We start from the raw sequence: 69,939 nt of genomic DNA, 5'->3' as shown, positions 1-69,939 counted from the left end.
GGGGAGAGTAGTACCACTGCCGGAGAGTTCCACCCACCGTACCGAGAAACCAGAAGGAGGCGGCTCATCAGAAGGATGAGTCACCATCCCCGGAGAAGAAGGCTGACTGCAGCCGAAGAGAAAATAACAGCAGTCAAGATAAGGAGTTCACGGTTTTGAAGGAGAAACGGGCAGAAGCCGACCGAAAGAGGAGAAGCTACTTCCGAAGAGGTGGCACCCTTGAGAGGCTGCGAACTCATGTTATAATGGATGAAGCGTTTGGCCGAGGGGGAGATATCAACCACTGCCAAACGATTCAATCTCCGAATCAATGAGATAATTGCCAAGGACGAAGACGGTGCCAACGTCTGCGCAACGAGGGGGAGAGTGTCGCCGCCACACAATGGCCGTGAAGCATCGACTGTTGAATAATCAAAAACCGGATTGAAGGAGTAATTGGAGAATTCTCACCGTCGGGAGAAAGCAGACTTTGGATGGATGACCAAAAGTATTGTCAGATAAGTATTCTCACCACGGAGTTCGGCAATAACTCGGTGGAGGTGGCATGGTTTGAGAGTATGTCACCGGGGGGAAAAAACCCATGAAGAAACATAAAGGAGACTGATGGTTTCACGTCTTCATTTTTGGAGAAGTAAATTTTGGCCATGTGGTTATTAGGCTCAAGAAAGAAAAGAAATGAAAATAATGGACTCATAGTTTGAGTTTGGAATGGACCGAGAATGGTCTGAATTGGCTCGTAGATACGAGTAAAAACTGTCTAGATAAGCTCCTCGACAAGAGTCAAAACTGTCTAAATTTGCTCCTTGACACGAGTTAAAACTGTCTAGATTGGCTCATTGGCACGAGTTAAAACTGTCTAAATTTGCTGCTTGACACGAGTTAAAACTGTCTAGATTGGCTCATTGGCACAAGTTAAAACTGTCTAAATTAGCTCCTTGACAAGAGTTAAAACTGTCTAGAATGACTCCTTGACATGAGTTAAAAGTGTCAACAGAAATTTGAAGAACTCCTTGAAACGAGTTTAAACTTTCAATGATGAATGAAAAGCTCCTTGAAACGAGTCTAAACTTTCAATCACTCTTTGATACGAGTATAAATTATCAATGATGAATTGAAGAAGCTCTATGATACGAGCATAAACCATCAATGAAAATTGAAGAACTCTTAAATACGAGTATAAACTATTTATCAAACTAAAGATCGTGCAAGTTAAGTGTCGGAAAACTCGATACTGAACTTGAGGGGGAGTGTTGGAATAAGGAAATTAATTAATTGGAGAACAAGAAGGCAAGTGATGAAGATATGGCAAGAATAAAGAAGGAAATCAATGAAGATTATGGAAAATCAAATAAAAGGATATTAGTATAATTAGAATATATTTTCCATGTATAGCTAGAAGTAGAGTCTATAAAAGGTTGTGTAACCATTGAGAGAATTAACCTAAGTCATTCACAATGTAGTCTTTAAAGTTCTCCACGTCTTTTACTTTCCGCAATAGTATTTTATTTTCCGCATTTTATTTTTTAACAGTCTGTTCTATGTTTAAGCTCTTCATTATTTTTATGACATATCCATAGACAGTGAGGAACAAGGGTGTTCAACTATTTAGTTCGAGTTTTGTTTATCCGAATGGAAGCTCAAGTAAGGATGTCTCAATTAAAATTGTATGTTTCAATACATATTTCATTTGTATTAAATATAATATACAATTTTAATGTGTACATTAAGTTATAATTTTATAAACATCCAACAATGTTGAATGCAATAATAAACTTCCCGAAAGTTTTGAAGATGAAATTGCTCTGATGGAGTACGTACTAAACAAGCCCATCAGCCTAAAGCCCAAGAAAGAGTATCAGTTCGGCATGACTAAAGAGTATCAGTCCGGCATGACTAAAGAGTTCAGTTCGGCACAACCAAAGAGTTCGGCCCCAGCCTACAGCTCGGTAAAAGCCAACCAATCAAACTCTGCTCTCAGGTCGGCATCAAGCTCTACTCTCAGATCGGCAAAAGCTACTCGGCAATAATTCAGCAGTTCGGTCTCAGTATTCGACCGAACTGGGAGATAGCGGACTCATGCATGACCTCCACGACATCCACGACATAATTACTGATGATGTAAGCCACTGCCTAGTTAGTGGCCACGCAGGATCTCATGACCTCCACGACATCCACGACATAATTACTGATGATGTAAGCCACTGCCTAGTTAGTGGCCATGCAGGATCTCATGACCTCCATGACCTCCACGACTTAGGGTGGTGATGCAAGCCACAATCTCAGTTCAATATATAAATAGAACTTAGATCTGACAGAAAAGGAGGCTCACTCTTTCGTTCTCTAGAGACAGAATAGATTATATAGCAAGTGTGTATTGTAAGCTGTAATCCCAGATCAAGCAATACAACTCTGCCCTCTTTTCTTCCCGTGGACGTAGATTTACTTCAGTAAATCGAACCACGTAAATTCATTGTGTCGTGATCTTTTTTCTCTACCAGCATTTACAAACATCAGAAATCCACGGCTTCATCACTGGCGCCGTCTGTGGGAAACAGAGAACCAAATCTGTGATAAAGCGAATTTTTGACCCTCTTTCCACCACAAAAAAAAAAATGCATGCCAGATCACATAACTCCCGTGCCTCCGTCCGTGATGACCATGAGGAAGCTAATCCAGCAGCCCATAGGCCTGGAAAGCAGCCTCGTGAGAAGTCTGTCTCCAGTTCTCACGGTGAAGGAACAAGCCACTCCAGAAGTCGTCGCACCGAGTCTTCCCAGCAGCCCGATTTGAACGAGGCTGTCAAGTTGTTTTTGGCCGAGAAGCAGGATGAATTCTTAGCATTCCTGCAAACAGGCCAAAAACCGAAGACGAAAGCGGTGGATTCTCCTTCCTCATCCAGACATGAAAGTCACTACCGCAGTAGTGCCGTGTCTTCCAGGAAGAAGAATCCTCAACCCCGACATGTTCCTGTTTCTCCTCGGCACCGGAATCACAGGAGAACTCCTTCTCCTCCGTACCGAAGAGATGTCGGGTTCGCCATGTACGGAGCATTAAAGACTCCGTTCTCGGACGATATCACCCGAACTCCTTTGCCGCGGAACTACCGGACACCGTCAATGACTTATGACGGGCTAGTGGATCCTCATGACTTCTTGGGATGCTATCAATATAATATGGCGAACCAGGGTCTCAATGAGGTCCATATGTGCAAGCTGTTCCCCGAGCTGCTCATCGGGAACGCCAGAAGGTGGTTCGACAGCCTTCCTCAAGACAGCATTAGATCCTACCGAGATCTAATGGATGCTTTCCATAGGAGGTTCTTTCAGAAAGCGGAAGCCCGAATTACCTCGGCTCAGCTGCTTTCTATACGTCAAGGTCGCGACGAAAAGATCAGCGACTTCCTGACGAGATTCCATAAGGAATGCCTACAAGTAGATAATCTCAATGATCTACTTGTCATTTCGGCATTCCAAAATGGAATCCTGCCCGGAGCTCTCTACAGAAAGCTCGTGGAGTGCGGCCCGCAAACAGCTCAAGAAATGTGGGACATTGCGGACCAGTTTTCCCGTGCGGATGAGGCAGACCGTCGAAAACGGTCTTTAGACAGCTCATCCCGAGAAGAGAAAAAGAAGCCCGATCAAAGCGGCCAGGTGCTTCCTCGCCGAACTCCTTTTGAAAGAATTCAAAGGGCACCGGTACAAGGCAGATTGGGGCCACGGCTCAATCCTGAGAAGCCACCCGCTCAGTTCGTACCATTAAACAAGTCAAGAACGGAAATTTTCGAACTACATTCCGATATGTTCGAAAAACCAAAGCGGATGACGAAATCAGCCGCGCGGCGACCTCAGGATCAATATTGCTCCTTCCATCAAGCCCACGGTCATGATACCGAGGAGTGCCGAAATTTGGCTGCAGGTATTGATGTTCTTGTGAAAACAGGAACGTTAAAAAAATACCAAAGCAAGCAGCCGAAAAAGAACAAAAAGCAGAGAGGTGCGAACTGCAATCCTCAGGATCCGAAAAGGCATGAAGATCCCGAAGACGACGACGAGCCGCAATATGATGGAGTAATCCAGACTATTGATGCTCTCCCTGCCGGGAAGACTAAGTCGTCCCTAAAAGCAGAACGCAGAGGTTCCAATCAAGAGGAGCCGACACATAAAAGGCTGAAGAAAGACGAAGTGATTACATTTTCAGATGCCGATCCCGTCCCAGCCATCTCTCCTCACCAAGACGCTATTGTCATTCAAGCCGGAGTGGCAAACAAACTGATCCACCGAGTATTTGTGGATACAGGAGCGTCAGTCAGCGTTCTTTTTAAAGAATGTTTCGATAAAATGGAAGTGGATCCAGCTCGGCTCAGTCCGGCTCCACTTCCTCTGAAAAGTTTCGCCCAGGAGGACACCCGCCCTGAAGGTATTATCAGCCTTCCGATCACGGTGGGAAAAGCGCCTACAAGCTCCAATACGATGATCGAGTTCTTTGTGGTAAAAGCTCGGTCCCCGTACAACATCATCCTGGGGAGAGACTGGCTCAACACAGTTCGGGCCGTTTGCTCTACTTATCACCTCACCATCAAGATCCCCACTAAAGGTGGGATAGCGGTCATCCGAGGTGATCAAAAGAGAGCAAAAGAATGTCTGCAGATTGCGCTTAAAAGTGCCGAGCAATCAGTTCGGCACCATCAAGCATAGCAATCACAGCAACCGGAGTCAGAGGCAAGCGAGATGACCGAAGTCACTTCAGAGCCGAACTCAATGACCGTTCGGTTATACGAAGATGATCCATCCAGAACGGTCAAGATCGGCTTCGCAGGAACGCCTCTACTCCGAGAAAAGACCATTCAGCTCCTCAAGGAGTACAAAGATGTCTTTGCATGGTCTTCGTTGGACATGACCGGAGTGCCCCCCGAGGTAATCACTCATCGGTTAAATATTGATCCTTCAATCCGGCCAGTAAAACAGAAGCAAAGACTCTTTGCGGCAGAAAGAAGCCAAGTCATCCATGACGAAGTCCGCCAATTACTAAAAGCGGATGTACTATTCGAGGTGAAATATCCTTCTTGGGTGGCCAATCCTGTGATGATCAAGAAAAAAGAAGGAGGATGGCGGATGTGCATAGATTTTACCGATCTAAACAAGCACTGTCCTAAAGATTGCTATCCCCTTCCGAATATAGATAAAAAAGTAGAAGCTTTGATCGGCTTCGAAATTTTCTGTTTTCTTGATTTATACAAAGGATATCACCAAGTGTTGATGGATGAGAGTGACGCTCCGAAAACAGCTTTCATTACCGATTTCGGCATTTTCGCTTATAAAAAGATGCCATTCGGTTTAAAGAATGCCGGAGCCACTTATCAAAGGATGGTAGACAAGCTTTTTCGGCACCTAATCGGAAAACAGGTTGAAGTGTATGTCGACGACATAGTTGTCAAAAGCAAAAGCACTTCGGAGTACGAAGACAACCTCAAATCCACTCTCGACGTGCTCCGAAAAGCCAACCTCAAACTCAACCCCCAAAAATGTACCTTTTTGGTAGATTCGGGAAAATTTCTGGGTTGTGGGGTTTCAAAGGACGGACTCAAGGCAAACCCTTCAAAAGTTCAAGTTATTCAGAACATGGCGATGCCGAAGTCCATACACGATGTGCAAAGACTAACTGGATGTCTAGCCGCATTGAATAGATTCCTTTCCCAAGCAGCCGAAAAGCAACTGCCGTTCTTCAAAGTGTTAAAAAAGGCACCAAAGTTTGAGTGGGGAGCCGAGCAGAAAAAGGCTTTTGACGAGCTCAAAAGTTATTTAGCCGAGCTTCCAATTCTCTCTGCTCCAACAGATGCCGAAGTGATTTTCTTATACTTAGCGGCATCCGATCAAACCATTAGTGCGGTGCTTGTACGAGAAGAAGGCCTAAAGCAGTTTCCCATCTACTTTACAAGCCGAGCATTAAGAGGTCCAGAAACAAGGTATCAACCTCTGGAAAAAATTGCTCTGGCGTTAGTAAATGCAGCAAGGAGACTGCGGCCATACTTCTATGCTCACAAGGTATGCGTCTTAACCGATCTGCCTCTTCGGCAAGTTTTGACCAAGCCAGAAGCATCAGGCAGAATCGCCAAATGGGCCATAGAGCTGGGAGAACACTCAATCGAGTACCTACCTCGGAAAGCCATCAAGGGACAAGCCTTGGCAGATTTTCTTGCAGAGGCCAAGTTCGATCAAGCAATCCCTGTCATTGCCGAACAGAAAAATTCTGCTAATGCCGAACTAGCACAGCCCTTGGATTCCGAAGAAGAGCCGCCGGACTGCTGGAGCGGATTCGTAGATGGAGCTTCGAATAAAACGGGAAGTGGAGCTGGTATTCTGCTTATCGCTCCCGATGGACACGAGGTAACCTATTCACTTCGGTTCTCATTCCCAACCACTAATAACGAAGCCGAATACGAAGCCCTCCTTGCCGGACTCCAGCTAGCGCAAAGTCTATGTATCAAGTCTCTCAAAATCCATTGTGATTCACAAATCATAGTGAATCACATGTTGGGTACAAGTGAAGCCCGTGATGAGAGGATGAGGAAATATTTAGACAAAGCGCAAAGCATTAGCCGAAGTTTCTCTTATTTTCGGATAGTCCGCATTCCCAGAGCAGGAAACAGCCGAGCAGATACTTTAAGTAAGTTAGCCGCATGTCCAAGCTCAAAGGTGGAGGAATTGATGCATCGAAGCATTGATGAAGCTGAGGTACATTCAGTAACCAGCTCGCCGAACTGGATGACGCCGATCTTACAGTATCTAGATCAAGGACAATTGCCCGAGGATAAGAGAGAAGCTCGGAAGATCACGTGCCGAGCACTTCGGTACGAACTTCATGAAGGAGTCCTCTTCAGAAAGTCTTACCTCCAGCCGTTATTGCGGTGCGTGGGACCAGAAGAGACGGACTACATCCTCAGAGAAGTTCATGAAGGATCGTGCGGTAGCCACATCGGAGCTAGAGCTTTAGCTAAAAAAGTTCTAAGATGGGGATATTATTGGCCAACCTTGGTACAAGAAGCAGTGCAGCTCGTCAAGACATGCCCGAAGTGCCAAATCCATGCAAATATCCCAAGGATGCCGCAGACCGATCTATCCACTATGCAAAGCCCTTGGCCTTTTATGCAATGGGGTATAGACATAGTAGGACCACTACCACAAGCTCCTCGGCAAATGAAATTCCTTATCGTTGCCGTGGACTACTTTACGAAGTGGGTGGAAGCTGAACCATTAGCTACGATAACGAGCTCGAAGGCATTGGATTTCGTCTGGAAGAACATAGTGTGCCGATTCGGCATACCCCACATCCTCATCTCGGATAACGGGACTCAGTTCACCGACAAGACGTTCAAGAATTGGTGCCAAGAGCTGAATATTCAACAACGGTTCACCTCGGTCTCTCATCCACAAGCAAACGGACAAACGGAGGTAACAAATCGTATCCTGGTGAAAGGGTTAAAAGCTCGGTTAGAACAAGCCAAAGGACAATGGGTAGAAAATCTCCCTCAAGTCCTATGGTCCTACCGAACTACACCCACAACCTCCAACGGTGAAACTCCGTACAGTCTTGTGTACGGCACTGAAGCCGTGATTCCGGTGGAGATCGGCATACCCAGTCCCCGAACTCTAAATTTCTCGGCAAAAATGAATGACGACGGACTGAGAGCCGAGCTAGATCTTGCCGAAGAAAGAAGAGAATTGGCATGCATAAAAGCAGCCAAGTACAAGGAGCAAGTAGCCCGGTATTACAACCAAAGGGTGAAGAAGCTGCAATTTCAAGTGGGAGATCTCGTCTTGAGAAACAACGAAGTAAGCCGAGCAGAAAAGCTGGGCAAACTCGAACCCACATGGGAAGGTCCGTATCGGGTGTCAGAAGTCCTCGGCAAAGGGTCTTACAAATTGGCTCACATGTCAGGAGAACAGGTACCCCGAACATGGCACATTTCCAACCTCAAAAAGTTCCATTTGTAAGAGACAGTCCGGTCAGTCAGTCTTGAGTCCTGTTCGGTCAATGTGCTTTCTTTGGTTTGCTTGGTCTTTGTTTGTCTATGTGCGTTTTGTCTATGTGCGTTGTGTCTGTCTATGTGCGTGTCGTCTCTTACAAATGTTACTGAGGTATCTTGTTCTTCAAAGGCTGATCCCCTTTTTAGAACATATATAAGCTAACGATTGTGAAGTCAAAGCTTCTACAGAGGATACAAGACCACAATTCAGCTTAAACAAGCAGTTCGTCTGAAACGAGCTGCAAGCCAACGATTGTGAGTCAAAGCTTCTACAGAGGATACAAGACCACAATTCAGCTTAAACAAGCAGTTCGTCTGAAACGAGCTGCAAGCCAACGATTGTGAGTCAAAGCTTCTACAGAGGATACAAGACCACAATTCAGCTTAGGAAACAAGCACTTCGTCTGAAACGAACTGCAACAAAAGTCCGATTCACGCGATAAAACTTGCCTGAATTAGGACAAGGGAAAGTCCGATCCACGCGATAAAACTCGCCGAATTAGGACAAGGGAAAGTCCGATCCCCAAATTAGGACAACGGAAAGTCCGATCCGAGCGATAAAACTCGCCAAATTAGGACACAAACCAAGTCCGGTCAAAGAAGAGTTCACTTCATAAGACCGAGGACAAACATCAACTTACCCCGTACCTTTATCCAGAATGCCGAAGTGATTCACTTCGCTTTTCGGGGGGGGTAGTGATGGAGTACGTACTAAACAAGCCCATCAGCCTAAAGCCCAAGAAAGAGTATCAGTTCGGCATGACTAAAGAGTATCAGTCCGGCATGACTAAAGAGTTCAGTTCGGCACAACCAAAGAGTTCGGCCCCAGCCTACAGCTCGGTAAAAGCCAACCAATCAAACTCTGCTCTCAGGTCGGCATCAAGCTCTACTCTCAGATCGGCAAAAGCTACTCGGCAATAATTCAGCAGTTCGGTCTCAGTATTCGACCGAACTGGGAGATAGCGGACTCATGCATGACCTCCACGACATCCACGACATAATTACTGATGATGTAAGCCACTGCCTAGTTAGTGGCCACGCAGGATCTCATGACCTCCACGACATCCACGACATAATTACTGATGATGTAAGCCACTGCCTAGTTAGTGGCCATGCAGGATCTCATGACCTCCATGACCTCCACGACTTAGGGTGGTGATGCAAGCCACAATCTCAGTTCAATATATAAATAGAACTTAGATCTGACAGAAAAGGAGGCTCACTCTTTCGTTCTCTAGAGACAGAATAGATTATATAGCAAGTGTGTATTGTAAGCTGTAATCCCAGATCAAGCAATACAACTCTGCCCTCTTTTCTTCCCGTGGACGTAGATTTACTTCAGTAAATCGAACCACGTAAATTCATTGTGTCGTGATCTTTTTTCTCTACCAGCATTTACAAACATCAGAAATCCACGGCTTCATCATGCTCCAAATGATGTATTTGCCCAAATCATGGGGAAGGACAAACCTGGTCATCTGAGGATGATGGGTAGAGGAGTGTGCCCCACATGTATGGAATAGAACACCTAGATGCACATCGAACCATTTACTAATGGAGTATAAAGAAAAAAACAATGGCAACACAACAAAAATCTCATGCTTCGCAAGTAGACACAAGACGAGATGTAATATGGTTGTTCAATTGCCATGTTATATTAATGACCTCTAGTCACGAGTAAACATAACAAATTTAACACCCTTATCACATCTCATCTTGTGTCTACTTGCGAAACATCAGGTCTTTGTTGTGTTGTAAGCATTGCTTTTATTCGTGAAATTTTTTCTTTATACTCTATTAGTAAATGGTTCGATGTGCATCTAGGTGTTCTATTACATACATCTGTGGGGCACACTCCTTGACCCATCATCCTTACATGACCAGGTTTGTCCTTCCTCGTGATTTGGGCAAATACATAATTTGGATGAACATCTCCAGAAACTTCGGAAAGTTGATTAGTACATTCCACCATTGCTAACTGTTTATAAAATTAATGTACTCATTAAATTGCACATTACATTCAATACAATGGAAAAATGTACTGAAACACATAGTTTTACGTTGGACATCCTCACTTGAGTTTCTATTCGAAGAAACAAAACACAAACCAAATAGTTGAACACGAGTTGGGCGACGTCAAAGACTTACAGGGGGCGTTAAATTGTCATGTTTACTAGGACCAGAGGTCATGCCTATTATTATTTCTTATTCAGTTCCATTATCCATCTTACATTTATCTCTATATCCAATTTACTTTTTACAAATCCCATTTTTATTTAACCCATATTGTATTTTACTATTATCTTGTTCATTAAATCGAACGACACTAAAGAAGATTCAGAATGAAATGCCTATTTTGATACGAATCAAGTAGTAGAGTTGTTATTGCAGCAATTATAAAAATGCAAAAATAGAGTCAATTAAAATTCATTAATATTTTAACAATTAATCTAGAAAGTCGAAAGGTTATAAAACTATTGACATAATTTCTCCATGAAAAATAGTCACATTATTTTTTTCATTTTGGTTCTTCTATAAAAATAAGTCTCTATTTATTTATTATCATTTGTCAATAATGAAATACTCTTATATATAAAGGAAACAATCACAATCTAATAATGCATAAATGTTTTAGTAATATTTAAACGATGGCCTTAATTGGCCTAAACAATTAAAACAGTCAATGAGGAACGGTAGTATTTACAATTCACTCGCACTATTACATAGTACACACTTTGAACTTCTTACTCCCTCCGTAAATAGATATAGATATTCGAGTGAAAATGTAAAATCTATTTATCATTTAGTATAATTAAACTAAATCAAGACTCCTGATTGTAAATGAATTTAAATAATAAATCGCATTCCTAATCGCATGTACAGAATGATATAAAATATTTGCTTCCCTTCGACCATTTGAATTGTTTTTTCAAAGTAAATATTTGTGAGTGTGATAAAATATTTGAAAACAGTATCTATGAGACTATGAATTATGATAATCATTTATGGAATGCTATGGAGTCTTCCACCACACCCCAATTCAGTTTGTTATTGATATTCTCTCACAATTTATATATGTCCAAGTCAATGAATTTTATTAAGCTCAACTGATAATGAAAACTGATTGAATTAGTACAATAATTTTCATTGGACATTAATTAACTACACAACTACCAAAATAACTGAATGCATTTTTGTGAAATGAAAATTAGGTGAAATTAAATTAAAGTAAGTTGCAAGTAATGATAAGAAATTTGCATTAACAATTTTCGAAAGCAAAATACTCAACAACCACATTTGCCTGTGGTCGTACTCTAAATACTTACAATTTAATTAATTTCCAAGGCAAAATACTCAACTTATGTTACCAAATTCCTAGTTCACCATTTTATTTGATTTACTCAATTTCTATAAATTTAAAGAACACACACATAGTATAGTAAATAATAGTAATACATTTTCTATACAAATATTTACATTTACTTGCATTTACAGATTCATTACAGTTTAGCTGTATTACCATAACTTTATTAGTGCACTTAAAAAATTTTAATACTCCGTATTACAAATCAATGCATTCATAGCCTAATGCAGTACTCCCTATTTAGTAATGATATTGATTGAGAAATTGAAAAACTTAGAATGTAAGAATTTTTTGTAACGATGCCTTAAATTTAGTTTTTATGAGAAAATTTACTTTATTTGGTGGTCGTAACTACAAAATTCATATACAAAATATGTTCAGTTTGCATTTATTTCTAGAGGAATAAAGTGTAGATTACTAATTTTAACCTTTTTTATTTACTTACTTATTCAATGAAAAAAATTGATTTACTAATACCTAATAAGTAAAATTCTTAAATCCTAAAACATGGCTTATATTTAATTCGATCTATATATAATGAAAAAGTTTGCTTCTACTTAGAGCATCCACAATTGCAACGAGCGGACCGGCTAGCCGATCTCCGGCGCTCGCCGGTTCGCTCACCGAACCATTGTAACCGGCGAGCGCCATTTTGGCGAAAAAATCGGCGAGCGCACGCCGATTCGCGAGCGCTGGGCGATGCGCTCGTCGGTCCGCTCGCCGCCATTGCAGGCTCCGGATCGGTGAGCGATCGGCTAGCGATTTTAATTCTTTTTCGAAACACTATATATACGCGCTTTGCACGTCATTTTCATTCGCACCACTTGTTTTAACGAGTACTCTCTCTATCTTATTTTCTGTACAAGATCAACAACGTGAAATGAAGAACAACCACGAAGGTACTCCAATGACGAGCAGGCCTCAAACTCCCCCGGCAGAGGACTCCGAGGAGAAGAGCTTTCTTCACGCATTGCTCGTGAGCATGCGTGACGATTTGAAGACCGGGGGGCACGGGAGGTACCGGTGGCGACGGAGGTGGCGGCGAAGGGGGCGACGGAGACGAGGAGTGAGGCGGAGGTCGAGTTTTTTTTTCAATAATGTATTTTTTTTAAAATTAATGTATTTTTTTGATGTATTTTTTTTAAAATTAATGTATTTTTTTTAATTTAAATAATATTATTGAATTTTCACGTATCTGTGTCGTAAATTTAATTCTGTATTTTGTGTGATTGTCAATTATTTATTTTATATAATTAGGAGTGATGTGACTAGGCTATTGCTGGGTTATTTGCTTGTCATGTGTTAGAAGGCTGATGTGACAGGAGGAGTTTGTGGCGGAGTATTGCTTGGACAGTTATCGTGGATGCTCTATGTCATGCTCTTCTCTCTCTCGTCCCCCCCCCCCCAACAGCAGCTCACTGCCGATTCTGCTTGCCGCCGCTTCGATTTCCATCTCCATTTCCTGCACATTCTCATCAATTCTACCTAATTTGGATCAATTTCACTTTTAACTTCCAAGCAACTCTTCGCCTATCCGATTTCCACTTCAATTCCTCCTACATTCTCATCAATTTTCACCAAATTTTATTCAAATTTTTGTTAACTCTTCGCCTCTCCGATTTCCAGTTCAATTCATCCAACGTTCTCATCAATTCTCCCCAATTTGATTCAATTTTGAGTTAATTCTTCCCCTCCACCGTGATGGAGCGGAAGCAAGGGTTTTTCGCGGCTTTGAAGGAGGAAATGGCGCGGGGACTGTCTCCATCGCGGTCCAGGAGGGGGCGGAGCCAGTCGTCGTCGCCGTCGGGATTAATGCGTCTGAGGAGGGGATGCAGCGTCGCGCCTCCGGAAATGTATGTGTCGAGATCGAGTAGTGTGAGGCCTGGGGCGGAGGCTCTGTCGCCGCTGAGAGAGGGTCCGGATTCGGGTGATCCGAGGGCTGATAGCTGGGCGAATTGGCTCTGTAGGGCTCCGACGCTTTCCAATTCCGGCTCGGGCTGCTCGAAGTCCGATCTGCGCCTGCTCCTCGGTGTGCTTGGCGCCCCGCTGGCGCCGGTGCGCGTTAGCAACAACGAACCTCTGCCGCACCTCTGTATTAAAGATACTCCTATTGTTAGTTTCCTCTCCCAATCCTTACTTTTGTTGTCTATTTTTTTAAAATTGAACATTTTTTTTGTTGTTTTCAGGGTTTTCTTTTCCTGCATTTCGGTCTGTCAATTTTTACTCGGCATTTTGTGTGGAAATTGACTATGTTGTTGATTTGTGGAGGAAAAAGATAAAATAGAATGAAAACCCTTTTCCCTTGTTTGAGCAGTTTTGTTCATGCTGAAATTACTTGATTGCGATTTTCCTTTGCTCTGTTTATACACTCCATTATAGTACTATCTATTTATAATTGTTTTCTTCTGTATCTTTGTGGGGTTTTTTTCCGATTTAATCTAATATTTCGTGGATGACTCTGGATTGATTTTTATGACACTGTAAATTTGTTTCTTATTTTATTTTTATATAGATAGTTTGGAATTTTGGATTCTTGGATATTTATAGAAATATAGAAATGACATTGTTGAATAGAGACATGAAATGTGTTTAAAATATCGAGAGTCATTTGCGGATTGGAACTGTTGACCATATCTTTTTGGTTGGTAAACAGTCACTGTGCTCATAAATTCTTGAAAATTATGAGGATGAAAAACGATAAATAGATCATGATGCACATGGTGGTCCTATCTTGTTGATTTTATTTTTCGAAAATTTGGTTATTATATTTGGATGCAGGAAAGTTCCTCAGCTCAGTACATTCTGCAGCAATATCTGGCAGCATCTGGGGGCCAGAAGGTTCGAAACTGTATACGGAATGAATGCCTACGCAATGGGGAAGGTGAAGATGCTGGCATCCGATATCGAGACCACCGCAAGCAAGGTGATCAAGACTCGGAATTCCTCCAAAGCAGTGGAGTCTGGGGGTTTTGTCCTCTGGCAAATGAATCCCGATATGTGGTATGTAGAGCTCGCTCTTGGTGGCAGCAAGATTCATGCTGGTTGCAACGGCAAGCTCGTCTGGCGGCATACTCCGTGGCTTGGTGCACATTTAGCCAAAGGGCCTGTCCGGCCTCTTCGCCGTGCCCTACAGGTTGATAGATTGCTGGATTTTTACTTTGGATGCAGTGCAGCATCTCTTTATTGCTCATTGATTCATGTTGGTTTGGTTTTGACTTGCAGGGCTTTGATCCGGGTACGGCGGCCAACATGTTTGTGAACGCGAGGTGCACAGGGGAGAAGAAGATCAACGGGGAGGATTGCTTCATTCTCAAGCTCTGTGCTGACCCTCACACGCTAAAAGCAAGGAGCGAAGGGCCTGCGGGGATCATAAGACACGTGCTGTTCGGCTACTTCAGCCAGAAAACGGGACTCCTTGTGCATCTGGAGGACTCTCACTTGACCCGGATACAGACTAATGGGGGCGATGCTGTGTACTGGGAGACTACTATAAATTCAGTTCTTGATGACTACCGTCCTGTATAGGGCGTGATGGTAGCCCACTCTGGCCGGTCCGTGGTGACCCTCTTTAGGTTTGGTGAAACCGCAATGAGCCACACCAAGACTAGGATGGAGGAGGTGTGGACAATTGAGGAAGTTGCGTTTAACGTGCCTGGCCTCTCTGGTGACTGCTTCATTCCACCTGCTGAGCTTAACCTCGCCTCCATTGGGGAATCGTGTGAGCTCCCTCAACAAGGGAGGGCAAAGAACGCTGCAGCAGCAACCGCATACAGGGCCAAGGCCAAGGTTGCCGTGCACCCGAGTCTCAGGTAGCTGCTTCTTCTTTTCGCAGAAGCTTAAGGATAGATTTCCTTGGTATAGACTACAGACTGAAGAACTGAAGTAGCAATGAAGGGCCTTCCTCAAATTCAGTAGGGAATTTTTACAGTTTATGCTGAATCTGTATATAGAGTCATAAATGAGTGTTTTTGTCACTCTCTCTCTCTCAATTTCTCAAAAGTTCAGTTGTGGGCTCGTTTTTTTTCAGCGGAATGTGCTGTTGTAAGAGCATCTCCAATGGCGAACGTGCGCGACGGGCGACCGGGACGTCCGCCATTATGGCAGGGGAGGTCGGATACGGACGTCCCGTGAGGACGTCGGGTGTCCTCGGACGTCGGCGCGGCGGGCGGGCGGACGTCCGGGTCGGACGTCCGATTTTTAAATTTTTTTTAATTTTTTTTAAACTCTATATATACGGCTCGTTGAATTTTATTTCATTCGCACCACTTGTGTTAACTAGTTTCTCTCTCTACATCTCTAATTTCAAGTATATCTAGAATGTCTAGTGACAGTGATAGCGAGAATGAATTGAAGGTCGCTGTGGAAGGTGCGATAGATAGGCTGCTACAGCAGAGGGCGCAGCGGCGGCAGCAGGCTGCGGTACCTCGGCCGATCCATCGTCGAACTACAGTACCACGTGACCACATTGCTGCACATATTCGGTTGCATGCAGACTACTTCGCTCCGCAACCGCGTTTTGGGGAAGCCTTATTCCGGCGACGCTTTAGGATGCATCGTCCGCTGTTTCTGCACATTGTGGGTGCTTTAGAGAGAAGATACCTGTATTTTAGGATCAGGGAGGATGCAGCTGGCAAACCCGGACTCACGCCCTTGCAGAAGTGCACTGTCGCAATCAGGCAACTGGCGTACGGAGGCGCGGCCGACATGTTCGACGAGTACCTCCACATTGGCGAGTTGACAGCCGTCGAGTGTCTGCAGAATTTTTTGCGCGGGCGTGAGAACGATATTCGGTGAGCGGTATCTTCGGAGTCCGAGCCCCGAAGACTGCCAAAGTCTGGTAGATATGCATGGGTCGGTGCACGGGTTCCCTGGGATGTTGGGCAGCATAGATTGTATGCATTGGGAGTGGAAGAACTGCCCCGCCGCCTGGAAGGGGATGTACACTACTGGCTTCAAAGTCAAGCATCCCACGATGATCCTAGAAGTTGTAGCTGACTACCGGATGTGGATATGGCATGCTTATTTTGGAGTCGTCGGGTCGAACAACGACATCAACGTTCTCCAGTCGTCGCCCATGTTTAATGCTCAGTGCAATGGCGTTGGTCCCGCCATCAGTTTCGTCGCCAACGGCAACCAGCACAATATGAGATACTATTTGGCGGATGGGATATACCCAAACTGACCCGTCTTTGTGAAGACAATCAAGCATCCGCTCGGACAAAAGAAGTCATACTTTGCGAGCCGTCAGGAAGCAGCGCGCAAGGATGTGGAGCGGGCATTTGGTGTGCTCTAGAGTCGATGGGCGGTAGTCAAGGGTCCTGCACGGCAGTGGTATATTCTCATCGGCGATGTCATGTACGCATGTATCATAATGCACAACATGATTGTCGAAAATGAAGGTGCGGAACTGACTCAGTGGACCAAAGAAGATGATACGGGTGCAGGTCCAAGTCACGGCGTGGCCACCGCGAATGTGAATATGGGGGTACCTCATGGAGAGGTCAAGCGGATGCGTGCATTTGTCGACATGCGGCAAACAGATGCTCATGTTCGACTTCAGAACGATATTATCGAAGAGGTTTGGACGCAGAAGGGTTAACGTTGATGTTAGTACTTTTTTTTGTTTTATCACTATGTAATTTTTTTTTCAAATCATGTACTCCCTCCATTCCCTTATAGTTGAGTCATTTTTCTATTTCGGGAAGTTTCCTCATAGTTGAGTCATTTCCATATATAGTAGTCCTTTTTTCTTCTTATTTTACTCTCTCTTACTTTATTCACTTTTTACTTTATTCTCTCTATTTTTTTCCCTCTGTTACTTTTTTATCTATTTATTTAACACACTCAACATCCATTTCTTAAACTCCGTGCCGAAAAGTTTTGCCTCAACTATGAGGGAACGAAGGGAGTATGTTTTTTTTAAATGAAGTTGTTAATTTTTCCCGTTCGTATTCGTGTTGAAATTTTATTTACGTAAATTGTTTTATCTGTGAATTTGTGATTTTTTTTATTGCGGGAAGTCCTAGTGGGAAGGGCGATGGGAAGGGCGGATTGTGAAGGGGATGTCCTAGTGACGTGGCAGTGGGATGGGAAGTCCTAGTGACGTGGCGGGAGGTGTTTTCGGGATGTTCTAGTGGATGTCCAAGTGGGACATCCGCCCACTGGAGATGTTCTAAGTTGGGTTAATTTGCGATGTAATATCAAGAATTGTGTTTCTGTTCATCATCTTGTAGTTGTAGATATATAATGATTTCTTTGTTTAATAATCTCTATATTGTTATGTTTATGTGATGTGGGAAAATGAATTTCTAATAATGAGGCTTTGAAATTCATTATGAATTGTGTTATGGCTTAAGCGTGGTGTCTAATTATGATTGGCAATGAGATCCTGTGACGAAGTGTTTACATGGAAGAAAATATAGCAAAAGATTAAGATACTTCAAGGATATAGCAATATGAAATAAATGTTTATATATGAATGAAGAGTGTTGATCATTCATACATGCATGATACACCACAAACCCTCATATAACAACAATTAGTAGCACTTAATAAAATGAACACCAATCCCCTTAACTTGGCTCCACCACTGAATCTCGAGTCCTTCACCCTGTTTATTGATTGTTTGATACCATAGAAATCATTCAATTTATGGAATCCAAAAAAAAATATAAGAGAATTCGAAAGTAAGTTATTTGATAAGTACTAATCAAACAATTTACTCTCACTATACATGAAAGATTTGCATTACTCTCTTATGCTTGAAAGACATCAGAAAAACATGAAGGTGATATCAGAAAAAATAATTCAGTAGTAGCATGTTTATTAAGAAGACTCTAAAGCATAGTATATGAAGTCAAGAAAGAGAGTTACATTATGTCATCAAATTTATGTCTAGCAAGAAAACTGGGTGACTCAGTTTTTGTTAATCCCTCAGCGAAATAGAATGCTTATGTGTTTCATAAATAAGGTCAAGAGGAACTCAAAAGTAGCAATATGGTTCTCTTCTCTCAAGATATGAACTTGAAAAGCATAACATTTAGAGCTTCACGAAAGACAGAAGAACGTCGATGCAGTGTAAGCTGTAGTTACCCTATCCGTAGAGCTCTAGCTAGTGCTGGAATCACCGGTATGAGTTGTGCTCATTTCTGATCCCAACCTGATCTGCTCAGCAACGGATATTTCTTTGTTTCTCTGTATGCCAACATCCTAAACAAGAGTTTAAGTGTACAGGGAAAAGTTGGTGTAAATTGAGTTCGAGCAATGCTTTATATATCCGGAATAAAAGGACTGTCTTACAGTGGTACATCCGTGGTCGTGCATCCATTGAGGTATGTTTTCCGTCAAGACTTGAATATACTGCTCCATAGCCGGCTCCCGGCTCGTGCTTCCTACTCTTTGCCATGCATTCCTTGCACAACGGAATTAGTTCCCGCTCATCACTCACACATAGCACCTGTTGTATAACTAGCAATCAAACTACACCCTGACAGCTATTTTCAAGATTGGCCTATGGCTCTTGCTATACTATCCGACTGGGAAAAGAACTAATCTCTCTCCACTGCTCTCGCTTCTCAGTTACTTACCGTGTCAAAGTAATCGAGGTGATGCTAAATCCATAGAAATCAGAATCCCACGACTGGTCAAACGCTCAACGATCATTCATGACAACAAGATACTAGCGAGTTCACCAGCAAGTACTTGAAGCTAACTTACTACGTCAAATCCAAAGAAATCACAATACCACGAAATGAAAGAGCACTATATAGCGCTCAATGATCGTTCACGACAACAAGGGAAACGCGAGATAGCTATGCCCTACAATATTTATCAATGCCCTAAAAGCTAGTCATAGCATAGTTCCAAATATAGATCATTACTTAAAAGGTCTTTAGCATTGTGAGAGTTGTACACATGGAAAACAAGAAATGCTCAAGAACATGGATACAGCATACTACAAAATAAATTTGTAAAATAAGATCCATGTAAAGATGTAGTACCATTTTGTACGAGCAGAGACCATGAGCGCCATAGGTTGAGGCTCGAGGCAAGGCCCCTCGAGAGCAACCTTGTGCAGCCCATAGAGCTGCATCCGAACATCACTCCCCAGTCTCACCAAATGATCATCCTCTCTCCCCTTCCCTCCACACTCCACATAGTTCACAGCTTCTGCAAAGCTCTTCTCCAACTCACTCCTCTCCACTCCCTCCCAATCATCATCACTCTCACCTTCTTCCCCTCATTCCCTTCTCTCTCATCAATCACCATATCATCACCGACACACTTCACCACATTCTCACCATCCCTATCACCTCCAAATCTCTCTGTCTCAAGCAGCATTTCAATTTTCTCACTCCCTTCAACATTAGCTTCATATTCATCCAACTCTCTCTTCACAACATTCTTCCTCACTCTCTCTCACTCCAGAATCTACATCACCCCCAAATTGATCAACCCTTTCATCCTCAGCAATAACCTCCTCAACACCATCCAACAACACAAGATTTTCAGACCCCTCATAACGATCAACCCTCTTGATCACAGCTTCATCCACAAACTTCACTATTTTTTCCCCTTTTCCTCTCCTGACCTCTAAACCCCTCTCCAAGATCACACCTTTTTCTGCTATACCTTCACTAGCAAGAGAATCAACATCAGGGCTTGTGTTAGAAATAGCAAAAGTTATAATCTTTGCATCAAGAAAAGATAACATAAGAGCTAAAAAGGCAGTAAATATCAGTTCTTGAAAAAACTCCATAATCAATCTCTCTCACATCAAAGATTGTCAGACGATGGAGGGAAAAAAAAGCATTTTAACTTCATATCATTACTGTTTATCCATTTTTGTACTACTATTATTTAAATTTCAATCAACAGATGTTTGCTGATTAGAGCAAAGCATATACTTTGCCTTTCCTTTTATTTCTTTGATTTCTCTCTCGCGTGGGTACCGATCACATGCGACGGCCCACAGTGCTCTTTCCTTTTCCGCTATTCGATCAGTTCAGTGTGGAGCATGTCGATAATTTAAAAACAAAATAATTTGTTGTACTAACATAATAAATGTAACAGTAGTTTTTCCTACGTGTATCTTGCAAAGTAGGGGTGTCAAATCGTGCAGATTGGGTCGTTATCGGGTCAATCTGATAACGACCCAACCCAATAAGGCCTAACCCGAATCTGACCTGTTAAGAAAACTCTAAACCCGAACACGAACCCAACCTGCTACCTTCAAACCCGAACACGACCCGCATCCGACACGAACCTGTTAACGACACGATATAATTTGGGTTGACACGACACGATAACGACCCGAACCTGATATTACACGATTATAACCTAATATTACACGATTAAATCTAATATTACACGATCAAACCTTATTTTTTTAACCTAATTTGCACGATTAAAATTTATTTTATATGATTTACACCTGATTTACAATAAATTTAAAAATTAAAGTAAAATATATTTTTTAATAATAATAAAAATAATAATATTATTTCTTAATGGGTTATCCGTATTCAACCCGCATCCAACCCGAACCCAACCCGGAATTATCGGGTTCTTAACAGATCAACCTGATAACGACATGAACCCAATAAGACTTGATCCAAACCCAATAATTTCGTACGGATTCGTGCCAGATTATCGTGTCGTGTCAAAAATTGTCTGCCATATTGCAAAGTCTCAAATTCTTGACCATTACTGATACTAGTATAATGAACTAGAAGTCTAAAATTAAAACTAAAATAGAATGATTTTTATTTTTAGATGATTTAGTAATGTTTTTAAGGTGCCATAGGATCATTTTTTGAATAATCTAAATTCATCTTAAATCAAGTAAACATATGATCAGGTGCCGGACTAATATGATCAGCGGTGGATTCAAAGAGATCGGAGATATGGCGCATTGTGGTAGTCAAAGTTGTTAATTTTAAAAACAGGTCAATGATTATCTGACTATTAAAAGATATACCTAAAGGAATGAGGTAAACATACAAACATATTCATGAATTTAATTTATCAATGTTTTAATAAATACTCATTGTTAAGATTTCATTATTAATTCACCAAAAATTGGCGTATAGCAAATAAAAAATAATTACAAGATGTAGGATATGATTCAATATATTTATAAATTACTACCTCCGTCCTAAAAATTTGTCTCATTTTTCCATTTTCGTTCGTCCTCTAAAATTTGTCTCATTTCACTTTTTACCATTTTTTGTAGTGGACTTCATATTCGACTAACTCATTCCTACTCACATTTTATTATAAAACTAATGTATAAAAGTAGGATCCACAATCTATTTACTTTTTCAACTCACTTTCCATTATATTTCTTAAAACTCGTGCCGGGTCAAAGTAGGACAAATTTTTGGGGACGGAGGTAGTAATTGAAAAGAACACGTTGATTTGTTGCTCACGCGTATTGTGCACTGTAACGTTATCTTCCCCAAATCACTTTACCTTTCTCTATTTCAATTAGGGTTTCCAATTAGCAGAATTTCGTGCTTCTCCGTGCAGGCTTCAAAAGAGAAGATACGCAGGCACACGCTGAGGGAGAAAGGATGGGAGGAGGCAATGCCCAGAAAACGAAAATGGCTCGGGAAAAGAATCAGGAAAAAATGAAAGGCGCAAAGGGTATATTTTCCATTTTATTACCGAATTTCTGTTTCTTTGATACGTATTGTTTGATCGGAAGGGGTGATTAGATGGATTACTCAAACTTCTGTCTGTGGTTTAGGTGCAGGAAGTCAACTTGACGCCAACAAGAAGGCCATGAGCATTCAGGTTCCTCTCTCTCTCTCTCTCTTCATGTTTTCTGTTGTTTCCTTTTGTTTATCTCCACCTATAAGTTTAAATCCCCAATTTCTAGAATTTTTAAATAAAGTTCCGAACTTGGGTTGCTTTGGCTTATTACTTATTAGTTGTTTTGTTTTGCTTTTTTTCACTCCTTTCGGTGTTGTGTTACATTCAGCATCTCAACTTGGTTCAATATTATGAAAGCATATGATTCAAACTGACCGTTGTTGCTTCAATTCTGATTATCAGGAGGAAATGTCAGAAGGTTGGGAGAGATAAAAGTATTGTGAATTTGTGATTTTGATCAATGATGGAGATGTGATTTGAAGTAGATGAAGTGGTGATTTCACTGCTTCTGGGGAGGGTTTTATTCAGAACATACAATAACAAACAAGCAATTTGTCAACATCACTCCTGATTTTTCATCGAGAGGGGACGGTTTACTATTTAAGATTAATAGTCTGCATGCGTGGCTGTTTAGATTGTTAGACAAAATCTCAAGATGTAGTCTAGGATTGAGTTGTGAGATTATTTTAATTGGAGGGGGTGGCTATGACAAATTATCACATGATTATCCATCTAGGATTGAGTTGTGAGATTCAATCTCATGAGCCAAACACAACACATATTTAAACCCGAGATATAATCTTGCAAACTGAACAGCCCTTACATAGATTGAATTTAGTGTTTAGCAAGATGTGTTAAAACATGGCATATATTAAAGCCCTTAATTATCTCTACAGTTTGAGATAACTTTCTTGATTTGTATCTTGTTGAAAGGGTTATGCTTGAAGAATCCATATGATGAAATAAATACAGAATCCTGAATAGTAATGGAAGGATTCAGTATTATGTGCATTTGGAATGGTGCTGCTTTTCATCACATAGCTTTTACTTTGACTTGGTGGTGATGGAGTTAACACGATTGTCTGTGATCTGTGATTCCCCATAATAATGTGAATACGAATAAGTGTGCTCTTCACCACGTCTTGACTACTTATCTAGGGAATGCATCCTTTTCTCTTGAGTAGTACTCTGTTCATAAACAATCATCAGCGAGTTGTGCACATGGAACTTTGCTTGCGGAAATGAATTAAATTAGCAGGTTTCAGTGTGAAGTATGTTTGTCAGTCAGATATTATGATTAACATCAGGCTGATCTTTTATTTTGAATCAGATGTCTGATGTAGTTGGTTGAATATGTACGAATCATGAAAGTTGCTTTGTTCTTGAAAATTATGTTGTGATAATTTCTTCTTTGATCACATTAAAAACTTTTAGAGTTCGATTGTAGTAATCTGTAAATATCTCAAACAAAAGATTGAAAATCAGGAAAGAAAAAGAACAAGCATTACTTTTACCATGTGAAATGGCCAGCCCATCACCCAGACTTATTGTCCATTAGTGTTGTATCCTGTTATGCTTTATTTTGCAAGATTGTTGTGTTGCAACCATCTTTCTAATCTATGCCGGTTCAAATCTTGTTTCCAGTGCAAGGTTTGCATGCAAACGTTTATCTGCACTACGTCGGAGGTTAAATGCAAGGAGCATGCTGAAGCAAAGCATCCGAAAGCTGACCTCTTAACTTGTTTTCCCCACCTCAAGAAATGATGCAAAACTTATTAATTTTATCACCAAAGATGGGTTTTGGTACCCTTCTCTGGTCTGTCAATGTGTTTTGTATGAAGCTATTTGGGTGTTGGACTGTTGGTTCTGAGATTACTGTACTACTTTATATGGTATTGGTATATGGAGTAGATATTTATTATGCGAATTTTGATTATTCTTTCAGAACTTCGACAAATTGAACAATAATCTTTTAAATTCTCAGTTAAGTTTAAGATTTGATATTAGATAAATATCTAAATCTCAACTTTCAACTATAAAAAATCATGTTTAAGAAGTAATGCACACGAAAATTTCTCAAAATGCAATTTTTTTTGCTAAACCACCACACCAACTATATTCATTAGTACACAATTTTTTAGCTTAGTATCAAAATGGTTTTTCTATTCCTTAAAATATGGCACAGACTTAGACTAGGTCACTTGAGTCGTCCTATTACCAAGGTCTCATTTCATATTAGAAAATAATAAGAGCTTTTAATTGCACTCCTATATAAGTTTTAAGTTTTCTCTCTTTCTAACAAGACATGGCACACGGGTATAATTTACACACTGCTCATCTTTTCTTCCTTAATGCTCGTACCCAATAAATATATAGGAGACTTCGAGTGGAAAAAATGTAGCAGTACTGGTAATACAATTTAATAGTAATAATGATATTATAATTTTTTTAAATAATAATTTTTAAATAGTTAGTAAATGTAATTATTTAGTATTTGATTAAAACTTTAACAAGTTTACACATCACACTAATATGGAATAAACAAGTAATTTTAGTTAATCAACCTAAAAATGACATAATAGAAATTGACTATGCCATCTGAAACATGGATATATAGAACCATCTGAAACATTATAAGGGTCAAAAAGAGATCAGTATCAACCTATCATGCTTGAAATTTAACACATTATCTCAAACTGCAAAAACTACAAATCCACACAACATGACAAGAAAAATTCGTCGAGAATGAAATGTTTACGCTGTAGCAGGTCTATCATATTCTACGTTCAGTTTTCTAGGGAGAGGGGTGGAGGGCATATAAAACAGGAAGACTAGGGGAAGGGTAGATAAGCTGGATGCACAATCAAGTGGCAAGTCAGACACATTTAGGAAGAACGTAAGGCACGTGCTCTTCTTCACATATATTCTGCACCATAAAACACTATTAATCAGAAACATGCTCTCTTTCATATAGACCTGAAGTTGGTTATTAATCTGCGAACAGTAGAGTTCGAAAACAATTGGGTGCAAATTCATACTAATGGAGACAGGAAAAATCGAAAAAACACACTGCTAAGGCTGCAATGAAGAGCTTCAGATTCAACATGGGGATTCCAATTGTGATACTTATGAGACAGAGAGATAGAAGGGTAACAAGTTAACAACGTAATGCAGTGGGATCCAGATTTCTTGAAGGTGGATGTGAAATAGCTTACCTGCAAGTCGGGATTCAGTGCTTCAGAGACTGCAAGCGTATAGCAACCAGGAGCAAATTTTCCTGAACAAGTTGGAACAGATACATGTCGATTGAGACGATCAGAATCCAATCTTTTTATCTTCAATAATAACAACATAAACTAGACAAGCATATTTAAAACACGCTGTAGAACATTTGAAGGGATGTGGCACAGCTTTGTAGCGCATTTGTGTTGGGTTAAAATAGCACAGGTTCAAATCCCGCCATCCCTACCTATTACTGATCCTTTGAGCAATAATAAGGAATCAACCAAAATGGGTTACAAATGGCGTTTTGCGAAATCTTTCATGCATATGGAACTCTAGCATATATGCATGTAAAATGAAAATGGATTAACATTTTTTTAAATAATCTTTTCACGTAAGGAAGCGTACATTCAGAATATTATCTGTGAGTCAGTATGTTATCTGCAGTCAAAGTCTAAAAATCTACGAAAAATGAATCTTGGATGAAAGAGAACTGAACTCATAAAATTTCACATGTTCTCAAACAATGAAAACACCTTTTGTCTATTGACAATTAAGTGATTACCACATAATACAGCTGTGAACACAGAGATAATCCTTCAAGCAAGTTTACTTGAACTGCGTCATCATCTGCACAGTTTTATTACTGCCACATTATTTAAGTTATTAATTAATGATAACCTTGTGTTTCTCTTGGTTACCCAAGACTTGAAACAATGTAACTATTTGTATAATTCAAAGCATGCCACTGGCCAGTTCAAATAACTACAGAAGCTGCATGGATAGATAGTCAAGCATAGACACATTAACATATTTTGTCTACTAATCCATACAACTGAAATCAGATGAATGCACTGCCTAAAGAAAACCAGAGCAGTTTTTTATTCCCTTACGAGCCTTATCTAGTTTCATATTGAAGCCAGCATTAGCAATATAGAGAAAGGGCTGCAACCTTAAGAGATGCGAACAGGAAACACGGCATATACCTGCCCTTGAATTGCAGTTTTGGGATAATGTTTCTGGAAATGCTCCTAAGGGCTAAAAACAATAAAGGTGCTCAACTAATAGGTAAAGATAAATTCTCGAACAAAAAAAATCAATATATTATATAGTAGATCATGTAGGGTGTAGCAAAAACATGAAAATCTCAAGCACGAAAAAATTACTGGACAAGGAAATATTATCAGTCAGAAAATGACCTTTTATTTCCACATATAAAACACACATATCACGTCATAAAAATGTAAGATTCATAGTTTTACATATTTAGAAGTCAGAATAATCATCATTTTCATTCATGATAGGGACACAATTAACTAGCAATGTTAAAAGGGATCAGTAACAATTAAAGAAGCATACCAATACGAAGCCAACGGGCGGCCCAACTTCTAGTCGGGTCCATGACAGAGATTAACCTGTAGGCATAACACCAGTCAAAATTAGTACTTGGTTCTAACTTTGAAAAAAGCTTTTTGTTTAGTGGCAGGGAGGAAGCATAAGAACCCTGTGAAATTGGGGGTTGTGCAGTCAACAACTCTTTCATGGTCGTCTTCCATCTGAAAGAAGGGGCAGTTCTCACACCCAGATTCCCTAAACTGCATATCTCATATTAATAGCAATTAATCAACAGAAAGAGTAAAAGGAGTGATTGCATTCGGAGGTTAAGCCAACCTGGTCATAGGTCTTGACAAGTCGGCAGCGAAGGCAGGCTCTCAGCTCATGCCCAAAGCTCGTTGGTATTTGCGCAACGGCTACTGTTCCTCCGCCTCCTTGATTAACCATAATTTCACTAAACACAGAATTATTTTTTAGTAATACTGTGAGTTTGTAAGATTGTATAAAGCGAAAATCATAGGATCCTCAATTTCCCTACATTTATTCTAAACCTAGCTAATTCGTCATATACATGCTCGAATCTAATTTCAATAGAAATTGTAAAAAATAAAAAAAAAAAAAAAGAAATCTTTCTCAGTTTTATTCATTTTACATTTACAGTATTTTTCTTCTGAATTTTGTCGAATACTTGATGTGCATTAACCATAATTTCCCTTCGTTTCTTCTAAACATTGGTCATAAGACCATCTCCAACAGATCCGCAAAACCCAATTTGCAGTGAAGAAGATGCTCCAATCGTGCGCCAAATCCAAACCCAAAAACATAGTTTGAAAAGAGAAAGAAGAAAATTTACCTGGAAAAATGAACTGCAGAGGCGAAGGGGGGAAGATTAAGTGCAGAGTTGAAGGAAGAAGAAGATGGCAGCGCGTTAGGCCATCCACAACGCTGTTCCTATACCGTTCTGAACCGTTCCTTAAACCACTATTTGAGGGCCCCACTGTACTTTTTTACTCCATTCCTTAACTAAGGAACGGAACCTGCAACCCTTCGTTCCTTAACCGTTCCTTAACCGTTCCTTAAATTACTATTCATTCAATTTCATTTTTTTTATTTCCAACCCAATTCAATTTAAATAAACACACTTTAATAAAAAACAAACACACTTTATTAAAAAACACACAACATTAAAAAAAATTAAACTTAAACTTAAAAAAAATAAAAAAAGCACACAATTAAAATCCTAAAAACATAAAAAACACAAAATAAAAAACACACAATTAAACGTGTGAAAATAAAAAAACTACTCCGCCGGCGAATCATCCTCCGGAGGCGGTCGAGGTTGAGGGGGAGTCGGAAGGCCAAGTTGTGCTGCCATATACACAATTCCGTTCCACCAGGCCGTGAATTGGGCGTACGAGAAGCGGGAAGTGTCCGCCATTGTGGCGGTCATGTACGCCACCGTAAGTGTGTCCGAGCCTCCCCGCGAGCCCGATCCCGAGGCCGACTGGCTTGATTCGCCTCGGCCCTTCCTCGCTCTAGCCGTCTTCGCCGCCTTCGTCCCTTGCGGCCGACGGCGCCCACGGCTGGATCCCCCGTATTCGTCGGGCGTTGGATCCCCAGTACCCCAAACACCTGCGGTGTACCCTCGCTGGCCTCACCGGTGTCACCAGACGAGTAGTGGCCGCTCGCCGTGTGCTTCGTGCCCTTTGAGGTTGAGCCCGAGCTCGAGCGGACACCGCCGGCCCACCTTTCCTCGTCCTTGACGAGCTGCCAAATATCAACATATTTGAACTGTAGACCGGTGTCCTGGTAGAAGACGCGCAAAGCCGCCCTCAGAATGTCGGCGCCCGCAGCTCCGCTTTGGTAGTTCGCCGCTTCGGCCGAGTAGATGCCGCAAAATTTTTTGACCTGTGCGTCGACTCGGCCAAAGTGAGCACGGAGCATTGTATATTTGCGCTTCCGGGCCTCTTTCGGCTTAGTCTGGTGGTAGACATCACGGACCTTTTCCCAGAAGCACATGGCGGCTTGTTGGTTCCCGACGATGGGATCATACGAGACGGTGAGCCAGGCGGTGTACACCGCCTTAGTTTCTTCGTTGTTGTACGGATGCCGGCCCAGATCCTCCTCCTCCTCCTCCTCGGGTGCCTCAGACGCAGCCCTAGAGCTTCCACCGCCTCGGCTTCCTCCCTGGGTGGGTTCTACGGGGATATCCTCCCGAATCTGGGACAAACCCTGAGAAAGCCGCGAGCTGGGTGGTCGAGCGTAGGCATCCACATCGAAAGTGGGTGGTTGGTACCCACCCGGCGTCGCCGACCCCTGGGTGCCCGGCGTCGACGACCCGGAACCACCTAGTGTGTTGTACATGGTCTCCCAATCGCCGAACGCGTTGAGATCCCACCCACCGGAGCCACCACCGCCGTAATTCCCGTCGCCGGACATTTTGTGAAGGAGATTGAAATAGAAAATTGGAGAGGAATTGATGTTGGTTTAGGAAGAGTAGATGTGTAGTTGTGTGTGAAATGTAATAAATTAGGTGTATTTATAGAATAAGAAAATAAAAATAAAAATAAAAAAAAATTTTAAAAAAGTTAAAAAAACGGTAATATGACCGTTTAAAAAAATAATTTTATAAAAATATATTTTAAAAAAAAAATTAATTATTGCGTCATCGCTGACGTGTCCCACTCGCGGGCCGGCGAGTGGGAAGCACGCACGAAGCGGGGAGCGCCACGTCGCCCGAGCGCGTGGCGGCACAAGCCGTGCCGCGTTCCGTGCCGTCGGCACGCGGAACGGAATGGGAACGGAATGGGAGCGGAACGGTGCGCCGCAACGCGTTCCGCGGCGAAACCGTTCAGACGGAACGGCATGCGGAACGCCGGCGGCACGCGTTGCGGGTGCCCTTAGAATTGTTTGGGTTGTGGATGCACTTGTTCCAAATTATTCAATGGGTTCAGTTAATGAGCTAATGAATTTAATTAACCTCACTTAAATAAAATTACATATACTTAACAAAAAAATAATTAAAATAACATTAATAATTTTAAAAAAACACAGAGCATAATACCTAAACCTACAAATTAAAAAACACATTTCAAATAGGAGTACTAAAAATAAAATGACGATAACTAAATAAAAACCTAATCTAATAATCCGGCAAATCTGAACCAGATCCTCCAATATCATTAAAGTCCGAAGAATATGTTCTAACTGCATAATCATTTGGTTGATCTTCTTGCTGAGCTTTTTTCCGTAAAATGCGTTCTTTTTGAGCTTGAAAAAATGCACGACTTAGGGGATCGTTTATGGAGCTCAAATTCATAGATAATATGCTCGCCTTTTGATTTTCCAAGAACAGAGTCATTTGCGAGTTTGCTTTTTAGATGCCATCCCTTAGAAACTCATTTTGTTTTTCTAGAGCCATGATGAGAGATGTCGTATCTTTGAATATTTTTGTCTTCAGTTTTGCTTTCTTTACTCTTTTGGGCTTTGATGACGAGGAACCATCAAGGGCTTGTGCGTCATCATTATCAGAACACATAGGAAATGAAGATAAAGCTAGTAAGGCTTGTGAATTATGAGTCTGACTTTCTGAATCAGAAGATTGAATTTCACGTGATAGTTAGTTGTCTAGAGCTCTTTGCACAATCTTGAATTTTTTCAAAATTTTTAATCAGTTCCCAAACATGAGAAAATTTCCAATCCAATTTTGAATTTGGATCATCCTTGAGTGTTTGTGTAGCTTTTTTCATCTACAAGAAGTTATAATGAATAAATAACTCAAAAAAAATATTAAAATATGATTAAATACTCACTGCGTCTACGTGTGAAGCTCCACTTTGATTTCTTGCTTCAGCTGCTTGAATACATTAACAGAATTTCTTTGTTGCTTTCTAGATGGTTTGAATACGAGCCTGCATAGATCTTTGCGTACGTCGTGGCCAAGTCGGGTCTTTATCTTTGACGAATGCATCTTCCACACGCTTCCATAATAGATTTGATGATTCATAAGTCCCTATAATTGGGTCTTGTAAAATTTGCATATAAACTTGACATAAAAAGGATGTCTTCGTCATTTGCATAGTTTTTTTGACGAGAAGACATTTTGTGTGAAAATGTTGAAGACGAGGTATTTTTGAATCTATGATGTCGTGAGCTCTTGTATTTATAGAGATATGAAATGATTTTTGAGCTTTTAAATTGACGACTAAGATTAATTTGTACTTTTTTTTATGAATGAGTGAGATCAAAAGAACATGGATTGTGCTTTTGTGCTTTTTCCTTTTAGATGGATGAACAAGATTAATTTGTATTTTTGAAATGAATGGTCGAGATCAAAAGCAGACACTTTTTATTAGTTGAATATTTATTTTTTATTTTGTAAACCTCAGCGCAGTACACCACGATTTACTTTAGTTATAGAAATCAACTTTTGAATTAACTATCTTAAACTTCGATGAAAATATCTTTACGATTAAAATTTGAAGAAAATCGTCGCATGAGTAATGGAAAATAGTATTCCATTTAGCCAACACTGCCAATCTAAAACATAACAAGGAACCAACTATTTTTCTACTCTGATTGCACTCATCATTTTAAGCCCACTATTTGACGCTATTAAAGATTAAAAAGGCCTGAAATTGACAGAAGAAAAAAATACATTGCTGCAAATAATAGGGTTGAGAGATAACTATAAGAATATTTCAAAATAAATTTTATGTCAACCTCATTAAAGACGTAGGATTTAATGTGAACTCTTACTAACATTTTTTGAAATTTTCCGACTTCCCGCTTACTCCTAAATTCTTACAGGTGTCAGCAGACAGTTTTTTATATTGTTAAAAAAAAAAACTCCTTTTCCCAATCGATCGTTATTACTCCACAAATCTACAATACAAGTTGCAAGTACTGTATTTTATTTATAAGAGATTGAACAAAAAGCACGTCAATCTTGACTAATAAATATACTACTACAAATGACACGTTAAAAAAACGACTGTGAAAGATGTACCAGTTGTGATTACTTTAAGATAAAAAAATCTTAGAATCCACAGATTTGGAACAAATACGAAGTTGTGTTTTTCAATCAAATTTATTTAAAAATACTTAAAAACAGAGAGATTAGAGTACTAAATTTGGCAGGATTAATATATGATCACGTGCTTAAGTCACATGATCACACCGAAACTGCAACAACTAATGTGTCAGACTCACAGCATAATAGTCAAACAAACATCACATGATCCAACATGCATATGATTCTAACAAGATCTTGCACACACACATACTCCCTCCGTCCCGTGCTACTCGCACGTTTGCTTTTCGGCTCGTCACAAAGTCCTTACACTATTTATAATTTAAGTTAGAATTAATGCATTTAATTAATATGTTAGTTTAAGTTAAGAGCTCTTTTATTAAGTGATGTCTCATTACACCTAAAATTCTTTTTTAATTACACAAAAAAATCAATCCCAAATTTACGGCCTAAAATGAAAAGTGCGAGTAGCATGGGACGGAGGGTATATATATACTACGACTGAATGGACTGGATGAGCTCAACCACAATTATAAATCTCACTACAAAAGCCAAACTCCATCGTTATTGTATCAACCCGAACAAACACTTCAAAACACCATCAAAACAGAGCACATCAGTTATGAAGTCCAACCTGAGTGTGGTGGCATCGTTGCTTCTTGCACTGGTGTTGATTTTGCATTCCAACATGCAAGAAGCTCAAGCAGGGAGATCCCTTTTGGAGAGAGAGAGTGCATCTACCTCGGCCACAAAGTCATTGGATGTAAAACAGAAGATTCCATACAAGAATGAGAAGTCGAGCTTCAGAAGAATACCTCCTAGCAGATCAAATCCCACACAAAATAAGTAACTTCTAACTTCCAAAAGAGTAAAAGCATTTTCCTCTCCATACCAGGTTCACTCAGGTAGAGAAGATAGAACCTGTCTTTGGCAGATTAGAATTCGCCGTTTCTTCTAGGAGAGGACCACTTTGTTGCAACTTCGGATTGCAACCAATTTTGCTGTAACTGCAATATGTTTTTCTGATGTCATTCTTAGCTTAGACATGTGAATACAAGAGCTTTTCATCCAGTTGATTCCATTTCTTCATGTGCCAAAAAATATGCTACAAAATGCAATAAATAAATAAATATCTGTAGAGAGTAGATTGAGTTAATCACTGATCCCAGCCTTGAGCTTCTTGTTCGAAGATTCTGACAATCCATCTTTTTTACGTCGTTTCTTCTCATTCTTAGCACCGTCTCCATCTTTTGATGTTTTATGCTTTTTGCTTTTTGAGAAATCATCGTTATTGTCTTGGGAGAAACCTCGAACTTTTGATTTCTTATCCCCTGATTTTTTCACTTTAGTTGACCCTGATGAGCCAGAAAGGGAGTGCCGGATTTAGAAATAGAACCGGAAGAAAGGCCAGCATCTCTCTCTTTCCTTATGCCCTTGAACTTTTCCGCTTGAGTGTTTTTATAAGAATCCGAAAGAAAGTTGCTGCCTCGAGAAGATTTGGCATCCTTTTGTCCGAATGCTTCGTAGACTTCGTTGAAGACGGATTCTTTGGAAGTTATCCTAGATCTCCATTGCTCTGGTCGTCTTGCAAATCTATTAACAAAGCAACTTAATAAGGTTCATTATATCAACAAAGTAAACGATATGTAACTTGTTTGTCAAATTCAAAAAATGTAAAGTCATATATATAAAACAACGAGACAAGCCGTCATGGTATTTCACATCCAGTGAATCGAGGAAGCAGGAAAAAATGTTAGGAAGATAAGAGCACGAACGATCAAGACGATATATACCAAGATGGAGCATGCAATCTAGAAAAGTACTTAACATATATATTTACCCCTCAATGTCAAGTTTCTTCAAGAGATACGGGCCCTATCTACTCTTAGACAGCTCTGCTTGGAAAGATAATAGTTCCGACACAATTGTTTCCTTCATAGACAAGTTGCAGGCATTGAAGCATTTCTCGATGGTAAATGTGCCTGATGGAAGCACAGCGAGCTCTCCAAAATGTCCTCGAAGCCTTCAATTACAAGCAGAAAAAAATATGATTAATGTCACACACAAAATAAAAACGTCTAACCACCGTGAGGATCTATGCGGCACGGATACGGATACGCGTATCAGTATCCGAAGGATACGGATACGCGGATACGGCTCTTTCCCAAACAACCCGATACGCGGATACGTTTTAACTATTTTTTTAATAAATAATAATAGTGCATAATAAATTACAAAATAGATATTCTAATGTTATTATACAAATAAAAATAATAAAATTACAAAATATTAAAAGCTAAAGTCAATTTCTTTTATGGTCGATTACACCACATCGATTTTTTGGTTATACTTATCCATATTACCAATAATATTGATCAAAATATTTATTTATAGTTACAAAATTAGACAAAGTTAATGGAGTAATAAATTGGCCCAAAAAATGAGCCCCAAATATACTCCTTTTCCATCGTGACTACTTCTTGCCCAATTCATTCTCCCATTTCCAATTTTCTTCAATCCCTAGTTGAGGCAATAGCGGCGCCTCCCCTTTCTTCTTCTTCTTCTTCTTCTTCTTCTTCTTCTTCATATCCGATTAACTGTCAATTTTGTTCCCAAATCGGATTGAAGTTCGTAAATTGAAAGTTGCGAAGTTCTTCGACAGAGATGGACGTTGATTTCGAAGAGGAGAACCTCAGATCTTTGCAGATAGAGGAGGATGAAGGCCCAATACGGCCCAGCTCGCGGATACGCCGAAGGATACGTATCGAATCTGAGGTTTCTCGGCCCAATACGGCCCAGCTCGCGGATACGCCCAGGATACGTATCGACGGTGTATCCGTCGCGTATCGGTATCGGATACGTATCCGATACGTGATACGGCAACAGGGTGGCGTATCGGTGTTATATAGGTGAGGATTGTGCATTGAATTAAAACAGCACAAACAGGCTAGAGTTAGGGTAAGGAGACAAATAGTGCAACTTCTCATAATCTCATCATACTTGGCAACTATCTTGTACTTTTGCTTAGCAGAAATGCTTGAAACGAGAAAAGCCTCGATAACACGGGCCCCAGAAGGATCTTTTGACGCTTCGAGAACATGTTTATCCTCTAAAGATGTGATGCTGTTGATATATGATTTTATGAATTCCTGTAATACAGAAGCAATCAATTGTATTGCCTTTTAAAATCATAGGAAAACATATAAAAAGTCAAAGAACTATACAAGGTGCGAATAACATATACACAAAAATTTACATTTGGGGTGTCTAAGATGACAACAAAAAATCAAGCAAGCCAATTTTAGGGCCAACAAATATAGAAAACTTAGCTCTTTAGTCATTAATCTATCTTAATGCTACTTATTAGTCATGTTATAAGTTTATCTCATCAGGAAAATATTGATTTAGCTGGTTAGGCTTCTTTAAACAGTCAAAGATGGCTGTTAATTCAAAACAGAAAATATTATTAGAGATGAGCCACTTACACTGGGGTATCTGAAAATCGACTGCAGCATCAAAGAGCCCAAAACATGCATTTTAAAACCACTTGGCCAACTCCAGTTTTCTTTATCTACAGAATAGAGGTAATTTTCGAGAAATAACAGCCGCGGAACAATGCACACAGAAGACTCGTCACTCAAACAAACAGCATCAGCAAGGGCTTGACAACACTGTCAGAATCAATAACAGAACCAAAGTTAATGAACAATGAGAGTAGCAAGAGAGCTGTGTTCAATGAAATGAACAATTATGCACATACATAAATAAAAGAATACCTCATGCTGATTGCCCTGAAGTCTTTGACTGGCAGCAACAAGAGCTGCCACAACTCCATCCCTTCCCAACTCAGGAAGATCTCTAAATTTCTGCCCCAGTTCCTCAAATATCAACTTTATCTGGACCCATAAGCATTCATTTAGATTACAATACTAATAAAACTGAAAGTTACGGAACAGGACTATGATAAAAAAAAATAAAAAAAAAACTGCATGCTTTGTGAATTCACATCAATGAAATGCTAAATGTAGAGATGGTTTCCACATAAAGACTTTATGTTGACATTGTCAATAATTTTTCCGATTTTAGAGTATTTTTATTCCTACATGATGCATCTTAAAGAATTCTGTGCGGCATTGTTTATAGATAATTGACAATAAGATGCCACAGTAACAAATTTTACAATGATTAGACATTCACATTAATTAGATTAGGATGATATAGTAACTACGCTTGTTGATTTAGAACTTCACAGAATCTAAACTTGTTAGGAAGCTTCAATAGCCACTCAACTTACATGTTCTTGCCCTCTTGCATGAGATATCAATGCTTGTATGACAAAGTTTCCGCAGAAATGCGATGACAGTCTAAATAAAGAATTCTTGAAGATTTTTGTGAATATGTCATTGTAAATTGACATGTCCCACAACAAGTAAATTGTGTTAAAGCTCTTACCTCCATCAAATGACTCTGTGCATTTTCTTCCTCCTCTTGCCCAGCTAATAATTTCAAAGCAGTCTGTCATTTGAAGATTTGTATTTCATCAGATTTAAGCGAGTTGATATGGAAACTATTGAACAAAAATCACATAAAAGCAGTGGATGCCATGGTGGTGCATATGAAACAAAGTGATTGCACAAAAAAGGTCAAATCATTAACGTGTCAACTGTCAACACCGTTCCTCTGCAATAAAATGGAACCTTTGCAAAAAACACATGCCTGCAGAACCAAACTACTATATTGATTAGCTTGTAGGGTTGCCATGTCTGCCCTTGAAGGATCGACCATCTCTGATATGAGAAATTTTAGTTGATTCGGGAATGGCTGGTTCTGTGGTGCGTTATGACTGTCCGCGTGAGATGATCGCAAATTCAAACGTTCTGCCAGCACGGCAGACGGGTTCGTGCTAGGAAATTCCAACGAGTCCAAGGGAACTCCTTTGCAGAGACAAAGAAGTCTCCGAAGGACATGAGATTCGTAACAATTGCACATTATATCAACGGGATTTGCCACAATTGCCTGGTAAGAAGAAATATAAATGAGAAACCATTTAAATACTTTGATACTAATGTCCAAATGCTATCAGCTAGCTCTATAGTTCAACTGGAAATGTATCTCTAATTGTATGCAAGACGATTATTACTTCGTATTAACAGTAACTGCCTCCCAAGAGTAAAGGTATTTAATTTTAAGCATAGGGCATTTCCTCCGAACTCATGCCAGAAGCAATACCTCGCACAATACGGATAGTGTCTCTTCAATGATAGGGTGGTTTTCGGCATCCTCAAGGTGCTGGCCAAAGACTTGAGAGCCGTTTCAGCTACATGGGAACTGGACCTATCCATACAAATCTGGGAAAATTCATCGGCTGAGCTTCGCAGAAAAGAACAAAGGCGGTCCAACGTGCAGCCTTTAAGAAGAGTTTGCATAGTGTGGCTAATAATATAATCAGTTGCAAGCTCCACTTCTTTGCCTCTGGCTTCTTCCAATGCAGTACCGCATATAACGGATCGCTCCTCCATGTCCACCTCTGTACCTTCTATAACATTTGTAATATCCGAGAAGTACTTAGCTGTCTCTGGATCAACCTGCTTTCTACAACAAAAACATTCACAATAATGCATCTACATGAGGCACACTCACAATGAAAATAGCACACATGAATAAATCCCCAAACAAGAAAAGCAACCTAACAAACGACGCCTGAGACTCAGCGTGAGACACTGCTCCTCCCTTGTCCCGTGAAAAATTCCGAGCTCTTCCCGTTACACCTTGTCCACCGCCAGATTCATCCATGTTTGAATCGTTGCGATGAAATCCACTATCTTTCTTGCTTCCTTTCCTGCCCATTTTCCTCCGTGTAAACGAAGTTTTACCTTGGTCGGTAATCAAGCCGTTCTGAGATGAATTATGTGAGTTATGGTTTCTCAATGCCAATGCTCTAAAACCAACGGACACCATACCACTCACTTCAACACACAGAGCCCTAAACCGTTCATAAAAACTGTGATTAGCAACACCAAACAAAAATGTCAACTTAAGATACCAATTACATTCATGCAACAGAGGTAATCCAAAAAAACATCACAAAAGAACGCCGAAATTCAGTCGAGCTAGCTACTTAATCGAGCAAATAAACAAATTCAAGCTCATAAACAAACGGGAACGAGGCACTAAAATTGATGTTAGCTTACAGCTGAGAAACACAATAACTAAATAAACCAAAAATAATCAGAGAAATAAATATACTGCTTCAATTGTCAAAAGACAAAAACCGTTAACCTGGCAGAAAAGCTGAAAACCGGAAATTGCTGCGCGTTCAAAAAATAATCTGTTTATAAACCTGTTAAGAGTTTGCATGGACGTAAAAGAGTCGGGCTTCCACCCTTGTATTTTGGGCCCATAAACGGGCCTCTTACATGAGCCAATAGCTCTATCGCTTTTATATTACTAGTACTTATCAATTGGGCTCAAGCTCAACACGGTGCGAGTTAATATTTGGAGGTATTGTTTTTTTGCGATTCCTTGTTTTTTCCTAATGGAACGAGATAAAATAATTTAGTTTCTGGCAAAAAAATATAAGTAGAATAAAAGTTAATTAAACTCTGAAGTCTGCAACTGTCTGTTGAATAAAAATCTAATTAAATTAAAATATAAATATAAAAATCTCTTACAAAATGTAATAGTATAAGGACTTAATTGAAACAAAAAAATTCTATAAAAGAACCTAATGAAATAAAATTGAGTAGTACAAAGACCTAATTAACCAAAATTTTATAGAATGAGCTAATGAAATAATATATTAATACAAGGACATTTAGTTGTGTTTTGCCATAAATTTTTTAATAGCTTAATTAACATGAATTATGTTTTTTTGTTTATCACTAGATAATGTGTATCCCAATCTTAACAAAGTTGATAAAATATTATTGTGTCTATAGTCATTTAATTAAGTCGCACAGTTCGATCAACTTTTGATCTGTCCATTGAACTTTGAAATGTAAATATTAAATCACAAAGTTTTATTTTTCTCAGCTGTCCCATTCATGCATAAAAGTCATCTATTAATGATATTCACATCGTCGTGTTCATTAAAATAAGTATTTTTCTTTTATATTCATGTATTTCTATTTGATTGAACATCTTTTTTGGTCGACGAACTTTGTCAAACTATCATTTTAGGTCCGTGAATTTTGAAAATATTATTTGAGGTCCGTCAACTATGAGGTAATATCAATCAAAATACTTTTTTACTATTTCCAATTTTTTCGGATGAAAATACCTTCAATACCTTGAAGGGTACATATTTTTAATAAACTTATCACATACTCAAACTTTTTTATAAATATCTTTATTATATATTTTTGATGAATTTTCTAAATATAATCGGACCTCAATATTATCACTTGATTTTGTGACATGCAAGAAAAGTTCCTTCTCCATTTTTTTATAATTAAAGAATTTTAAAATATTTTTGAGGTGTGAATATTCGTAAAATTTAATGTCATAGTCAATAGGCGATACTTGAATATTGATATATTGAAAAAAAAACATACAGTAAAAAATATATAGTAAAGATATTTATCAATATTCAAGTATACCTATTGATTATGTCATTAAATTTTACGCATATCCATACCTCAAAAATATTTTAAAATTCTTTAATTATAAAAAAGTGGAGAATGAACTTTTCTTGCATGTCACAAAAATATACAGTGAAGATATTTATAAAAAATATGAGTATGTGATAAGTTTATTAAAAATATGTACCCTTCAAGGTATTTTCGTCCGAAGAAACTTAGAAATAGTAAAAAGGTACTTCGATTGATGTTAACTCATAATAGACGGACCTCAAATGATATTTTCAAAGTTCACGGATCTAAAATGATAGTTTGACAAAAAAAGATGTTCCCTCTTTTAATTTCTCTTTTCATTTTATTGAAATATTGTCGTTTTTAACATATTTTTTTTTGATTTATACATAAATGTGATAATTGAGAAAAGTTGAAACTTTATAATTTAGTATTCTAATTTGAAAATTCACAAACAAACCAGAATTTTATCAGTGATTTAAATGGTTATTATTCTAATATTATCGGTGGCACTTGACCAAATACTCCTACTATGTTCTCCCAAAAATGGCGGTTGATTAAATTTATTTTTTAAAAAGTGAAAAATTGAGAAATGGATTACACAGGAAACAAACAGTGTTGGCGGAGGTAGTGGCGACAATGGGAAAATCGGACTTCTAGGCCAGTTGGCTTTAGAAATAACGGAAATGTACCCCTTTTGTTATCTGTTCTATTTATGGGAAACACGCCAACCGCATAGGCGTTTTTATAAGTAAAACACGCCAACAACAGTAGCGTGTTTAACATAAAGACGCCAACAAAGTAGGCGTCTTTTAATTTCATCGTATTTTAGTCGTATTTTTTATAAATACAGTTTCGAGTGTAACACGCCAATGGGATTGGCGTTTTTACTTATAAAAGGCGCCAACGAGGTCGGCGAGTTTAAGAGAAGACGCCAATACCAGTGGCGGCTTTCTACAGATCTGATATATCCCATTCTCCTCCCCCAAATCGCGAAAAACTCAGCCACAACACACACACAATCGCGATTTTATCTGCTCCACGCGAATTCGCCCTCCATCCAACTATCGGTGCTATTTTCCCCCAAATTTGTATATTATTTTCGGTTAGTATGCTTATCTTTTACATTATTTGAGTAATTGTTGGATAGTTAGCTAGGGTTTGTAATTGGTTGTGAATTGAGTTGAAATATTGTGTAGATTTATTATTTAGCATATTTGATTGTTTGGATGACATTATTGTTGCTTAATAGTTGAGATATTGGTGTTGAGTTAGGGTATAAATATGGATTAACAACCTAAACCCTAGTGTTGTTCTTGCTTAAAATTCGAGCAACTTGTCATGATTTATATGAGTTTTAAAGTGTATTGCATTATTTGGGTTCAATGTTCACAAATTATTGAAATTGTTAATGTCGATGTTTTGTTTTGTGTAATATTGTGTAGGCGAATTGTTATTAATTTTGCGTAACTTTGTGTAGGCGAATTATGGCATCATCTTCTAGTGCTCGCAGAAGACTATTATGTGGTCCTGAGGACCCATCTGTACTATATTTTCAGAGACAACACGTCTCTAACAATATATGGGCTGGAGAACCCTCACAAGACCTACGCTGCAGAAGGTACGAAGGTATCATTTGGGATGTTCCCATACATCCTCGTGTCTTGGCGATTGTAGACAGGATGGGGTTTGGCGGGATGTTGAGGTGTGGTAAACCGAAAGATATTGACCACCATCTCATCACCGCTTTGATTGAACGCTGGAGGCCAGAGACGCACACATTTCACTTTCCAGTCGGTGAAGCGACTGTGACATTAGAAGACGTGGAGGTCTTGTGGGGCCTTAACACTGACGGTGAAGCTCTGACGGGTTACATCCCCACTAAGGATGTAAACCATTGGAAGGAGGTTTGTCTGGATTTTCTTGGCTTTATTCCAGATCAAGTTGATTTGAAAGAAATGAACTGGAAGCAGACAGCCTTATCAGCTCAATTGAGGATTGAGTTGAGTGATGATCACGAAGAGTACATGTACGCGCAACGTGCTCGTGTGTATTGTCTGTTGTTACTTGGTGGTCTGTTGATCCCTAACGCATCTGGTAATAAAATTCCATTTTTCTACATTCAATTTTTCATGGATATAGAACGATATAGTACCTATAGCTGGGGTGGTGCGACTCTTGCATGCTTGTACCACAATTTATGTGAAGCTGCACTTGGTAAGAGGACCGATGTTGGGGGTGCTCTTACATTGTTACAATTGTGGGCTTGGGAGAGAATCCCAATTATTAGGCCGACAATGCTAAATCCCGTGCCTATAGACTACCTACCATGTGCAATCGCGTAAGTTGTTAACTAATTAATTTTTAAAGCATATTTTTTAATAATTGCCGTGTTATTCGCTCATAATTTATTTTTTGTAGATGGACTGGTCCGACCTCTTATGTAAAAGCACCCGGGCATTGCATTGAAACTTTCAGAGAGCAGTTCTCTAGAATGCATGCCGACCAAGTAATTTACGTAACCTTTGTATGACGTTTTGGTTGAACTTGTTTTGACTAAAATTATGTCTTATGTAGTTTATTTGGTGGCCGTATGTCCACCGAAACCTGCCGGATGTTTGTGTTGCCGGTCGTCCTATATGGACGTCGAGCACAACCATTATTTGCTGGAATCTGGCCGAGCCATACGTGCCAGAGCGAGTGTTGCGACAATTTGGGATTGTCCAACCCTATATCCCGCTTGTCAACAGGTTCCACGGTGCTGATTTTTTGAAACAGGATCGACGTGGCAAAGCTGGACGGAATTGGGTTGACTGGCACGCCAATCATTTACAGGCTTGGGATAATAGGCACGACACGGTGTACGTGGATTTGGAGTACTCAATGGAGCCTATTGCACTTGATGAGTACATGGATTGGTTTCGCCGGATAACCGTGGTGTACATAACAAAACCTGACGTGCATGCTCAGGAGGGCTTCCAGCAAACGGCAGCCTCTCATAACTACGCAGTAAATTGAAACAACTATTCATTATTTTATTTCATATGATGAAATATATTTAACTTTAAAAATTGTAGGTGGAGACGCTGCACAGAATACGCCACTATCTTAGTGAGCAAGACATGTTAAGACATCCGGCTTTGTACACTATTTCGAGGATGGTTGAAGACGGCCTGCACATATTTGGGGAACCTGAGATGATGGACTGCCGTCCTTCCCAGCGGTCTGAGCTGGACATTGACATGCCCGTGAGGCAAAAAGGGAAGCGGCGTGGTAAGAAGAAAGCGGGTGAAGAGTCGTCATCCGCAAGGATGGTAGCAGATTCCGAGGACGACTTTATGCCTCCACCTCCACCAAGCTCCGTCGTTCGAGGACGGCATTCAGTTAGCGACACTGGTGGAACCGGTGAAGATATCGGTCTAAGTGATGTCCCTCAATCTCCACCTCGTTCTTCTGTGCGAGACGACTTCTTTGGCGCTGATTTACAGAACATGGTTGTGCAAGATACTCCTCCGTCTCGTCTCCATACCTCCAGAATCGGGAAGGGAATCTGTGGTTTGTTTATGCGGAAAAGGCGAGACGATTGAACATTTAACAAGTATTTAGTTGAATTGATCATTATAGCTTTATAACAATTTTTGCGTTCATTTCTCCGGTTGAACATTGTTATGGTTTATTAAAAACGACACTCTCCCTGACGTCTGAAATTTTTATATTAGGAATTTGATACATCCTCTTGATATTGGTGTTTTTTCATTGTTTTGGATAAATGAAATTAGTACTCCCTAATTCAAATGAAAAAAGAGAATAAAGAGATAGAGGAAAGGGCCTTTTGAATCGGACATTTTGTACAAACACGCCATCTACAGTGGCGTTTTTTATGAAAAACGCCAATCACACTGGCGTCTCTAAGATGGAGAAATTTTAGACAATTTTTTCGTTGAATGAAGTCGACATTCTGTAAAAACTCGCCGATCACATTGGCGTTTTTCATAACACGCCAATCACAGTGGCATTTTTTATGCAAACACGCCAACTACAGTGGCGTTTTTTCTAACACGCCAATCACATTGGCGTCTCTAAGATGGATAAATTTTTGCCAATTTTTTCGACAAAAGAACCAGACATTCTGTAAAAACTCGCCAGCCACATTGGCATGTTTCTACAAAAACGCCAACTTCATTGGCGTTTTTGAATAAAAAACCGACAAAGTTTCAGAGAAAAAACGCCAGCCATAAATACAGAAGTCCAAATATTACACAATACATAAGTCCAAACAGAAGACCAAGGATTATAAACAAAACAATGTTCAATTCGACTAAATTGTTGTTAAACGTTCAATTGTCTCGCCTTTTCCGCGTAAAAAAACTACGGATACCCTTCCCGATTCTGGCGGTTGAGAGTCTAGACGGATGAGTATCTTGCACAACGACATTCTCTAAATCAACCACGAAATAACTGCTCCGAGAATTATCTTTCCACCCCAATATAAATTGACACATCACGTCATACTATCTGCAATAATGTAAAACACAAATAAATATGTATTATTTTTATATTCATCATTATGTAGAGTGAGCCAAATATGCTAAATAATAATTATACACAATAATAATTCTACACAATAATAATTCTACACAATAATAATTCTGCACAATATTTCAACTCAATTCACAACCAATTACAAACCCTGGCTAACTATCCAACAATTACTCAAATAATGTAAAAGATAAGCATACTAACCGAAAATAATATACAAATTTGGGGGGAAATAGCACCGATAGATGGATGGGGGGCGAATTTGCGTGGAGCAGATAAAATCGCGATTGTGTGTGTGTTGTGGCTGAGTTTTTCGCGATTTGGGGGAGGAGAAGGGGATATATCAGATCTGTATAAAGCCGCCAATGACAGTGGCGTTTTCTTTGAAACACGCCGACCAGGTTGGCGTATTTTATCAAAACGACATTCTACCCGGCGTTTTTACTTGAATAAAAACGCCAACGAAAAAGGCATTTTCTCTTATACACGCCAATGCGAATGGCGTTTTATACTCAATACTGTATTTATAAAAAATACGATTAAAATACGTTGCAATTAAAAGACGCCAACGTAGTTGGCGTTTTAAATTAAAACCCGCAATTGTTGTTGGCGTTTTTACTTATAGAAACGCCAATGCGGTTGGCGTTTTTCCATAAATGGAACAGATAACAAAACGGGTACATTTCCGTTATTTCTATAGCCAACTGGCTTAGAAGTCCGATTTTCTCGGCGACAATCGTAGAGCAAGAGCTCGCATTCCACCGCAACTTCTGCATTTATTTCTTTCTACCGATTCATTCATCTGCATTTACTCATCCTCTTCAGCTAAGCAACAATTACTCTTCAATTTACCATCCTCAACTAGAATCACTGTAGCAACGGCCCATGACAACGAACGCACATGAGATTTTTCAGCTAAATTATGTTATTTTATTTGATTTCCATATGTTCCGATCGTCTATTTAATTTATTGTATTGTGCATCTCAGTATTTTATGTTTGTATATATGCGTGCATTTGGGGATTGCAGCAATTTTTTATTTTGTTATCTCCTCGGATTTTCGGGTTGGATTTCTGAATTTTAGAAACGGTGACGAAACACTGCTGCTGAGGATATTTCCATTCATTTTCCTTTTTTCACAATTTCTCCCCATCTAGCTTAAGTACACTTTTGGATTTTGAGAGAGAAATTGAAAGCCATTTACTCCTGTAATAATGAGGAATTTGGGCTTCTTGTTCATGCTGTTGTTGAATGGAGCAGCTGCTTCTTTGTACCTTAGTTTTCCCAGTAAAGGAAAAACTATCGTTAATCCAGGTAAACCTTTGTTGGGTGAATGCAGCATCTAGTATCTATGAAGAATGAGGTAAAAATACTGCATACTAATACAAAGATTTATGAATTTAATTCCATTAGACAATTTTTCATGTAAGCTAAACCTATTGTTTTCCACTACCTTTGCTGAGCCATTTTGAGCTTTTAAAGATCGAACAAATCAATGTGTATGAACATGTTTGTTAAGCAGAACAATTTTCTATATCTTGTAGTAGTAATTAATTTGGTCCATGTCTCTATCATATTAGTATATTGTACATGTAATTGGCCTCTTTGATATAAGGTTCGAACTATGAACATATCAAATTGTCTTTGTTGGTTTAGCTGCTTCAAGAGTTCCTAAAATGTTTGGTTTTGATATCTTATTCATAAGGCCATCTTGGATCATGGGAGAAGCTATAATTTTGAGTAAAAAATGGAAATATAAATTTCTTGAAAAACTTGTTATGCCATTGCATATTAGTACCTTGCAAATTTCAGCATCAGAAAACCTTATCTGTATTTTGGATTCTTTACAAACATCAAGAACGCTTAACTTTGGCAAACCATTTGACTTAGCAGATGCAGTTGCATGATACTGAATACATATCAATTTTGAATGTTCCCTCCCTATCTAAACCCCTCCCTAAGCTCAAATGTGGCTTTTGCAGTTCCTATGTCAATACTTGTTATATCCCAATCTTAAAATTTCGTTCTGAGATGATTGCTAACTTCATTTTGAATATACATTTTTAACTACACTATTTGGGATGCCTCGTTGTATTCTGAAAAGATAATCACAAGATTGAACTTAACCCAGATATCAACTCTCTTTTGGAATGCTTAGATCTGTCAATCTGTTAGATGCATAAGCTGATTTCATAAAGAAAGAAATGCACTTTTCATTTTTCGCACTCTTATGCAGCATATTTATATAATTAATTTGAGTGGTGAATTCTATAATTTGTTTCCTTCACACGGCTCCCACTGGGTTTAGGTATTGTTTCAATAGGCAGCATGAATGTCATGGCTTTGACGACGAAAAGAAGGAAGGTCGAGGTACAATTGCTTAAGCCAAGATCATTCAAATTATTTATTATACTGGTACAAACCAATAAAAGTAGATTCAGAATATGTTAATATCATTTCTGGTTATGATCAGCAGCAAGGCATAGATCATCCTAGCAAAGTGGCAGACGTTGAGGGCAGTTCTCATTTGGAAGACTACTGCCCTATCGATCCAATTCCAAGCTCAACAACTTCCATAAGGCATGGTCCCATCCAGCACGGCACTCCTCTGATGCCTTACATTCCCGAGCCTTCCCCTCCTCCCAGTGAAACGAAGCATGGTGAGTTTCCTTAAGTGACCATGTCCTCTGTAGATGAAGGATAATTAGGCATGTATTTTCAATGTAAGTTTGGTATTACACTTTTATGCGGATGCTTATCATCTCGTAGGAATCCTTGTACAGGGCACATCTGTTTCACACTAATATGTTTAACAGTGACCATCTTTTAGATCCTCTGTTCTGAATAATGTTTCTCCCATCTTGACATGAATATATTATATAGTAGTAGTAATTAATAAGTTATAATGGTTCCCTATTTATCACCGTGGTCCTGAGCCTTTTAGTCTTAGAGGAAACGTCTTACCTAAATTCATGATCATAAAACTAAGACGATGCGTGCATCATATTATTAGCTAAGTCCTAGCAGTGAATTGTGCAGATAAAATGGAAAAGGTGAGATGATATGTTAAGAAAGTGCATATAGTATAAGACAAGCCCATCCCAACTTTTGCGGCAAATGGATGTATAGTGGGAACAATTCTTTCAAGCTTAGCCACCCAAAATAGTGCATTGTTAAACACGACTCACTCATTTCTCACCATTCAAAACTATAGATCAAATTGAAGTAGTGGACTTGCTATATAGGTGAGGTGACACAATTAGATTTCATTGTTAAGCTTGGAATAGAAAAGCATATGTTCATTGTAAGTTACAATCAGGTAAACTAAGCTTTTCTAACGTATTATGCAGAAAATCATAAGTCACACCTATATGCAGCCTGCAGGGGTGGGCGAAAAAACCAAATTTTATGAGATTTCGAAAAGACAACATTATCAATCATAGTCGCATCGCATGGGTGGTGGACGAAGGCTAAATTTTCAAAAATAAAATTCTTATTAGCTAATTGACCTGATGATTTGGAGATAAAATGAGTTACCTGGTGGGTGTTTTAAACCCCCTAGTCTCCATAAATGTATGGAAAAGTTTGTATATTATCTAATTTATAAAGGATAATCACTAATAGACTCTCTCATGTAATAATTTATATACATACAAACTTCTTAAATTAATATACGAAATGTGAAGTGGCGAAATAGCTATGTTAATTTTGAGGTTATTCTACCCGTACTTTTTTTTCCTAAACCATAATTTTTTTGTAGTAATTGATGGGATATAATACAACTATACAAGATCCAATAATAGTCTAAATCACAAAATATGACAAGAACATGTATAGAAGAGATCAGCATATATCTTTGATGATCTTTTCCCAAAAGAAGTAACTGCTTATTGCTTCTTTGTTGATGTGATTTATCTACTATGTGTCGAATAGATATCATGTTCTCATCTATATTGAAAATAACATCTTTGTTAAATCCGCAGACGCAAGTAAAACAATACTATCATGCATGATTTATTCTGAGAATGAATTGAGCTAAGATTAATTGTCTTTTCATCTAAGAATTCTTAATATGTGATGTTTGTAAAAAAAATTGATTATGATTATATATAAGTATGATAATAATATTAATCACAATAATATATACTCCCTCAGTGTAAACAAGAACAACTTGTAATGTTCCTAAAATCACTTTTGGGTTATCTTATTTTATTTATAAAATCTGAAATTTCAAGTGACTTAACTTAATAAGTGGCATCCTTTTAGTTTATACCTTTTGAGACATTATGAAAGTATCATAGTGATTATTAGTAATCCTTGCGTCTACGGCATGAGATTTTAGGAGATGTTGTTTGTCAGTTAGGTGGAGAGAGAAAATATATTTATATTAATGTGAGAAAGAGTTTTTTCTACAAAAAAGAAAATATGACATCTTTTGTGGGACAAATTAAAAAGGAAAGTGTGACATCTATTATGGAACAGCCATCCCAAGTTACTTGAGTCGTATTCCTTTTTAGGTTGTCCCAAATTACTTGAGTTATTTCTCTTTTTAGCTAAAAACAAAACATCTAATCTCACCTACTTTATTCTTTCTTTTACTTTATTTCCTCATCTACTTTATTTAACTCACTAAATACAACTTTCTTAAATCTCGTGCCGAAAAGAAACGTCTCAAGTAACGTAGGACGGAGGGAGTACTATATTAGAGAGTTACACAATCTATGTAGTACTGCGGAGTATAATTTACTAAAATAGAGTAGCTTCTCAAAATCTTCTCGCCCATCTTTATCTAATCCACAATTTTCATATAAGAACATAATTTTTAAAAATATTCCTAGATGACAAATATCAATTTCATACTCCATCCGTCGCATTGAAGATGATTCACTTTCCTTTTTGAATTGTCTCAGCCAGGATGACCCCTTACTAAAATTGAAAACACCTCTTATCTCTACTTTATTCCATCTCTCTTACTTTTTCCTATCCAATTAACACACAAAATAAAGCTGCATAAAATCTTGTGCCGCCCAAGGAAGGGGTCATCTTCCTTGAGAACGGAGGGAGTACCTTTTTCTTATTAAACAAAATTGGATTCTTTTTTATTTTATGAATTGAAAAAAAAAAGTGGAGATGCGGAGAAACGCAACTATAAAAGGCCGGTCCCTTTTCCTTTTTAATCCCCACAAGAACAAATAAAATGAACCAATGAAAACCATTATCCCATTATAATATGAAAGAAATTATACCCATTTGATGACGTGGATCCCACTCCTAGTGGACGACCTCATTTCTATGGGCCATGATGACGTGGATCCCAAACCTTTTCCTCCTCTCATTTCACACCCCATTAATTATACTTAATTACAACCCTACCACTAAAATTTTATTTACACTTGCCTATCACTAATATAGCAATATTTTATTTTCCCCATAAAATGTCATATTATGGACAGATTAAAAATAAAATTGAGGCAAAATAATGTTTTGAATTAATTGGTAGTAAAAGCAAATAATAAACATATTAGGATATTATTTATTTTAAATTTTAGTATTTAAAATTTTTTAATAATCCCTGTGAGATTCTCAGTGAAGCTAAGTATTATGTTTTCTTGTAAAATTTCGTGAGTACGTTTTGACATCTCAAATAGTTAATGTTAATTTAAGGCCACATTCCAATAAAAACTCTAACGAGCAAAATTAGACCGACCTTTTTTCAATTTACAGGTTGTAACTTTGTCGTATCGAGGATGGAAAATGATATCCCTTCACACTCCTTTCATTATATTAAAGCAGAAAATGGGATGTAAAGATGTGACTGAACTTTTTTCGTATGTAATCAATAGATATCTGTGTTTTTGTTAAAACAATAAAGGTAAATGTTACATTTGATTTATATTATTTTATTAATACATTGGTATCTAATTTTCTAAAAAATCATTATATAATTATGTAGTATGTGCTGTTTTTAATTATGAACAGTATATATATATATATATATATATATATATATATATATTTATTTATTTACTATTCTTTTATGTGAAAGGAAACACTTTTACGTTCAAAGTTCAAACATGACTATTCACAAAAACGGTATGCTTGGTAAAATCCGGTTTTGCAAGGGAAGTTTGAGAATGCAACATTAATACTTTCATATCCAATAAGATAATTAAGGTGAAGAGATAAAGTTACCACACCTTAATTTAAAGAACAATAGAAAAACAATGGTAAGTTTCTTTCTTTCATTGTCCACATTATATTTTTTATTTTTAGAAAATCACCCACTTCTGATTTGGATTGAACCCTATGTATTGGTATAAGCATAAAAGAGTCTTTTGAAAGAAAATAAAATCTTGTCAAATTGCATTCCATATTTTACATGAGAAATGAATTATTATGCAATCTTAATTATAGTATACACACACCAGGGATAAAAATAATCCCCCCGGGCCGGGCACGGCCCGACGACCGCGCTGGTAATATTTTAAATTATTTTATTTCATATTGTATTTTGTAACTTTTTAAAAATTTTGACATACAAACCTTTAATTTTGATTCGTCCAAACTCGTTCCTAAATAGCGCTGCTACAAGAATTTAATTTAGCTATTTTTCGACTGTAGCCTTGTAATAATAATTAGAGAATAAAATTCAGTAGTTACAATCCCACGTACTACAATAAAAGAAAAGTCACCCCCATACAAATGGTAGAAGTAGGAGGTGGGAAAAATATTGTGAAAATGAAGAAGATATATAGTACTATCATGAGTGATGCTAAATGGCCATAGTGTGGCCGGCCATAAACATAAAATATTAATAAAAATTTATATATTTAATGCTATTTTACTTGAAATTAGTTCATCTTAAAAGTATCAAATTTTCAAGACTAATTCACCCCGTTTCATAAATAAGGACTAGAGTACAACTAATAATAAATAATCTTAGAAATATTATATTGTGTTTGTGTACGTTTCTTTTGTGTCATATTTCTTTCCGTTTTTTCTTTTTTCTTTTTTACTTTTAATTATGTTATATTATTATTTAATTTGTATTATATAACTACTTTTAAATTAGAATATAAATATATTCATGATATTAAAATTATATAATTGGTATTTAGCTTCACTTACAAATGAAATAATTTAAACTATATTATATTTAGCATTAATATTTAAATAACTTATAAATAATAGGTATGATATGATTATTTCCAATACAACATACATATAATTTGATGTAAATTGTGCATACATATAATTTGACATAAATTGTGCATAAATTATTTCGTAAATTGTGCATAAATTATTATGGAGAGAGAATATTGTAAATTTATATTTGAAGTGAAAAATTGAGAAAAGGGTAATTAAGTAAAATTATCTTAGCACTAACTATTACTATTAATTTATTACATTGACTTTTATAATTATTTATAAAAATGTCATTATGTGGCTAGCCACGGCGGCATAGCATTACTCTACTATCGTATACTTGGGGGTAGAATAGAATACTGCCCACAAAATCCAAAGCAAATCAAATACTCTGCCACAGAAGACATCACTCCCTTCAATATCTCCATACACATTCCAATGTTGTCTTTTAAATTAACTACAAATCTTACACTGATATTTGGTCGTCTTAGGTTGCAAGAGTAGTCTGTCACACCATTTATCAAACTTTTCAAATTAAGCAAATATGAAATAATTAATCAAACTGAGAAACAATAACTAAAACATGGATATTTCATTCAACAAACACATATATAGATAGGGATATGGTTTCACCTGTTGTAACTACGTTTTTACTTTATTTTCCTATAAAGAAAAGTTGAAGATTCGGCTACCCTCATCATATTCAATGACAACGAAACAATATAAAGAAAAGTTGAAGATTCGGCTACCCTCATCATATTTTTTAACACAAATAAGCTAAAAGAAAGTATTTTTATTAATTTATCAAAATAGCACTCTCCTACAAAAAGAGATAGTAGTACAATTTCCGATTTAAACATAGACTACCGAAAAGTCAATTTTCTAGTCACTTGGTCCAAAAAAGGTTAGTCCCACTCCCACTTAGTAAAAGAAAAAGGATGATTAAAATTATCAGGTCTTCTTCCATTTCCATGATTAAGAAAAAAGGTTGAGCAGCTTTGGCTCCTTGTCACTCTCACCGGATTCCGGCGACTCCTCCGATATCTCCGACGCCTCCGTCTCCATGCACTTCACGACCCCATCCGGCGGGGAAATGGGGGTGATGACGCCGCCGGCGAGCACGGTCTCGACCGCCGCCCGGCAAATGTGCCAGTTGCCGGTGATGAGCAGCCCCACGGCGCCGTTGACCGGATTGACCTTGCGGCCGCAGGCCTCGAAGAGAAGCGATTGAAAGAGCACTGCCGATTGATTAGCAAACGAATATATCAAGTGAGTAATTTATAAAAGAAGGGAGCTAAGCTAACAAACATGCAGTTACCGGAGCGTTGGGAGTGGGGGACGGCGGCGACGAGGGACATGAGGTCGGAGCGGCCGAAGAATTTGGAGACGAAGAGGGTGGCTTGGGCTTGGGCTTGAGGGGATTCGATCCACTCCAAACAAGGTCTTAGGATGCATTCATCGCTGCAGCCTCTGCGAAGGACTCGGCACCCATTGCAGCTCATCTTGCCTCTCTAAATGCTTTTTTTGTTCTTCTACCCAAACAAAAAGGAGGAGAGAGAAGAATGGTGTAAGGTTTGGGGGGTTTATATAGACTCCTTAAAGATAACTAGGGTTGGCATCATGGATGGAAATTACTCCCTCTGTTCCCCATTAAGAGTCTCATTCCTAGGCGGCACGACTTTTAAGAACTGTTAACAAAAGTGAGTGAGAAAAAGTTAGTGAAATAGAGGTCCCACTTGTATATATTAGTTTTAAATGAAATGTGAGTGGAATGAGTTAGTTGAAGGTGAGACCCTATTACCATTTATGGTAAAAGTGAACTGGGACTCCTATTCGCGGACGGACTAAAATGGAATAAAACGAGACTCCTATTCGCGGACGGAGGGAGTAACTTCTAATTTTGTATACTGTAATTTACTCCCTCCGTATTCAAAAAACAGAAACATTTGAAACTACACGGGTTTTAATGCACAATTGATAAAGTAAGATAGAGAAAAAAAAAATGAGTAAAGTAAGAGAGAATAAGAGAAAAAGTAGTGAAAATAGAGTTAGTGGACTGTGGGGTCCATGTCCTATAATAGAAAGATTCTAAAGTTTCTACTTTTAAGGAACAGTTCAAAATGGAAGTAGTTGCGATTTTTAGAAAACGGAGGGAGTATAATTTTTGTTTTACAATAAAATTTTTTAAAGTCTATCTCAATATCAAAAAATTGCTAAAGATATTTTTCATGCAATTAAGGATGCTAATTTATGTTCTTCAACTTGTGTTTCAACTAAAATTATGGATACTTTCTTTTGCATCATAAATTGTATAGACATTTTTCAAAGTTTTCTAACATAAGTTATTGCATCTACTTTTTGTGTTCTTAAATGATTAATTTTTTTGTAGGGTATTTGTTTGTAGGATTTTTTGTGATAAAGTGGTTTGATTATTTTATTTTTAAAATTTCAATGTTTATTTGACTTTTAATCAACAATAAAAGTAATCAAAATTCGAAAAATAATAAAATAGTAGTACACTTTTCCAAGATTCTTTTTCCCGATTTTTTTTTTATTACAACTGACTAAAAAATATAATTTTAAAATTATGAATTATACTTAATATTAGTGAAACTAAATAAGTAATAGTACTATTTTTTTATTATACAAATTATTAATGTTATTAAAAGTGCAATAGGTTTGCAATTATTTAATTTATTAATTTTATAACAGTTGTGAGTGGAATAAGTTAGTGAAAAATGTAATCGACTTACTAATCGAAATTGAGACAATTAATGGAGACTAAAGGGAATATAATTTGTCTCATACAATAGTAAAGTCATATCCATTTTTTAGTTTTCTTACTATAACTGAATCATTTTTATCATAAAAGTAAGAATTTGAACTACACAAATAGCCCCTGACTATGAGTTTATTTTTCCAGCAGTCTCTGGATTTAAAAAATATCACTCATAATCCCTGAATTTTGCTATAATTACGCCGGTCGCCGAAGGTACTTTTTCACTATTGATAGTGATTTTTGTGAAAGAAATACCCTTCAAAGCAATTTTAAAGCGTTTGAGTATGATATTTTCTCATCTCTTTCTAGTATTAGGTTTGATATCTTTTTTATAATCACTTCACTTTTTCAATCATTTTATGTAAAATCTTCTTTTACTCCCTTTCTCTTAAACTTTTAAAAAATACAAAAATTAAAAATAAAATTACTAGTATGACATTATAAAGTATATTAATTATAAAAATTAAATTATAAATTTAATTATCAAAATGACTTGTAGCTAAATTTAAAATTTTTATTATGGTTCGATTATTTTTAATACCATCTCTCTTGATTATTTAAAATTCATCTCTCTTACTGTACTTTAAATATTTATTTCTTAATCTTCATGCCGAAAAGATATGTCTCTATTAATACGGAACAGAGGAAGTACTTTTAAATCTTTTAACTGATAACATAAAAAAAATCCTAACCTAGGAAAATAATTATCTTAATTAAAAATAGTAAATTGAAATATAAATAATGCTAAGTAATCCAATATTGCTAGAAACTAGGCAAACGAGACATTTGGCTTATGATGTGACATGAAGGAGTGATGGAAAGAGAATACCGGATCCGTGTCTCCGCGTCTTTTTGGAGCGGACGAATACTATTATTTTAGTATTTTCCTTTTATTCCTTTCTGGGAGTATGTATTTTCCTTTCTGTCTTTCATCTCTCTCAAGCTAAATAAAAAGTGTAGTACTAGCTTTTAAAATAATGCTAAGATTTGCTGCATATGGATTAATGAATCCATTGCTATACCCTGAGATTATGTGCAGCTAAAGGTTCACATAAACCAAACATTTTTAAGCCAACCGATCCACCAAGCACTTTCTTTGCAGCAATATGACCAGCAAGAGATACAAATGCGACCAATATTCTACTAACATTTTACGATGCAAAACATATTTCTTGTCAATGGTTTAGGCTTTTGGCCTTTGAATGGTTACCAAATATCAAGAATTTTTTTTACAAAAAGAACCGATCGAAAAAAAAACTTCAACAACGTCCCCAACTCTTCCACTGGCTACATCTACATTGCACACCTGCAAAAGAACAAGCAAACAAGAAATTTTAAACATGAAAGAAGTCTATTTTAAATCACATGACAAGAACATTTTAGATATTTTAATAACCTATTTTAAATCTTGAATTTCCCCTCCAAGTTTCCTTATTAATACTATTCATCCACACCAAGTTTAACGGCTTTGAAACAACAGCATACAGTAGATACAAATAAGTTTAAAATGTCTAATCTTTTAATACGCTTAGTAAATCTATCAAGAAGCCTTTAAAGAATTAACTAATTCAGAATGAAGAAACCTTTACAGAAATTACCAAATTCAGAATAAAAAAGCCTTTAAAAAAATTACCTAATTCAGAATGAAGAAACCTTTACAGAAATTACCAAATTCAGAATAAAAAAAATTACCTAATTCAGAATTAAGAAACCTTCAAAGAAATTACCTACTTCAGAGTGCAATTGCCGGCGGAGGGATTAGATCACACTGGAAGCCATTCTTCCTCGCCGATTAAAGTATCTCCTGGCGATCTGTGAGGATTTGGACGTTAAGATTCAACCATTCAGTAGCAAGAAGGTCAATGTCCACTTGACCTGTCACAAAAACCGGCTTTCCTTCCAATTTTTTCGACACTTTGCCAGACGTTTCTCCAAAGCTTTTTCCTTCTTCCGTTCCCTTTTCAGTTGTAATTCCGCCTCCTGTAGCAGAATCTCGTCCCTCGCTATACGCTCTCGGAGTTTTGCAGTTGAGTTTGCGAGCCTCTTCTTCTCTGCATCGGCTGCTTCCATCTCCGGATCGAGTCGACAAAAAGCCTCAAGTCCATGACGCCAAGACCAAGTAGTGTGAGATTCAAAGATGCGAAGAAATTGTGTTTGTGGGATTTGTTGGAAGAGGGGGAAAATCATGCATCCTGCACCTCTATATATACGAGTCTGGACGCCCAGATTTTTGGATATTAATATTTGCTTCTCAGTAATTCTAAATAGATTCAGTTTCTAGGATATACCAAAGAATTAGGCCCAATTCTGGGTAGTATCTGATGTTCAGTTTCTTCTACTTAATTCTTGAAAGCCCAAGATACAGGTTAGGCAAATGGGCAAAATTGAATTCTCGAGGATGATGAGGTGGTTTTTCAAGCTGGGATTACCTTTTTGCCACAGTCATTTTCATTTCCCCTCTTGCTGCACGAAGATTCATTCTGCCTAACTATTGTCGCCGGAGGACGCGGCTTTCAGCCCGCAACGCTCATGATTTTCTAGACTCGGATTGAGAGGGGGGCGTTGGGCCTGGTAATCTGGACTCCATTTACAACCAAAGTTGTTGAGAAATTAGCAATCTGGAGATGAGAGACAGTAAGCAATGTGCTGAGTGATGAATTCCCCACTGCACTCAACTCTACATAATTAATTTGTGTTGCAGAATGTGAAGCTTCACGATTCTGTCCAAGAACGGCGACGGCGAAGTGAGAAAATCAAAATCTGTATGCACAAGCACGGTGAAGGCGAGGCTCTCGTTGGGGGAGAGGTTTCTTGAGGAGTCGCCCCTGGGGAGGGTGGAGGCTTTTTTAGTCCATACACATAAATTTGGAGAAATAAGTTGCAGAAAAAAAATTCAATTCAAGCTTACTGAACAGTCTAATTTAATCAAGACTCGATGGGCCCCACCCACTCAATTGGCATCCAGTCTTAATTCTGCCCAAAGTAAAAAATGGAAAATGAACACACGTAATTTTATTCAATTGAAAATCATTACTACTAAAATCAAATACTTTTAGTATTTAATGAATAGAAAAGTGTTTCAGAAAATAGAATAAAAATATTTCAAAAAAAAATGTGTTTCAAACAATACAATAGTACTATAAAACAGAAAAAGAAATCAATGTTACTACATGTTTAGAATTACATGTATTTTAACGCTCCCGTTTGATATCATAGAATTTGGGACGTGGAATTGGAGCATTCAATGTTTGATACCACAAAAATATTTGAACTTAGATATGAATTGCAATTCCAAATATTTCAATTCCACAAGTTGATTTCGATATCAAAAATAAAAATTTTAAATTTTAAATAGTCATAAAATTATATAGTTTCACTATATATCACAACACACACTACAAACATTTCACACATTTCACACACCGCACGCTATTACAAAATTTCAAGCATCCAATTTTGAATTTTTTTTGGGCACAAAAAAATTCAGCGCATTTTTACCATTTCAGCACAAATGCCCAAGCTGCTCCTATAATCAGGACCAATAATCTAACATTTTACCATTTCAGCATAAAAAATAAAAATTTAAAATTTGCATGTTAAGAATTTGATTCCAAGATTTAGTCACGCATCCAAACAATTGCAAATATACGAAGCAAAACATATTTGTTCATTCAGCCTTTGAATGGTTACCAAATATAGTCAATAAAAAAAGAACCGATCGAAAAAAAAAAGTTAAACAACGTCCCAACTCTTCTTCTTCCACTGGCTATGTGGCACACCTGCAAAAGAAGAAGAAAACAATAAATTTTAAACATGAAAGAAGTGTATTTTAAATCACATGACTAGATATTTTAATAACCTACTATTTTTAATCTCAAATTTCCCTTCCAAGTTCTCCATAGAACATACTAAGGACGTGTTTGCTCTGTCAGAAATGCCAAGAAATGACTCTAATTCTGTCCATTTACATGCATTCAGTTTACAATATATAATTCATGCGAGCCCTTGAAATGAGCAAGGGCCCGCCACTGTTCATCAGAAGTATGCAAAATTCATTTCTTGCGCAATAGGTGGTTTATGAATCTGGGAGTGCAGCTGACACCAAGAATTGAAGATAAGATTATGATTTTACCCGCATCATTTTCATTTCCCCAAAATCAAAGACCAGAAAGTTCAGTCTTCAGTGCAGATTGAAGCAGCAACAAGTTTCATCCAATTTGCGGAGAGTGAGATCGAGATGGAAGGGAGTGGGAGACTGACGACGGAGCGGAGGCGAGACCAGTTGCGGCGAGCGATGATGCAGGAGATGAGAGAGAGACCAAATAGAAGAGGGAGAGGAGATAAGTCGAACAGAACTGAGGACGACGGTGAGTAGGGGCAGCGCAGAGGAGACCGGCCTTGGATGAAATTGGAGGCGATGGGGGTGACATTTTCACCTCTTCTAATGGCGGCCATTATTTTGCAGAGGGACTAACTCATGGAAATAAAGGAAACATTTGAGGTGTTTTTGGTCTTTTTAGACAATACTTTACATTGGCATATTTCAACCTCTTCGCCAAATCAGCTCCACTGAACGGAAGAAATAAAACTAAGGGTCGTGGGCCCTCTTGACACAATTCTTGACCAGTTTTATTTCTTGGCCTAATCAAATATGAGTCACTGAACACGTTTAATAATTTAAAATTTAAGGTATGAAGAAACGTTTAAAGAAATGACCTAATTCAGAAGGGATTTGGCGGCGGAGGCAAGATCCATAGCTTTTTGGTTGGAGAGTTCCCCTTGGTTGCTTCAATATCCGCATTGACTCGACGAAGATCCTTCAACGTCACAGACGAGTCTGTTGAGTGAGATTCAAAGATGCCAACAAATTGTGTTTGTGGGATTTGTTAAAATCATTAATCCTGCACCTATATATACCAGTTTGGACGCCCAGATTTTTCGATATCATCACCCAACTTCGAGGGATATCACCACCCAACTTTCAGATATATTTGCTTCTCATTAATCCGAAAAAGATACTACTAACAATTTAGATTTGATATTATTCAGTTGAAAATCATTACTACCAATGAATAAAAAGAGTTTCAGAAAATAGAATAAAAAAATTTCAAAAGGAAATGTGTTTCAAAAAATACAATATTAAACAGAAAATGAAATCATTGTTAATCGAATTTTATAGTACTCCATTAATATTGAGAGTTTAACTAACGTAATGATTTGAAGCAGCGTTTCATTTGTTTTTGCTGCGTTTTGAGGACCATTATGTCCTGCTTCCACATAATTTCTTTAATATTTAACCATCAATATATATACTCACTACAAAAAAAATTACAGATAAAGATGCTTTTTTTGTTCAATCAAAAACGCTATTTTGCGTTGCTAGATATATCACGTACGCTTTAAAAAGCATCCTTATCCGTGGCGTGCCAAATTAGAATAAGGCCGCAAAGAGGGAGCGCCGGTGAATTAATCTTTGAGACGCTTTTTAAAAAACGTCCCTACATGCAACTTGAGACACTATTGAAAAGCGTCTCGAAATGCAATTTAGTGACACAATTAAATAGCGTCTCAAAATGCAATTTAGAGACATAATTAAAAAGTGTCCCAAAGTGCAACATAGAGACATTTTTTATTAAAAGTGTCCCAAAGTACAACTTTGAGACACAATAGATTCAAATCAGGCTACAAGAAGAGTTCCAGCAGCCACACAAAATTCGTTTGAAATAATCCTCCCACATCCATCACACCATCAACACATCATCTACATATCCCATGCTAACAAGATAAGAAACTTTTTCAGTGAATCAATACACGATTTCGTGTCATGCAACATCTATAGGCAGCCAAAATTTCACTGCTCTTTTTTACATGTAGCGTTTGTACAACTAGAGTATGCCACACTAAATTCATACATACTATAAATAACAAACAACATATAAGGCAACTGATGAATCCGCGAATTTCTGATGGTGATGAATGCTTGTAAAAATAAATGAAGATTAACACACAGAGATTTACGTGGTTCGATTTACTGAGGTAAATCTACATCCACGGGAAGAAAAGAGGGCAGAATTGTATTGCTTGATCTGTTTTCTACAGCTAACAATACAGAATTGCTATTTGCTATTTTCTCTCTAGCGAGCTTAACAGAAGTTAACAGAAGTTAACAGAAGGCCATTATCTATCTGACCTAGGTTCTATTTATACATTGAACCAAGATCGTGGCATGCAGCATTTATTAGGTAGTGGATGTCGTGGAGGTCGTGGCGACCTTGCATGGGTCCACTATCCTGCATGAGTTAATGACTGCTTGACACCACTAAATAGATCGTCGGTGTAGCGGAGGTGGAAATCTTGCATGAGTCCACTATTTCCTAGTTCGGTCGAATACTGAGACCGGACTGCTGAATTATTGCCGAGCAGCTTTTGCCGATCTGAGAGTAGAGCTTGATGCCGACCAGAGAGCAGAGTTTGATTGGTTGGCTTTTACCGAGCTGTAGGCTGGAGCCGAACTCTGTGGTTGTGCCGAACTGAACTCTTGAGTCATGCCGGACTGATACTCTTTAGCCATGCCGAACTGATACTCTTTCTTGGGCTTTACTGCTGTTGGGCTTGTTTAGTATTTGTTTAGTACGTACTCCATCACTACCCCCCCCGAAAAGTGAAGTGAATCACTTCGGCATTCTGGATAAAGGTACGGGGTAAGTTGATGTTTGTCCTCGGTCTGATGAAGTGAACTCTTCTTTGACCGGACTTGGTTTGTGTCCTAATTTGGCGAGTTTTATCGCTCGGATCGAACTTTCCGTTGTCCTAATTTGGGGATCGGACTTTCCCTTGTCCTAATTCGGCGAGTTTTATCGCGTGGATCGGACTTTCCCTAGTCCTAATTCAGGCAAGTTTTATCGCGAGAATCAGACTTTTGTTGCAGTTCGTTTCAGACGAAGTGCTTGATTCTTAAGCTGAATTGTGGTCTTGTATCCTCTTTAGAAGCTTGGACTTCACAATCGTTTGCTTATTGCAGCTCGTTTCAGGCGAACTGCTTGTTTAAGCTGAATTGTGGTCTTGTATCTTCTGTAGAAGCTTTGACTCACAATCGTTGGCTTGTTGCAGCTCGTTTCAGACGAACTGCTTGTTTTAAGCTGAATTGTGGTATTGTATCTTCTGTAGAAGCTTTGACTCACAATCGTGTGCTTGTATATGTTCTAAGAAGGGGATCAGCCTTCGAAGAACAAGATACCTCAGTAACATTTGTAAGAGACGACACACACAGAGACAGACAAAACACACAGACAAAACGCACAGAGACAAATAAAAAGCACATAGAGAAACAAAGATCAAGCAAACCAAATAAAGCACATTGACCGGACAGGACTCAAGACTGACTGACCGGACTGTCTCTTACAAATGAAACTTCTTGAGGTTGGAAATGTGCCATGTTCGGGGTACCTGTTCTCCTGACATGTGAGCCAATTTGTAAGACCCTTTGCCGAGGACTTCTGACACCCGATACGGACCTTCCCATGTGGGTTCGAGCTTGCCCAGCTTTTCTGCTCGGCTTACTTCGTTGTTTCTCAGGACGAGATCTCCCACTTGAAATTGCAGCTTCTTCACCCTTTGGTTGTAATACCGGGCTACTTGCTCCTTGTACTTGGCTGCTTTTATGCATGCCAATTCTCTTCTTTCTTCGGCAAGATCTAGCTCAGCTCTCAGTCCGTCGTCATTCATTTCTGAGGAGAAATTTAGAGTTCGGGGACTGGGTACGCCGATCTCCACCGGAATTACGGCTTCAGTGCCGTACACAAGGCTGTACGGAGTTTCACCGTTGGAGGTTGTGGGTGTAGTTCGGTAGGACCATAGGACTTGAGGGAGATTTTCTACCCATTGTCCTTTGGCTTGTTCTAACCGAGCTTTTAACCCTTTCACTAGGATACGATTTGTTACCTCCGTTTGTCCGTTTGCTTGTGGATAAGAGACCGAAGTGAACCGCTGTTGGATATTCAGCTCTTGGCACCAATTCTTGAACGTCTTGTCGGTGAACTGAGTCCCGTTATCCGAGATGAGGATGTGGGGTATGCCAAATCGGCACACTATGTTCTTCCAGACGAAATCCAATGCCTTCGAGCTTGTTATCGTAGCTAATGGTTCAGCTTCCACCCACTTCGTGAAGTAGTCCACGGCAACGATTAGGAATTTCATTTGCCGAGGAGCTTGAGGAAGTGGTCCCACTATGTCTATGCCCCATTGCATGAAAGGCCAAGGGCTTTGCATAGTGGATAGATCGGTCTGCGGCATCCTTGGGATATTTGCATGGATTTGGCACTTCGGGCATGTCTTGACGAGCTGCACTGCTTCTTGTACCAAGGTTGGCCAGTAATATCCCCATCTTAGAACTTTTTTAGCTAAAGCTCTAGCTCCGATGTGGCTGCCACACGATCCTTCATGAACTTCTCTGAGGATGTAGTCCGTCTCTTCTGGTCCTACGCACCGCAATAACGGCTGGAGGTAAGACTTTCTAAAGAGGACTCCTTCATGAAGTTCGTACCGGAGTGCTCGGCACGTGATCTTCCGAGCTTCTCTCTTATCCTCGGGCAATTGTCCTTGATCCAGATACTGCAAGATTGGCGTCATCCAGTTCGGCGAGCTGGACACTGAATGTACCTCGGCTTCATCAATGCTTCGATGCATTAATTCTTCCGCCTTTGAGCTCGGATCTGAGGCCAACTTACTTAAGGTATCTGCTCGGCTATTTTCCGCTCTGGGAACGCGGATTATCCGAAAATAGGAGAAACTTCGGCTGATGCTTTGCGCTTTGTCCAAATACTTCTTCATTCTCTCGTCACGAGCTTCACTTGTACCCAACATGTGATTTACTATGACTTGTGAATCACAATGGACTTTGAGAGATTTGACGAGCAGACTTTGCGCTAACTGGAGTCCGACCAGGAGGGCTTCGTACTCGGCTTCATTATTAGTAGTGGGGAATAGGAACCGAAGTGAGTAGGTTACCTCGTGTCCGTCGGGAGCGACGAGTAAAATACCAGCTCCACTTCCCATCTTGTTTGAAGCTCCATCTACGAATCCGCTCCAGCAGTCTGGCGGCTCTACTTCGGATTCCAAGGGCTGTGCTAGTTCGGCATTGGCAGACTTTTTCTGTTCGGCAATGACAGGGATTGCTTGATCGAACTTGGCTTCTGTAAGAAAATCTGCCAAGGCTTGTCCCTTGATGGCTTTCCGAGGTAGGTACTCGATTGAGTGTTCTCCCAGCTCTATGGCCCATTTGGCGATTCTGCCTGATGCTTCTGGCTTGGTCAAAACTTGCCGAAGAGGCAGATCGGTTAAGACGCATACCTTGTGAGCATAGAAGTATGGCCGCAGTCTCCTTGCTGCATTTACTAACGCAAGAGCAATTTTTTCCAGAGGTTGATACCTTGTTTCTGGACCTCTTAATGCTCGGCTTGTAAAGTAGATGGGAAACTGCTTTAGGCCTTCTTCTCGTACAAGCACCGCGCTGATGGTTTGATCTGATGCCGCTAAGTATAAGAATATTACTTCGGCTTCGGTTGGAGCAGAGAGAATAGGAAGCTCGGCTAGATAACTTTTGAGCTCGTCAAAGGCCTTTTTCTGCTCGGCTCCCCACTCGAACTTTGGTGCCTTTTTCAACACCTTGAAGAACGGCAGTTGCTTTTCGGCTGCTTGGGAAAGGAATCGATTCAGTGCGGCTAGACATCCGGTTAGCCTTTGCACGTCATGTATGGACTTCGGCATTGCCATGTTCTGAACGACTTGAACTTTTGAGGGGTTTGCCTTGAGTCCGTCCTTTGAAACCCAACAACCCAGAAACTTTCCCGAATCTACCAAAAAGGTACACTTTTGGGGATTAAGTTTGAGGTTGGCTTTCTTGAGCACGTTGAGAGTGGACTTGAGGTTGAGCTCGTACTCCGAAGTGCTTTTGCTTTTGACGACTATATCGTCAACATACACTTCAACCTGCTTTCCGATTAGGTGCCGAAAAAGCTTGTCTACCATCCTTTGATAAGTTGCTCCGGCATTCTTTAAACCGAATGGCATCTTTTTATAAGCGAAAATGCCGAAATCGGTAATGAAAGCTGTTTTCGGAGCGTCGCTCTCATCCATCAATACTTGGTGATATCCTTTATATAAATCAAGAAAACAGAAAATTTCGAAGCCGATCAAAGCTTCTACTTTTTTATCTATATTCGGAAGGGGATAGCAATCTTTAGGACAGTGCTTGTTTAGATCGGTGAAATCTATGCACATCCGCCATCCTCCTTCCTTTTTCTTGATCATGACAGGATTGGCCACCCACGAAGGATACTTCACTTCGAATAACACATCCGCCTTCAATAATTGACGGACTTCGTCATGGATGACTTGACTTCGTTCTGCCGCAAAGAGTCTTTGCTTCTGTTTTATCGGCCGGACCGAAGGATCAATATTTAACCGATGAGTGATTACCTCGGGGGGCACTCCGGTCATGTCCAACGGAGACCATGCAAAGACGTCTTTATACTCCTTGAGGAGCTGGATGGTTTTTTTCCCGAAGTAGAGGTGTTCCCGCGAAGCCGATCTTAACCGTTCTGGATGGATCGTCTTCGTACAGCTGAACTGTCATCGAGTTCGGCTCCGGTATGGCTTCGGTCATCACCTCTGACTCCGGCTGCTGTGATTGCTATGCTTGGTGGTGCCGATCTGACTGCTCGGCACTTCTAAGCGCAATTTGTAGACATTCCTTTGCTCTCTTTTGGTCACCTCGGATGACCGCTATCCCTCCTTTAGTAGGGATCTTGATGGTGAGGTGATAAGTAGAGCAAACGGCCCGAACTGTGTTGAGCCAGTCTCTCCCCAGGATGATGTTGTACGGGGACCGAGCTTTCACCACAAAGAACTCGATCATCGTATTGGAGCTTGTAGGCGCTTTTCCCACCGTAATCGGAAGGCTGATAATACCTTCAGGGCGGGTGTCCTCCTGGGCGAAACTTTTCAGAGGAAGCGGAGCCGGACTGAGTCGAGCTGGATCCACTTCCATTTTATCGAAACATTCTTTAAAAAGAATGCTGACTGACGCTCCTGTATCCACAAATACTCTGTGGATCAGTTTGTTTGCCACTCCGGCTTGAATGACAATAGCGTCTTGGTGAGGAGAGATGGCTGGGACGGGATCGGCATCTGAAAATGTAATCACTTCGTCTTTCTTCAGCCTTTTATGTGTTGGCTCCTCTTGATTGGAACCTCTGCGTTCTGCTTTTAGGGACGACTTAGTCTTCCCGGCAGGGAGAGCATCAATAGTCAGGATTACTCCATCATATTGCGGCTCGTCGTCGTCTTCGGGATCCTCATGCCTTTTAGGATCCTGAGGATTGCAGTTTGCACCTCTCTGTCTTTTGTTCTTTTTCAGCTGCTTGCTTTGGTATTTTTTTAATGTTCCTGTTTTCACAAGAACATCAATATCTGCAGCCAAATCTCGGCACTCCTCGGTATCGTGTCCGTGGGCCTGATGGAAGGAGCAATATTGATCCTGAGGTCGCCGCACGGCTGATTTCGTCATCCGCTTTGGTCTTTCGAACATATCGGAATGTAGTTCGAAAATTTCCGCTCTTGACTTGTTCAGCGGTACGAACTGAGCGGGCGGCTTCTCGGGGTTGAGACGTGGTCCCAATCTGCCTTGTACCGGTGCCCTTTGAATTCTTTCAAAAGGAGTTCGGCGAGGAAGCCTCTGATCGCTATGATCGGGCTTCTTTTCGTCTCCTCGGGATGAGCTGTCTAAAGACCGTTTTCGACGGTCTGCCTCATCCGCACGGGAAAACTGGTCCGCAATGTCCCACATTTCTTGAGCTGTTTGCGGACCGCACTCCACGAGCTTTCTGTAGAGAGCTCCGGGCAGGATTCCATTTTGGAATGCCGAAATGACAAGTAGATCATTGAGATTATCTACTTGTAGGCATTCTTTATGGAATCTCGTCAGGAAGTCGCTGATCTTTTCGTCGCGACCTTGACGTATAGAAAGCAGCTGAGCCGAAGTGATCCGGGCTTCTGCTTTCTGAAAGAACCTCCTGTGGAAAGCATCCATTAGATCTCGGTAGGATCTAATGCTGCCTTGAGGAAGGCTGTCGAACCACCTTCTGGCGTTCCCGATGAGCAGCTCGGGGAACAGTTTGCACATATGGACCTCATTGAGACCCTGGTTCGCCATATTATATTGATAGCGTCCCAAGAAGTCATGAGGATCCTCTAGCCCGTCATAAGTCATTGACGGTGTCCGGTAGTTCCGCGGCAAAGGAGTTCGGGTGATGTCGTCCGAGAACGGAGTCTTTAATGCTCCGTACATGGCGAACCCGACATCTCTTCGGTACGGAGGAGATGGAGTTCTCCTGTGGTTCCGGTACCGAGGAGGAACTGGAACATGTCGGGGTTGAGGATTCTTTCTCCTGGAAGACACGTCACTACTGCGGTAGTGACTTTCATGTCTGGATGAGGAGGGAGAATCCGCCGTTGTCTTCTCCGGCTGTTGGCTCTTCTGCAGGAAGGTTAAGAACTCCTCCTGCTTCTCGGCCAAGAACAGCTTGACAGCTTCATTTAAATCGGGCTGCTGGGAAGACTCGGTGCGATGACTCCTGGAGTGGCTTGTTCCTCCTTCGTGAGAACCGGAGGTAGATGTCTCCCGAGGCCGTTTTTCAGACCTGCGAGCTGGACTAGCTTCCTCACGGTTATCGCGAACGGTATTACGGGTGGTATGTGATCTGGTATGCATTTTTTTTTTTTTTTTGGGGTGGAAAAAGGGTCAAAAATTCGCTTTATCACAAATTTGGTTCTCTGTTTCCCACAGACGGCGCCAGTGATGAATCCGCGAATTTCTGATGGTGATGAATGCTTGTAAAAATAAATGAAGATTAACACACAGAGATTTACGTGGTTCGATTTACTGAGGTAAATCTACATCCACGGGAAGAAAAGAGGGCAGAATTGTATTGCTTGATCTGTTTTCTACAGCTAACAATACAGAATTGCTATTTGCTATTTTCTCTCTAGCGAGCTTAACAGAAGTTAACAGAAGTTAACAGAAGGCCATTATCTATCTGACCTAGGTTCTATTTATACATTGAACCAAGATCGTGGCATGCAGCATTTATTAGGTAGTGGATGTCGTGGAGGTCGTGGCGACCTTGCATGGGTCCACTATCCTGCATGAGTTAATGACTGCTTGACACCACTAAATAGATCGTCGGTGTAGCGGAGGTGGAAATCTTGCATGAGTCCACTATTTCCTAGTTCGGTCGAATACTGAGACCGGACTGCTGAATTATTGCCGAGCAGCTTTTGCCGATCTGAGAGTAGAGCTTGATGCCGACCAGAGAGCAGAGTTTGATTGGTTGGCTTTTACCGAGCTGTAGGCTGGAGCCGAACTCTGTGGTTGTGCCGAACTGAACTCTTGAGTCATGCCGGACTGATACTCTTTAGCCATGCCGAACTGATACTCTTTCTTGGGCTTTACTGCTGTTGGGCTTGTTTAGTATTTGTTTAGTACGTACTCCATCAGCAACCCCTGACTTCATTTCAGAAAAAGTTCCAACAATAACTCTCCGGAGCTTTCTAGAGATGCTGCCAAAGCTTCATCACTACATGGAAAAAATTAGCGATAATCATATCGATGTAAAGAAATATGTTTTGATGTGCCTATTTTACCAATACATACATTCTGCACAACTTTAATCCAGTGAAGCTGGGCAGCTTAACACAACTTTACCAATATATTTTATCAGTGTATACATTCTGACATATACATACAAGAATCTTTAATCCAGTGAAGCTGCACAACTTTACACAAAACTGAAACTTCAGAGGTAATACAAACCTGAATTCATTGCGACAAAGTTTGAGCTTCTAAATTGATCTACACCCATTGACAAGATACTCCAACTCCAAATCTGTCAAGTTAATCAGGTTTGAAATGTTTAGCGAACGCAAATCATCACAAGTTTTACCAATGATTTTGAGAGATTTATCAGTTCGCTGCAGTCAGTGTGAAATAAACAACTGTTAACACGAAATAGATAAGCAAGATGCACTAACTATACCAACTCACTTGCAATTAGCAAAGTCGAGATCCTTGCGAATCTGCATTGCGTCAATTTTATAAGCTTAAAGTGGTTAAACGAAGCAATATACATTTTTATAATGCTTCATATACATGTTTATACTTTATAAATAGAGTAACGTTAAAATTTTCAAAGATATCTCAACAAGAGAGTGGCTGTAGATATCACAAGTACAAGAAGAATAACAATACCAATAAAAAAGGGAAACATAGAAATAAACTGCTTGAAATGAATAATAACTCAGTAAAGAAAGTTTAACGTTCTGTATTGTACCAGAATACCTCAAGCAGCAACCTTAGGCATTCAAATGATCAAACTTGACTGTATATACAAGAGGGTTGTCCACAACTGCATAATAAAAAAACTGGCTTTAAAATGGAAAGCAACAAAGGGATTAATCTCACGAGATTACATCATAGGTTGATATAAGAAATGTATCATAACTCATAAGTTACTACAAAAACTTAATATCATATCCGTATGATTGGATAAATCACCAAACTTGATATCTAAACAAATCAAACTATTATTCACAGTCACAAGCCTAATGATTTAAGAAAGTTAGTTTATAAATAATTACATGAGCTCCCTATCATGTCAAACAATGAAACAATAACAACATTACCAAACTTAATATGTATCTTATTTAAGGACCATTTTATTAGCGTCTTCAATTTTATAAATTTTCAAAATTTTCCAAAGCAACTAATTGCGTCTCTCTATTTTTGCATCCTTACTGACTTGATTTGTTGTAGTGACTGTACTCTAGAAGGACACTTGGCAATTTCTGATTTAAATAAGCTTTACTACTACTTCCTCCGTCCGCGAATACGAATCCATTTTTTCCATTTTAGTCCGTCCGCGAATAAGAGTCCCAGTTCATTTTTATCATAAATGGTAATAGGGTCTCACATTCCACTAACGCATTCCATTCACATTTCATTTAAAACTAATATATACTAGTGGGACCCCTATTCCACTAATTTTTTCCACTCATTTTTCTTAACACTTCTTAAAATCCGTGCCGCCAAGAAATGAGACTTCTAATGGCGGACGGAGGGAGTATAATTTATAAAGCTTCCAAGTGCAAATTGTAAACATGTTCATTTTGACATTATTCTATATTAAATTTTTAATACTCCATGTAGAAAGGTTATTTAGAGTACCCACAACGCTAGAAGAAAAAGAGGGGCCGGACCGCACCTGGGGTCCGGCCGGGGGGGCCTAGCGTGTTGGAGGTGGCAGCCGAGCGGCTTGGGATGCGCTCGGGGACGGTGGAGAGAGCTCGGGCCGCGTTTATCCATAGATTGTTTTACTATATTACAATACTAGTTTTAAAATATACTAGTAAATACTCCGTATATGTTTATATGTATATACTTGTGACTTATCCGTATAAAAATAGTGCAATCAATCCTCTATTAATATTTTTTCTGCGTCCAATCTTGTTACTTATGACCCATAATAATAATAGCACTATAAAATAAGAAACAAAATGACCGAGGAATAGAGCATATAAAATGGTGGAGAAAATAGCAATAGCATCTTTGTGGCGGCCACCGCACTTTCACTGCTGATTATTAAGTTTAGGTCGACAAATAAGTATTACTAACATCACAATCAAAATTTGGACCATCCAATTGGCAACACACACATGATTTTGGCTATTTTAAAAACTCTACAACAACGTGACAATATTATCTTGAATATATAATTAAATTATTGTTTTTAAAGTGAAATTAACTGCACCAAAAAATGATCCTCATTAAATGTAAATTATTAAGCAAAATGATGCTTCCACGAATTCACACACAGTGGATCATCAAGAGCGAATAGTTAAAAATATTTCTTCATTATCACAAAACTATACATTTATATATTAGTACCAGTATAATTTTTAAGATAAACCGAATCTTTTTGTGTATATGTTTTTAAATTCCTAAGAAGTGGTCAGTTAGTGCCCAAATCTAGTGTTATAACAAGATGTTACGGACTCAATTCTCACATCGGTTGTGAGAACAACTGATCTGAGGTATATAAACTAAATGAGCTTTCTCTCCTAACAGGCTAGTCATTTGGGATGAGTTCTCCTGTTTGGTCTGTATCAATTGGTGCTTTCATTGAGAGCCCAAACGGCTCG

The 69,939-nt window shown here is 39.0% G+C and overlaps 6 protein-coding genes, 3 long non-coding RNA genes and 3 pseudogenes across 12 annotated transcripts; 4 read left to right on the top strand and 8 right to left on the bottom strand.

Moving 5' to 3' along the window:
* The first annotated feature begins 12,780 nt into the window (after positions 1-12,780).
* LOC121804241 lies at positions 12,781-17,626 on the top strand (annotated as a pseudogene).
* A 190-nt stretch (positions 17,627-17,816) lies between these two features.
* On the bottom strand, positions 17,817-20,245 carry LOC121802928 (annotated as a pseudogene).
* Positions 18,468-19,479, bottom strand: LOC121802929 (acyl-CoA-binding domain-containing protein 3-like). Its single transcript, XM_042202626.1, has 3 exons — positions 19,388-19,479; positions 18,687-18,798; positions 18,468-18,596 (listed from the first exon to the last, which is right to left on the bottom strand). The coding sequence occupies exons 1-3, from the start codon at positions 19,477-19,479 to the stop codon at positions 18,495-18,497; spliced, it is 306 nt and encodes a 101-aa protein (XP_042058560.1). The 3' UTR covers positions 18,468-18,494.
* A 1,573-nt stretch (positions 20,246-21,818) lies between the features above and the next one.
* Positions 21,819-23,970, top strand: LOC121805572 (uncharacterized protein At2g23090-like). Its single transcript, XM_042205482.1, has 3 exons — positions 21,819-22,034; positions 22,138-22,184; positions 23,688-23,970. The coding sequence occupies exons 1-3, from the start codon at positions 21,962-21,964 to the stop codon at positions 23,805-23,807; spliced, it is 240 nt and encodes a 79-aa protein (XP_042061416.1). The 5' UTR covers positions 21,819-21,961; the 3' UTR covers positions 23,808-23,970.
* Positions 23,971-24,655: 685 nt separating this feature from the next.
* On the bottom strand, positions 24,656-27,597 carry LOC121801882 (transcription elongation factor SPT4 homolog 2-like). 2 transcript variants are annotated; one of them, XM_042201334.1, is made up of 7 exons: positions 27,454-27,597; positions 26,937-27,054; positions 26,769-26,860; positions 26,625-26,680; positions 25,831-25,895; positions 25,259-25,320; positions 24,656-24,969 (listed from the first exon to the last, which is right to left on the bottom strand). In XM_042201334.1, the coding sequence occupies exons 2-6, from the start codon at positions 27,045-27,047 to the stop codon at positions 25,273-25,275; spliced, it is 372 nt and encodes a 123-aa protein (XP_042057268.1). In that variant the 5' UTR covers positions 27,048-27,054; positions 27,454-27,597; the 3' UTR covers positions 24,656-24,969; positions 25,259-25,272. The 2 variants fall into 2 exon arrangements, with proteins under 2 accessions (XP_042057268.1, XP_042057267.1); XM_042201333.1 differs by lacking the exon at positions 25,831-25,895 and having other exon boundaries at positions 27,454-27,596.
* Positions 27,598-29,549: 1,952 nt separating this feature from the next.
* LOC121802457 lies at positions 29,550-30,743 on the bottom strand. Its single transcript, XR_006050781.1, has 2 exons — positions 30,413-30,743; positions 29,550-30,110 (listed from the first exon to the last, which is right to left on the bottom strand). It is a non-coding gene; the product is annotated as an uncharacterized LOC121802457 (long non-coding RNA).
* Positions 30,744-32,152: 1,409 nt separating this feature from the next.
* Positions 32,153-37,938, bottom strand: LOC121802795 (annotated as a pseudogene).
* A 2,770-nt stretch (positions 37,939-40,708) lies between these two features.
* LOC121804240 (serine/threonine-protein phosphatase 7 long form homolog) lies at positions 40,709-42,808 on the top strand. Its single transcript, XM_042203754.1, has 5 exons — positions 40,709-40,931; positions 41,040-41,562; positions 41,643-41,730; positions 41,799-42,230; positions 42,299-42,808. The coding sequence occupies exons 1-5, from the start codon at positions 40,709-40,711 to the stop codon at positions 42,806-42,808; spliced, it is 1,776 nt and encodes a 591-aa protein (XP_042059688.1).
* A 1,691-nt stretch (positions 42,809-44,499) lies between these two features.
* On the top strand, positions 44,500-47,342 carry LOC121802331. 3 transcript variants are annotated; one of them, XM_042201975.1, is made up of 4 exons: positions 44,500-45,074; positions 46,069-46,130; positions 46,237-46,420; positions 47,111-47,342. In XM_042201975.1, exons 1-4 carry the CDS (start codon positions 44,975-44,977, stop codon positions 47,170-47,172), a joined length of 408 nt encoding a protein of 135 aa, XP_042057909.1. In that variant the 5' UTR covers positions 44,500-44,974; the 3' UTR covers positions 47,173-47,342. The 3 variants fall into 3 exon arrangements, with proteins under 3 accessions (XP_042057909.1, XP_042057908.1, XP_042057910.1); XM_042201974.1 differs by having other exon boundaries at positions 46,234-46,420; XM_042201976.1 differs by having other exon boundaries at positions 46,234-46,420; positions 47,138-47,341.
* A 4,342-nt stretch (positions 47,343-51,684) lies between these two features.
* On the bottom strand, positions 51,685-52,463 carry LOC121803097 (LOB domain-containing protein 39-like). Its single transcript, XM_042202803.1, has 2 exons — positions 52,225-52,463; positions 51,685-52,144 (listed from the first exon to the last, which is right to left on the bottom strand). The coding sequence occupies exons 1-2, from the start codon at positions 52,406-52,408 to the stop codon at positions 51,882-51,884; spliced, it is 447 nt and encodes a 148-aa protein (XP_042058737.1). The 5' UTR covers positions 52,409-52,463; the 3' UTR covers positions 51,685-51,881.
* Positions 52,464-54,812: 2,349 nt separating this feature from the next.
* LOC121803036 lies at positions 54,813-56,557 on the bottom strand. Its single transcript, XR_006050894.1, has 2 exons — positions 55,413-56,557; positions 54,813-54,991 (listed from the first exon to the last, which is right to left on the bottom strand). It is a non-coding gene; the product is annotated as an uncharacterized LOC121803036 (long non-coding RNA).
* Positions 56,558-57,351: 794 nt separating this feature from the next.
* On the bottom strand, positions 57,352-58,548 carry LOC121803513. Its single transcript, XR_006051038.1, has 3 exons — positions 58,402-58,548; positions 57,818-58,326; positions 57,352-57,464 (listed from the first exon to the last, which is right to left on the bottom strand). It is a non-coding gene; the product is annotated as an uncharacterized LOC121803513 (long non-coding RNA).
* Positions 58,549-69,939: the final 11,391 nt, after the last annotated feature.

This window comes from Salvia splendens, chromosome 5, assembly GCF_004379255.2.
Source record: "Salvia splendens isolate huo1 chromosome 5, SspV2, whole genome shotgun sequence".
Taxonomy (NCBI): domain Eukaryota; kingdom Viridiplantae; phylum Streptophyta; class Magnoliopsida; order Lamiales; family Lamiaceae; genus Salvia; species Salvia splendens.
This window is presented reverse-complemented; position numbering and strand designations above follow the sequence as displayed.

What these genes read in the sequence shown, in the direction of transcription:
- LOC121805572 (XM_042205482.1), top strand. Translation starts at nt 21,962, where the DNA reads ATGGGAGGAGGCAATGCCCAGAAAACGAAAATGGCTCGGGAAAAGAAT. An exon ending in AAAAATGAAAGGCGCAAAGG is followed by an intron (nt 22,035 to 22,137) that starts GTATATTTTCCA and finishes TCTGTGGTTTAG; the next exon opens with GTGCAGGAAGTCAACTTGAC. An exon ending in AGAAGGCCATGAGCATTCAG is followed by an intron (nt 22,185 to 23,687) that starts GTTCCTCTCTCT and finishes TCTTGTTTCCAG; the next exon opens with TGCAAGGTTTGCATGCAAAC.
- LOC121803097 (XM_042202803.1), bottom strand. Translation starts at nt 52,408, where the DNA reads ATGAGCTGCAATGGGTGCCGAGTCCTTCGCAGAGGCTGCAGCGATGAA. An exon ending in CCCCCACTCCCAACGCTCCG is followed by an intron (nt 52,145 to 52,224) that starts GTAACTGCATGT and finishes ATCAATCGGCAG; the next exon opens with TGCTCTTTCAATCGCTTCTC.
- LOC121801882 (XM_042201334.1), bottom strand. Translation starts at nt 27,047, where the DNA reads ATGGTTAATCAAGGAGGCGGAGGAACAGTAGCCGTTGCGCAAATACCA. An exon ending in TTGTCAAGACCTATGACCAG is followed by an intron (nt 26,861 to 26,936) that starts GTTGGCTTAACC and finishes TGAGATATGCAG; the next exon opens with TTTAGGGAATCTGGGTGTGA. An exon ending in CGCCCGTTGGCTTCGTATTG is followed by an intron (nt 25,896 to 26,624) that starts GTATGCTTCTTT and finishes AAAACTGTGCAG; the next exon opens with ATGATGACGCAGTTCAAGTA.
- LOC121804240 (XM_042203754.1), top strand. Translation starts at nt 40,709, where the DNA reads ATGGCATCATCTTCTAGTGCTCGCAGAAGACTATTATGTGGTCCTGAG. An exon ending in TACCTACCATGTGCAATCGC is followed by an intron (nt 41,563 to 41,642) that starts GTAAGTTGTTAA and finishes TATTTTTTGTAG; the next exon opens with ATGGACTGGTCCGACCTCTT. An exon ending in CAGCCTCTCATAACTACGCA is followed by an intron (nt 42,231 to 42,298) that starts GTAAATTGAAAC and finishes TAAAAATTGTAG; the next exon opens with GTGGAGACGCTGCACAGAAT.
- LOC121802929 (XM_042202626.1), bottom strand. Translation starts at nt 19,479, where the DNA reads ATGCAGCTCTATGGGCTGCACAAGGTTGCTCTCGAGGGGCCTTGCCTC. An exon ending in GTCTCTGCTCGTACAAAATG is followed by an intron (nt 18,799 to 19,387) that starts GTACTACATCTT and finishes CCGTTGTGCAAG; the next exon opens with GAATGCATGGCAAAGAGTAG. An exon ending in ACGACCACGGATGTACCACT is followed by an intron (nt 18,597 to 18,686) that starts GTAAGACAGTCC and finishes ACTCTTGTTTAG; the next exon opens with GATGTTGGCATACAGAGAAA.
- LOC121802331 (XM_042201974.1), top strand. Translation starts at nt 44,975, where the DNA reads ATGAGGAATTTGGGCTTCTTGTTCATGCTGTTGTTGAATGGAGCAGCT. An exon ending in AAAAACTATCGTTAATCCAG is followed by an intron (nt 45,075 to 46,068) that starts GTAAACCTTTGT and finishes CACTGGGTTTAG; the next exon opens with GTATTGTTTCAATAGGCAGC. An exon ending in TCCCAGTGAAACGAAGCATG is followed by an intron (nt 46,421 to 47,110) that starts GTGAGTTTCCTT and finishes CGTATTATGCAG; the next exon opens with AAAATCATAAGTCACACCTA.